The 72,089-nt window shown below is 42.3% G+C and overlaps 1 long non-coding RNA gene across 1 annotated transcript; it reads left to right on the forward strand.

Moving 5' to 3' along the window:
* The first annotated feature begins 23,924 nt into the window (after window positions 1-23,924).
* LOC141088762 (uncharacterized) lies at window positions 23,925-48,166 on the forward strand. The gene is made up of 2 exons (XR_012232055.1): window positions 23,925-23,956; window positions 47,286-48,166. It is a non-coding gene; the product is annotated as an uncharacterized lncRNA (long non-coding RNA).
* Window positions 48,167-72,089: the final 23,923 nt, after the last annotated feature.

Here is a 72,089-nt window from a genome sequence, read left to right on the forward strand (position 1 = left end):
TACATTGCCAAACTAATCTCATTAGAATGATGCTCTACCATTTGGTTGCAAGCGAAGCTTTCCATGAGCTCATGGCCTACGCAGTCCCACGCTATGACCTACCCAGTCGGCACTTCTTTTCTCGAAAAGCCATCCCAGCCCTCCACGTGCATTTGAAAGACCGCATTGTCCATGCACTCAAGCAATCAGTGAGTGGAAACGTGCACCTCACAACAGATGCATGGTCCAGTAGGCATGGCCAGGGCCGTTACATGTGCATCACTGTGCACTGGGTTAATGTGGTGGATGCAGGCTCCACAGGGGACAGCGGCAGTGGAAGAGTGCTGCCTAGCCCACGGTTTAGGAAACAGTTGGCTGTAGGCTTTCGACCCTCCTCCTCCATAAGCAAAAGCTCGTCCACAGAGCGCAGTCGCACGAGCACTCCATTCACAGCTGGCAGTGTTGCACTCGAGGTGTCCCACTATCGAACATCTAGTGGTAAGAGTCAGCAGGCTGTGTTAAAGATGATGTCTTTGGGCGACAACAGACACACCACGTAGGTACTGGCCGACTACGTGCAGCGACGAACTGAGTCATGGCTGGGCAGTCTACATCTTGAGCCAGGCAAGGTAGTCAGTGATAATGGCTGCAATTTTGTGGCAGCCATAGCCCTTGCAAAACTCACACACATACCTTGCCTGGCTCACACTTTGAACCTGGTGGTGCAGTGCTTCCTTGATAATTATACAGAGTTAACATCCCTGCTCCATAAGGTGCGGAGACTGTGCTCACACATCGGTGTCGGGTGTGCAGTGGTCAAAGCTGAAAGACCTCTGAAAAGTCCTTCAGTGTTTTGAGGAATGCACACGGCTGCTAAGCGCAGATGATGCCATCATAAGCGTGAGCATCCCACTTATGCATCTGCTCATGTAAAGTTTGACGCACATTAAGGATCTGGCGTCTGCAGCAGAGGAGGAGGAACAGGAGGAGGAGGAGGAGGAGGAAAGCCTTGCTGACAGTCAGCCATTGTCTGGTCAGGGAACTGTCCTTGATGAGGTGGAGGAAGAAGAGGAAGAGGAGGAAGAGGGGGATGATTGTTTTGGGCAGGAGGATGCTTCTCAGGGGGCAAGAGAAAATGTTGGCGTTTCAATGTCAGGTACAGGGTTTGTGCGTGACTGTAGGGATGTGGATTTGCCAGAAAGTGCTCCTCTACCCAGCAGTGGCAGGGCATTATTGACACCTGGAACATTGGCCCACATGTTCGATTATGCCTTGTGGATCCTAAAAAGGGACTCCTGCATTGCCTGACTACTGGCTGGCCAGCATCCTCGATCCAAGCTGCAAAGTAAAATTACACAACATCATGCAACTGGGGAACCTAGAGATAATATCGACTAACAATCAAGCAACTCTGGTAAACCATTTGTTTGAGGCTTTCCCAGCACACAGCAGCTGTGCTGGTTCTTCCATGAGCCGTAGTGGGCACAATGGAAAAGGTGTTCGTGGTGCACACAGCCATAGTGGCGTTAGAGACAGGGGTTTCATGACCATGTTGTGGACTGATTTCTCAAGTACCGCTCACACGACTGCTAATACTGCATCGATTAAAAGTGACAAGAGACAGCAGTTGTCAACTATGGTTACAAACTACTTCTCCTCCCATATCGATGTTCTCCCTCACAGGTCATTCCCCTTTGACTATTGGGCCTCTAAACTGGACACCTGGCATGAATTGGCACAATATGCCTTACAGGAGCTCGCTTGCCCTGCTGCTAGTGTGCTATCTGAAAGAGTCTTCAGTGCTGCTGGATCAATCCTGACAGAAAAAAGGACCAAAATGTTGATGATCTAACCTTGATTAAAATGAACCATGCATAGGTTTCCAAGGATTTTGTCCCACCTTCCCCTGATGACACACAGGTTGCCAGAAAACTGCCTCGCATTTTGCCTCCTCTTCCTCAGACTTGCCCAATTCCGCCATTTGCAGCTGCTGAATGTCCAGCCTACACATCAACATATGCCATTTTTTAAAACCTCCCTAACTGGGCTGGCCACCCCCCAAGGGCTGGTGTCAACACCTGGCGCACCCGGGCAAGTGCCGTTGCTCTGAACAGGTGGATGAGCCGACTGATGGCCGACGGCACTGGCACAGGGCCCCTCATAGTTCAATACAGTGTCTCTGACGGTGGGGGGCCCACTCACCCTCAGACACACCAGCGTACTATGAGGGGCCCTGTGCCAGTACCGTCGCCCACGAGTGTGCCCCCCCCTGCTTGGTCATGGCCACAGCACTTGCAAGTTGCAATACTTACCACTCCCTGCTCCACCGCTGTGTAGTCTGGGCAGTTAAATCCTTCACAGGGACGACCACTGGAAATTTGGTGTATTGATCGATAATGGCTAAGATGTAGCTATGGCCTGTCCTCCTGGCCTCTACCTTCAGATGATCAATGGCTACCATTTGTAATGGACGTCAACTTATAAGCGGATGCAGTGGTGCTTTATGACCACCTTTCACAGTTGTGATAGTCACAGACGTGTGACATTCCTGCCACCATTTTTGAATGTCTCCTCTCATGCCAATCCACTAGAATCGCCTACAGCCTGTGGCTTCTGTCTTTTGCACTCCAAAATGACCAGACACATCATGATAGGCAGTGAGGACCATGTCTACATCTCTCCCTGTGATCACAATTTGATGGAGACGAGTAATGGTGATGTGATCCATGCTACTGCGATAAGGCAATCCTTTCTTCACAAAGAACCGTTTTCGCTGTCTCCACAGACACAGTAATTGAGGGTCTGCATCGACTCTACAACATCTACCGGGAGGTTTTCCCATGATGAGTAATTCCCAAATTTCTGCTAACACACGACTTTCCGTCTGTACTTGTATCCATGTATTTTCCAATAGTGGAGAGTCTGGACTGGCTTACTGAGATTGAAATATATACGAAGATTTAAAAGTACCACAACATTGTATACTGGTGTACGCTTCGAATACCTTTCCCTTTTTCTTCTTTTTAAATTCTGGTGTAATACATACTGAGCCTGTGAGTGTCTGTGTCTAACTCCGGAAGTATAGACTGAAATTTACAATTACCCCTAGACTGGATACACCTGGTATGTGCTGATACAGTACCTTTGTTCTAAATTTTTTATTACGGTATCATCCATAGTGAGTGAGCATGTGTGGTTTACGCCTTCTATATATACAGTGAATCAGAGATACCAATTTTTGCCCTATACTCGATACAGCTTGTATCTTGTTATACAGTACCTTTGTTCGACATTTAGAATTATGGTCAAATCCATACTGAGTAAGCGTCTGAGAGTGACTACGGGACTATGTATACGGAGAATTCAATTGTACCCTATAATATATACTTGCTATCTTGTTATCCAGTACCTTTTTTACTTTTTTACAACATTTTTTATTATGGTCAAACCTAGACTGAGTGAGCGTCTGAGGGTGACTCTGGAAACATATACCGAGATTTCAAATTTGGCCAACACTGTATTCAGCTGTATGCTTCTGATACAGTAACCTTTTTTGCTATTTAGATTCTTGTGTAATCCATAATGAGCCTGTGAACGTCTGTCTGTTACTCCGGAAATATATTTGGAGATTTAAGAATTTAAGATTACCCTAGCACTGTATACAGCTGTACGCGTGTGTTACATTACCCATTTACAGCTTTTCATATTCTTGTGTAATCGATACTGGGCCTGAGAGCGTTTGTGTCTGCCTCCTGAAATATATACAGAGATTCAGAATCTTTACACTATACTATATATACTGTACCTTGTATCTGGTGATACTGTACCCTTTTTCAACATTTTATTTTATTGTGTAATCCATACTGAGCCTGTGAGCGTCTGTGTATGACTCATGAAATATATACAGAGATTTACTGTTATCCCTAGACTGTATAGAGCTGTATGCTTCTGATACAGTACCATATATCTGTTGGTATTTTGGGTCCATTTTACAAAATATGAGGAAGTATGGTGGAAGAGGACGCAGCCGTGGGCATGGGGGGCCACCTGGTACTGATGGTGGTGGTGGTGCATCTGCTGGTAGTGCCAAAAACGCAATAGCAGCTAAGGCAGGAGGTGTTGAGCCTGCGTCATGGTGTTGCTCCGGAAGGCCTGTAAGGCTCCCTTTTCTGGGAGTAGGTAGACTGCTTTTAAAGCTCCAGCTTCAGGAACTGTTTTTGGCTTAAATTGCTGAAACAGCATCCTCTTCTGAAGTTTCAAAAAATGCAAGCACTGAGTCGTCAGTGCAGGCTTCTGTTCAGAAGCAACCCCTTTCCTTGTGTCCTTCACCCACACCAAAAGTGAAGGGTGCGGCAGCACACACTTCAGATTACTCCATGGAGCTCTTTTCACATACCATGCCTGAGTTCATTAAAATGGGGCCCATCATATACTGGAGCATTCCAAATAGGGGACATCAGACACTGGTGCAGCATTTACAGGGCCCATTATACACTGGAGCATTAGAAATGGAGCCCATTATATATGGTGCATTATTAGGGCCCATCATACACTGGATTATCATCCATGAGGCCCATCATATACTGGAGCATTCCAAATGGGGGACATTAGACACTGGAGCAGCATTTACAGGGCCCATTATAAACTGGAGCATTAGAAATGGAGCCCATTATATATGGAGCACTATTTGGGCACATAAGACACTGGAGCATCATCCTTGGGGCCCATCATATACTGGAGCATTCTAAATGGGGCAGATCAGACAATGGAGCAGCATTTATGGGGCACATTATACACTGGAGCATTAGAAATGGGGCCCATTATATATGGTGCATTATTAGGGCCCATAAGACACTGGAGCATTATCCATGAGGCCCATCATATACTGGGGCATTCCAAATGGGGGACATCAGACACTGGAGCAGCATTTACAGGGCCCATTATACACTGGAGCATTAGAAATGGAGCCCATTATATATGGAGCATTATTTGGGCCCATAAGACACTGGAACATCATCCATGGGGCCCATCATATACTGGAGCATTCAAAATGGGGCAGATCAGACACTGGAGCAGCATCTTTGGGGCACATTATACAATGGAGCATTACAAATGGGGCCCATTATATATGGAGCATTATTTAGGCCCATAACACACTGGAGCATCGTCCATGGGGACCATCATATACTGTAGCATTATGTGGAGCTCATCATATACTGTATGGAACAATATATGTGACCAATTATTCTGTATGGAGAAATATATGGGGGCTTACTATTCTGTATGGCGCACAATGTGGTGGCCATAATTCTGTATGGAGTAACATACAGTCCTTTTTTTGAGCTATTGTACAATTTAAAATAGATCAGTCATGTCATGTAAGCAGTGAAGTATTTGTCATTGTACTATACCTATATTTCTGTGCCATATCGGAGCATCATGAGTTGTGGTATGTGTTAAACCTGGAGCCAGCCCTACCCCCCACAACTTTAGCCAAATAACCCCCAGTTTTCAATGCGTAACTATTATTATGAAGTAAATTAAGGTTGACAATCTTCAGTAATAAGAATTGATGTTTTTGGCATTGAAATAGGCACTGTAGGTGTGTTTACTGTCCTCCACTCCCTGCCGACTTTGCTTCCCCATTGACTTGCATTGTGGGTTTCGTGTTTCAGTCGGCCACGACTTTTCCCTATAGTCGGCCGATTTCGCTCGACCAGACTTTTGCGAAAGTCGGGTTTCATAAAACCCGACTAGACCCTAAAAAAGGCAAAGTAGCTCATCTCTACTCCATACAGAATAATAAGCCCTACATATTGCTCCATACAGAATAATAAGCCCTACATATTGCCCCATACAATATTATGGGCACCACATAGTGCTCCATACAGAATTATGAGCCAAATATATTGCTCCATGCAGTATTATGGGCAACATATATTGCTCAATGCAGAATAATGGGTCCCATATAATGCTCTATACAGTATAATGATCCACATATATTGTTCCATACAGAATCATGGGCCCCATATAATGCTCCATAAATAATAATGAGCCCCATATATTGCACTATAAATAATGGGTCCCAATATAATGTTCCATACTGTATATGATGCGCTCCATATAATGCTCCAGTATACAATGGGTCCCAAATATTCCTCCATATATAATGGATCCCATATAATGCTCCATACAGTATTTGATGGACCCCATAGAGTAAAATGAGCCCCATATATTGCTCAATATAGTATAATGAGTCCCGTATAATGGTCCATACAGTATTTGAACGGCCTGATATATTGCGCCATACAGAATGAACCCCATATAACGCTCCCTGCAGAATAGTCCCCACATAATGCTCCATATATAATGGGCCTCATATAATGCTCCATATATAGTGGACCCCATATGATGCTCCATATATGATGGACACATATATGATGCTCCAGTGTATGATTGGCCCATATGATGCTCCAGGGAATAATGGGTCCATATGTGATGCTCCAGTAATGGGTCCATATGTAAGGTTCGGCCAGGACCGTAGTCGTGGCCGAGGACTCTGGGGCAAAGGTGTCCTGGACTCCCCTCACATAGACATGACAGCTGTCAGCATACCTGTAGCTCCATTCTTCTCCCCCTCAGGGCCTTTTCCAGGTGGCAGCACGCCTTTCTCTACTTTTTTGGCAAAAAACACAGTCCAATTCCAACTTTGAACCATGAATTTTACTTATTTGTGTTCTTAGTCCATCCAGTACAGTTACAGCGTGCACATCAGGTAACACACAATTTGCTTTCTTCACTTTCCCTATTATCTCCCTGTCATCTTCCAGAACATTCCTGGGACGTCCTGTCCCGTTCAGCATCACAGCATCCTCTCTGTCCAGCTTCACCATTTTTGGGAGTTCCCCTGTCAGTTTCACCCCAGACAAAAGGACATCTGCCCACATAGCAAGCTGCCTCATCATGAGCGACCTGTGCTGCCATACTGCTGCCAACTGTCTCACTACCATCTGTAGTGTAATCATCTGCACTGCTATGTTCTTCACTACTTTGATCTGCGCTGCTGTGTTCTGCAGTGTTGTCATCTCTGGCCCTCTGGCCCTGAACAGCTGGGCCCATGTCCTTAACGTTACAGAGCTGACTGCCCTGTCAGGGTGCTCCCGCCCAACTGATTCAAATCTCAGCTGTTCCCCAGCTTAGCGGTCGTTAGCTCCTCTACTTTAACTATTTACAGGCTCAGCATGCGCTCCACCCCTATCTAGTGTCTAGTTTCCTAACTGGGGTACTACGCTTTCCCTACAACTATAACAGTAGTATACATTACACTTTTATCTCTTAAGGTAATACACAGAATAGTGTAGCAGTACCTATGTGACACACACATAATGGTAATACACATGAACGTATAGCAGTATCAGTACAATACGAGAAAGAGGTAAAAGATAAAACAATCACATTTTCCATTCCCTTACACATATATAATGCTCCAAATATGATGGACCCATATATGATGCTCCAGTGTATGATGGTCCCCATATATAATGCTCTAAATATAAAAAAATGAAGTAGTCACCTTTCCTCAATGGCTGCTGCTCTGCTCCAGACTCCTCAGCTTTGCGGCCTTCCGGCTCTCTGCACTGTGACTGTTCAGGCAGTGGGCACAGACAAGTGATGTCATCGCACCATCTGACCTGAACATCACCGTCAGAAGACACAGATGACTCCGCTGTGGTGGAGCAGGGAAAGGTATGTTTCACAAGTGCTGGGGCCCTGAGTAAGTTAGCCCCCTTAGCACACCAGAGTCCCCGACGGCGAGTGAGCTCCCCCACTTGCTCATTGCACAGGCACTTGCTCAGGTGCTGACGCCGGCCTTGTCTACACCTATAACTTAGGTAACACATAGAGATATGAGAGCATATGAAGAAGCACATGGTCAAGGACAGGGAGAACAGAGAGTCAAGATTTGGAGACTTGCTCTTAAGACTGCAGTGCTGGTATTTTTGCAAGATTTATAACAACCTTTTTCTTCAAAAGATAAGAGTTAGAGGGATGGAGATGAGCAGCTAACTGCTGTGTTGAAATCAATGAGCTGGAGCTACTGTGAATTATATGCCAGGAACGAAAGCATCGGCTCCATGGAAGCAAGCTCTACACTATAAAAGATAAAAGCTGTTATTACAGAAAAATAATAGCTAACAGAAAAGCAAGTCAAATGCAAGCTTGTTCATTCATACTACATTTAAGAACTTGAGAGTACCCTTTCAAGAATTTAAAAGACAAGAACTGAAAAGGGACAATAATTATTACATGTGTGGCAATTTTGAGCTTAAATGATCTCTGTAATTTCAACAAAATTTCCATAAATCAGTAGCACAACTGAATATAACAAACTTTGCAATACCTCTTAATAGAGCTTCTTTCTCCACTTAAGAGCCATATTTTCCCATCATCACTGACTTCTGATCGCACCATCCGTTCTGAAGAACAGCTCAAATCTATTTTTTTCAAAGTAAGACATACTGCCAGCACAGTGTGGTGTCATATTACACCTTCTATTATGCTCTATAGAGGGAGGGGGATGAGCACTCATAAAAATGAGATACATAGATTTGTGCTGCAGTATCAAATATCTGTTATTCCTTAGAACAGTGCTGGATTCACAGCCACACAGTTCAATACTGATTTAGAATATTGTGCTCCATTCTGGTGCTGTTTTTGAACATATGGTTAACAGAGAAAGAAAAGCAGGCATACCTCTGTTTCTGAGTACTTTGCATGGGAGACATTATAGCAGTTAGTTTACACCCAGTAGATCAGGGAGGACTGAAAATTAGAGCCTGCAAGGGTAAAAACTGGTGAAAAAAAACAGTAAACAATTTATACAATGGCCACAAATGGTGTTATTCTTCATGTACACAAATATAATAGCTTATTTTGAAAAGTTACCAGAAATGACAAGTACAATTGAATGTGATTATAAGAAATATACATATTGAATTGCATTGATATGTTTTTCAATAATAATTCATAGATTATTAAACTTTTCTATTAAAAGCATTTAGATGAAGATATACTGTAGATTTACAGTTGGCATTTAGATTTTAACTAATTTATGGATAATGGATTAAAAGAATAAGCAATTAATTAAATAAAAGTAAACCCTACATGTGTTCACCATGCCACAAAACCTCTTGGGTTTCAATTACAATTCAGACTTCTTGTATAAATTATTAACATTTTAACTAACTAGCCTCAGTACTTTTTTGAAAAGATAGGATACATAATTAAAATTTGGAGACGTGAAACTTAACACTTTGATTGATTTAAATGAGAGAAAATATTAAGAAGTACATGAGCTGAATGAAAAGGGGAAAGGGAAGGTAGGAAAGAGTGAGGGTGGGAAGAAGGAAGGTAGGCAGATAGGTTGGTTCTTTCATACAAGTCCCGTATGAAAATTAAAAATGTATTCTATTAAATCCAATTATAGTTAATTATCCAAAAGGGTGTCTAACATCAAAAGTTCTACAACAAAAATCCAGTAGATGTTAGGTTCCTAATTAGTGGTCATCTGAAATGTCATATGAGATGATATTGTCATATATATCATATGACTGTAGTGTTTCAAAAATGATTCACCATACAAAATACCATGGCATGTAAAAGCTTGGGCACTCCACTCAAAATTACTGTTATTGTGGACAGCTAAGCAACTGTTGGGGTATCTCTGTCCTTGGCCCCCTTCTCTTCTCTCTCTACACGGCCCCAATTGGACAGACCATCAGCAGATTTGGCTTTCAGTACCATCTTTATGCTGATGACTCACAACTAGTGTTGAGCTTTCCGATACCGCAAGTATCGGGTATCGGCCGATATTTGACGTATCGGAAATCCGATACCGATTCCGATATTTTTTTTATATCGGATACCGGAATCGGAAGTCCCAAATTGAACAGAGCCACTTTTGTGGCTCTGATTGGCTGCCGAAATGACGTCATCATGATGCGCGGTTTGTGCGCATCATGATGCGCCGTCACTTCGGGCCTTCCGGGTGGTCTGTACCGGCCTGCCGGGGGGCTGTGCAGGCTCCGGGGGTCTGTGCAGGCATCGTCTGATGGGACTACAAGTCCCATCGGGTGATGCCTGCTACCATGACGGTGATTGACACGTTTGCCAATGATGGGAAAGTAGTAGTCCCATCATCCGGCCTATGTGTTGAATGTAAAAAAAAAAATTGCATACATACTACATACATACATGCTACATACATGCTACATACTACATACATGCTACATGCTACATACATACTACATACATGCTACATACATGCTACATACATACTACATACATGCTACATACATGCTACATACATGCTACATACTACATACATGCTACATACATACTACATACATGCTACATACTACATGCTACATGCATGCTACATGCATGCTACATGCTACATACATGCTACATACAATGCATTCATACAATACATACATATAGACATACAGTACATATAACATAGAGTACATACTTACCATCACTTGTCACATTGTTCCCCGAAGCCATTGTCGTCTGAGGATTAAAAATTAAAATAACAAACCACAAATATACGCACCCTTGATCCGCAGAATTCCACGTATGTCCCACGTCCATCTTGCGTGGAGAACAGCAGCATCAGCTGATGCTACCGTTCTCTACCAGCTCCAGGAATGCAATGACGGAAGGTAGGTATCCTTCCGCACTGTATTCCTCCACCACTTTAAAAAAAAAGTCCCTAGTCTCACTTTATGCCATTGCTGCGTGGGAATTTCCCACACAGCAATGGCATAAAGTGAGACTAGGGACTTTTTTTTTTTTACTGTCTACTGTCCCATCATTGGCAAACGTGTCAATCACCATCATGGTAGCAGGCATCGCCCGATGGGACTTGTACTCCCATCGGACGATGCCTGCACAGACCCCCGGAGCCTGCACAGCCCCCCGGCAGGCCAGCACCGACCCCCGGAAGGCCCGTACAGACCCTCGAAAGGCTGTACGTGGGAAAAAAAGGGTATTTCTAATTCCGATACCGGAAGTCCCATAGCCGTGAATGGGACTTCCGGTATCAGAATCGGCGATACCGATACTTTTTTTTTTAAGATCGGCCGATCCATTCCGATCCGATATTTTCAAGTATCGGCTGGTATCGCTCAACTCTACTCACAACTATACATGTCATTCCCCGACCTTACCCCTGCTGTACTACAGAACGCCAGTGACTGTCTGTCCGCAGTCTCCAACATCATGTCCACTCTCTATCTGAAACTCAACCTCTCCAAAACTGAACTTCTTCTTCTCCCACCGTCTCCTAACCTCCCTAAATCTGACATTTCCCTCTCCGTAGGTGGCACTATAATGACACCCCGGCAGCAGGAACGCTGTCTGGGTGTTATGTTTGACATCAATCTCTCCTTCACATCCCATATACAATCTCTTGCCCGCTCTTGCCGCTTACACTTAAAGAACATCTCTAGAATCCTCCCTTTTCTCACCATGGAAACAACAAAAACCCTCACTGTAGCATTGATCCACTCCCACCGGGATTACTGCAACACTCTATTAGTTGGCCTCCCTGTTACTCGACTATCCCCTCTCCAGTCCATACCTAATGCAGCAGCCAGGGTCATCTATCTGGCTAATCGGTACTCGGACACGTCTGCTCTTCGCCAGTCCTTATACTGGCTGCCCATTCATTATAGGATCCAATTCAAAGTACTTGTTGTCGCCCACAAAGCTCTCCACAGTTCAGCACCCACCTACATCTCCTCCCTCATTTCTGTCTATCGGCCTAACCTACTGCTGCGCTCTGTTAACGACTTTCGACTAACCTCTGCACTAATCCGTACCTCCCACTCCCGACTCCAAGACTTCTCCCATGCTGCGCCCATCCTCTGAAATGCTCTACCCCAAGAAATTAGGACTATCCACAATTTGAATAGTTTTAGGCGCTCCATCAAAACACATTGGTTCAGAGCGGCCTATCACGTTCACTAATAAAAATCATTCTATGTGTATGTGTGCATGAGTAGCCCATTCACTATCTCCATCCATCCCTCACTCCCTCAAGATGGCTGGTCCATCATTGTAAATACACACCTGTACTTTGTATCTCCCCCACCTCATTGTAGATTGTAAGCTCTCACGAGCAGGGTCGTCTTTTTTTACTTTAATTAATGTATTGTTAAAGTTGTTACTTATGACTTGTGCTTTGAAACTGTTAAACTGTAAAGCTCTGTGGAATATGTTGGTGCTATATAAATAAAGATTATTATTATTATTATTATTATTCATTTTGACCAGAGGTGCAGAAAATGTTACATGCCACTGTACATATTGGGCATCCTCTCAATCATAATAACTCAGATAACATATAATTATTTCCACTTGACACACAGCATAAACAAACAAACATGTCACATTTTTTTGTTCATTGTCTTCCAAAAATGTTTTAAAAGAAATAAAAATAGTTATTCGTAGCATCATATTGTCTCTTGCTCTCTTGTGATTGGCTGTATTAAAGGAAAAATAAATATGGCTGTTCTCATTGCATAGAAGAAAATACTTAAAAACCTTTCACTTTCAGTTATAATGTGGCGGCTGTGGTTTAGTGACATGTTTAGTGACGTGGCATAGTAACATGTTCTCATTAAATTTGGCTACTCCACTTGTTCTTATTTTCAGTGGTGTCAGTATTTAACCCCTTAAGCCCCAAGGATGGTTTGCACGTTAATGACCAGGCCAATTTTTACAATTCTGACCACTGTCCCTTTATGAGGTAATAACTCTGAAACGCTTCCATGGATCCCGGTGATTCTGACATTGTTTTCTCGTGACATATTGTACTTCATGTTAGTGGTAAAATTTCATTCAAATAACTTGCGTTTATTTGTGAAAAAAACGGAAATTTGGCGAAAATTTTGAATTTTTATGCCCTTAAATCACAGAGATATAGCACACAAAAAACTGAATAAGTAACATTTCCCACATGTTTACTTTACATCAGCACAATTTTGAAACCAAAATTTTTTTTTGTTAGGAAGTTATAAGGGTTAAAAGTTGACCAGCGATTTCTCATTTTTGCAACACCATTTTATTTTTACGGACCACATCACATTTGAAGCCACTTTGAGGGGTCTATATGATAGAAAATACCCAAAAGTGACACCATTATAAAAACTGCACCCCTTAAGGTGCTCAAAACCACATTCAAGAAGTTTATTAACCCTTTAGGTGCGTCACAGGAATTTTTTGAAAATTAAAAAAAAAATGAACATTTAACTTTTTTTCACTAAAAAAAATGCTTCAGGTTCAATTTTTTTTAATTTACCAAGGGTAACAGGAGAAATTGGACTGCAAAAGTTATTGTGCAATTTGTCCTGAGTACACCGATACCTGATATGTGGGGGGGAACCACTGTTTCGGCGCATGGCAGACCTCAGCATGGAAAGAGCACCATTTGACTTTTTCAATGCAAAATTGGCTGGAATTCAGATCAGACGCCATGTCGTGTTTGGAGAGCCCCTGATGTACCTAAACAGTGGAAACCCCCCCAAGTGACCCCATTTTGGAAACTAGACCCCCAAGGAACTTATCTAGATATGTGGTGAGAACTTTGAACCCACAAGGGCTTCACAGAAGTTTATAACGCACAGCGGTACGATTAAAAAATCATATTTTTTCCACAAAAATGATCTTTTCACCCCCAATTTTTATTTTTCCAAGGGTAATAGGTCCCTAAAAGTTATTGTGCAATTTGTCCTGAGTACACTGATACCACATATGTGGGTGTAAATGACTATTTGGGCGCATGGCAGAGCTCGGAAGGGAAGCAGCACCATTTGACGTTTTTGGCTGGAATTGAGATCGGACACCATGTCGCGTTTGGAAAGCCCCTGATGTAACAAAACAGTGGAAACCCCCCACAAGTGACCCCATTTTGGAAACTAGACCCCCTAAGGAACTTATCTAGATGTGTGGTGAGCACTTTGAACCCCCCAGTGCTTCACAGAAGTTTATAACGACCGGGCGTGAAAATAAAAATATTGTATTTTTTCAGCAAACATCATCTTTTAGTACCCATTTTTTTATTTTCCCAAGGGTAACAGGATAAATTGGACCCCAAAAGTTGTTGTCCAATTTGTCCTGAGTACGCTGACACCCCATATGTGGGAGAAAACTACTGTATGTGCACACGTTGGGGCTCGGAAGGGAAGTATTGACGTTTTGGAATGCAAACTTTGATGGAATGGTCTGCGGGTGTCATGTTGCCTTTGGAGAGCCCCTAATGTACCTAAACAGTGGAAACCCCCCACAAATGACCCCATTTTGGAAACTAGACCCCCTAAGGAACTTATCTAGATGTGTGGTGAGAACTTTGAACCCCCAAGGGTTTCACAGAAGTATATAATGCCCAGGCATGAAAATAAAAAAATTGTATTTTTTCCACAAACATGATCAATTAGTCTCCAATTTTTTTATTTTCCCAAGGGTAACAGGAGAAATTGGACCCCAAAAGTTGTTGTCCAATTTGTCCTGAGTACGCTGATACCTCATATGTGGGAGAAAACTACTCTATGGGCACATGTCGGGGCTCGGAAGGGAAGTAGTGACGTTTTGGAATGCAGACTTTGATGGATTGGTCTGCGGGTGTCATGTGCGTTTGGAGAGCCCCTGATGTACCTAAACTATTGAAATTCCCCACAAGTGACCCCATTTTGGAAACTAGACCCCCATGGAACTTATCTAGATGTGTGGTGAGCACTTTGAACCCCCAAGTGCTTCACAGAAGTTTATAACGCCTGGGCGTGAAAATTAAAAAAAATCATTTTTTTCCACAAAAATGATATTTTTGCCCCCAATTTTTTATTTTCCTAAGGGTAACAGGAGAAATTGGACCCCAAAAGTTGTTTTGCAATTTGTCCTGAGTATGCTGATACCTAATATGTGGGGGTAAAACACTGTTTGGGCGCATGGCAGAGCTTGGAAGGGAATGAGCACCATTTGACTTTTTCAACGCAGAATTGGCTGGAATTGAGATAAGACACCATGTTGCATTTGGAGAGCACCTGATGTGCCCAAACAGTGGAAACCCCCAATTATAACTCCAACCCTAACCCCAACACACCCCTAACCCTAATCTGAGCCCTAACCCTAGCCCTAACCCTAGCCCTAACCCTAACCCTAGCCCTAACGGGAAAATGGAAATAAATACTTTTTTTTAATTTTATTATTTTTCCCTAACTAAGGGGGTGATAACGGGGGGTTTGATTTACTATTTATGGTGGTTTTTATGTTTCGCGGCAGTCGCCCGCTAAAAGACGCTTTTTATTGTAAAAATAGTTTTTGCATCACCACATATTGAGAGCTATAATTTTACCGTATTTTGACCCACCGAGTCATGTGAGGTCTTATTCTTTGCGGGACGAGTTGATGTTTTTATCGGTACCATTTTTGGGCACGTGACATTTTTTGATCGCTTTTTATTCCAATTTTTGGGACGGAGAATGAACAAAAACCAGCGTTTCATGAATTTCTTTTGGGGGGGTGCGTTTACACCGTTCCGCGTGCGGTAAAATGGATAAAGCGGTTTTATTCTTCGCGTCGGTACGGTTACAGCGATACCTCATTTAGGTCGTTTTTTTATGTTTTGTCGTTTTTTTTGCATTGAAAACAATTTTATATAAAAAATAATTATTTTTGCATCACTTTATTCTGTGAGCTATAACTTTTTTATTTTTTTGCGGATGATGCTGTTTGGCGGCTCGTTTTTTGCAGGACAAGATGACGTTTTCAGCGGTACCATGGATATTTATATGCGTCTTTTTGATCGCGTGTTATTGCACTTTTTGTTCGGTGGTATGATAATAAATTATTATTTTTTGCTTCGTTTTTTATTTTTTTATTTTAAGGGGTTCGCTAAAGGGGTTAACTAATGGGACAGGCAGTGAGGAAGTCAGCTCCCTACAGGCCCACAAAGGCCCCCATCGCCATCTTGGATCCGGGGGCCTGTAGGGAAAGAGCCCCCGGCAGCAGCGCTGCACATTGCGCTGCCGTGGGGGGCTCAGGGAAGCACGGAGGGAGCCCCCTCCCTGCCGATGCTTCCCTTTAACTCCCGGTACACCGCGATCGTGTTTGATCGCGGTGTACAAGGGGTTAACGTGTCGGGGGCGGTCCGTGACAGCCCCTGACACATTGTGCCGGGTGTCAGCTGTGATAATCAGCTGACACACGGCCGCGATCAGCGGCGCTCACCACGTGGGCGCCGCTGATCGCATTAGATGTACTATCCCGTCCTTGGGAATTAAGTCCCAGGGCACATGGACAGGATAGTACGTCTAATGGCAGAAAGGGATTAAGATCCCTTACACTAGTAACATCCTTACAAGCTTCTGTCTTTATCTGTACTTGGTGTTGTTCTGGTCATCTGGTCGTGTCCTGCCGGATTGCTCCAGTGTTGACTAGATGAGATGAAGGTCGCTTTTCAGTGTTAGTCTATGAGATCAAGAACCATGGAAGAATGAAACTCATAGACGTACATTGAGAGCTTGTGGCTGTTAGCTCCAGTCAAGATGATGGATCTGGACAGAAGTGGTGCTGGAAACAGATGAACCCAGAGGCTGGTAAGTATAACACTAGCATCAGGAATCTTGCATTAGTGACACCACTGCCATGGTGAAACAAAAAAAAAATATTGACTGGAATGCATTCCATAGTTATAGAACACAATTATTTAATGCGCGCAAATGCTCATTTGGGTTATGCACAAATAACACCAATTTTGGTATAGGAAGTAATTGTCCAAAATTAGGTTCAGTCAGTCTGATCCTGTCACAAGAGTTAAAATAAAATTTCACTATGCAGAGCAAATTAAGTTTTTTGGTGGATAAATGAATATAATGGATTATGCATGAATATGTATATCAAATAAATGCATAGCTTTCTATATAAATTATCATCATTAAGTCCTTCATGACCTTTGACGTACAAATACATCATGGCGGGAAGAGGATCTTGACCTTTGATGTATGGGTAAGTCATGGCAATTGTGCGGGAATAAGAACTGTGCTTGCATGATCGACACCAGGAGCTTGGCTTATGTGACAACTGAGCCACGGCTTTTACACCCAGAGCGGTGTTTGCACTGCCCCGGGCTGTTAAACCCCCTAAGTGCCATAATCGATATCAATCGCAAAATTTTTTAGATTGGGAGAGGGTCAAACTTTCCTATCCAATCAATGCCCCCACAATGTCATCGGGAAAACACGATCATTTCCATGGCAACCTGAGGTTATCAAGATGATCTCCAGGTCACCCAGGTATGATAAACCTGTTAGACCATGCTTTAAGTGGTCTAAGGGTACTGTCACACATAGCGATGCACCAGCGATCCCGACCAGCGATATGATGTGGTCAGGATCGCTGGTGCATCGCTAAGTGGTCGCTAGTGAGCTGCCACACAGGCAGATCTCACCAGCGACATAGCAGGGGTCGGGGGTCGCTACTTACCTGTCAGACGAGGCGATCCTGACGTCCTCCCGCCCACGTCCAAGCGTCGCTCGTCGGTGCCACAGGAAGCTGACGATGAGAAACAGCCCAGGACGTTCTCTCGCAATCAGCAATAATCAGCGGGAGAGCGGTCGGAGGTAAGTATCAGACATAGCGATATCGCTAGCAAAAACCAGTGACGTTATAGCGATATTGCTAGCGATATCGCTTAGTGTGACAGGCCCTTTAGAGGCTTCTGCCTGTGTAACACTGACAGATATATAACATTGTAATTCAGATGCATTGTAATGCATAATATCAGTGATCATAGTGATAAAAGTTAAGGTCCCATAGAGTGACTAAGTACAAAAGTAAAAATATAGTTTTAAAATGTTTTAATAACTTTAAAAAAAAAAATCACAAAATAATGAAAAAAAAATAAAAAAATGTTACACCAATAAAATCTTATATTAAGGTAAATCAAAAAGCAAAAAAGCACACATATTTGGTATCGCCACCTCTGGAACAACCCAATCTATAAGACTGTCACACTATTTAAACCCTTCAATGAACACCATACAAAAAAAAGCCAGGCATACAGCCCCAGCAGAAAAATAAAAAAGTTGTACCTTTCAGATTATAGCAATTGTTTTATATATAAAAAAGCTTTTATTGTGCAAAACATAAAAAACTATATAAATGTGGTATTGCCGTAACTGCACTGACCTGATGAATAAAGCTGTCATATCATTTTTACCACCGAATGCTGTTTTTTTTGACTATACAAGTTACTGCTTATGGAGCGCCCCTAGGGCCGTGGGATACTCGGTACTGGGTCGGTACTTAAAGGGGAAGTGTCAAAATAACATAGCAGGGACCCAGTCCGTGACCTTAGTATCCAGTGAAAAAAGGTTTTATGAGGAATAAAGTTTATGTGGGGATAAGTTCGTGATGCCACCTGTGGTGTTCGGCAATTTAGATGTAGGCCGACGCTGCAGTTCAGACCGCTGGGGATTAAGGCTATTCAGCAGAGTTGGTTCAGCTCCCCACAGGTGGAGCTAGTCCCCAGGGCAGTTGTTAGATGAAGGATGGGGATAATGGAGGTGCAGGACTGTGTATAGGGTCAATTACTGCAGACACATGGATTGCTGTTTCCTTTACCTTTACTGAAGGCTTGTGGTGCAGACCGGAGCACTGGTACAGATGGAATTGGAGTTCAGGCAGCAGGAAAGCAGGAGTCAAAAAGTAGATGGTCGAGTCCCAGTGCCCTCGTGCTGAAGCCCAATGATGAGTAGCAGCTTGGCAATGACTACCGTAGGCTGAATGAGGTCTCCAGTTTTGATGCAATACCGATGCCTCGCGTGGATGAACTCATTGAGAGACTGGGATCCACGAGGTTCATTACAACCGTTGACCTGACAAAGGGCTATTGGCAGATTCCCATGTCCCAGAGTGCCAAGGAGAAGACGGCCTTTTTGACGCCTGATGGGTCTTTTCAATACAACAGAATGCCCTTCTGACGGCAGGGGGCCCTAAGGGCTATGGATCAGATCCTAGATCGGCATAAGAAGTATGCCACAGCGTACCTTGACGACATTATGGTATTCAGCCCTGACAGTTTAGTCATCTGCCAAAGGTACAGGTGGTTTTGGATGATTTAAAAAATGTGGGGTTCACCATAAATCCCCAAAAACATTCCATAGGGAAGGAAGAGGCCAAATACTTAGGCTATGTTGTCGAGAGAGTTCGAAATGAAGCCACAAATAAACAAGGTTGAGGCAATTCAGAAGTGGCCGAAACCGCTTTCAAAGAAGCAAGTCAGGGCATTTCTTAAAATTGTGGGATATTATTCATCCCAAGTTTTGCCATAATCAGTGCACCATTTTGATGGATCTCCTTAAAGGCACCAAATTGAATATAATTAAATGGACTGCTGAGACATAGATAGCATTCCAAGAGCTGAAACGCGCTCTGTGTAAACATCCGGTTCTGGTCGCACCAGACTTCAGCACAGAATTTGTGGTCAAGACAGATGCATTAGAAGTCAGCTTGGGAGCCATGCTGTCTCAGGAAGTAAATAGAGAAGAACATTCCATCCTGTATCTGAACTGAAAGCTCTCGTCATGCGAGAAAAGCGATACTATTGTCATGAAGGAGTATCTAGCTATAAAACGAGCCATGTATATGGTGAAGTATTACCTACTAGGTTGGAGATTCAAACTTGTGTCAGACCAAGCCCCTCTGAGATGTTTAAGGGAAAAGAAGGGTAAGAATGCCCAGGTGACTAGGTGGTTCTTATATGCAGAAAAAAATCTGGCACTCCCGTTAAAGTAAAAAATAGATTCTTTATTCACAATGAAACAATCCACATGGTTTACATTTATATATAACGTTTTGGTCACTATCCAGACCTTCTTCAGACTAGATACAAAGAATAAGACAAAAAATTTTTTGTCTTATTGTTTGTATCCAGTCTGAAGAAGGTCCGGATAGTGACCGAAACATTACATATAAATGTAAAAAATGTGGATAGCTTCATTGTGCATAAATAATCTATTTTTTACTTTAACATGAGTGCCAGATTTTTTTCTGCATATTGTTGGGACAGATATCCTTTTCTGTGCACCCCTCCTGTAGATTACAGTGTGACGTGTCTTTTTGCTTTACTAGGTGGTTCTTAGGCCCCCAAGATTTCAGGTTCTATGTGGAACATAGACTCCGGAAGTTACACGATAACACAGATGCCCTCTCCCGAATTCCCTGTTTGGTGTCCAAAGATACCAAAGCCACCAGCATTTGGCAGAGGGGGGGTATGTGACAGGGTCACTGGTGCCATGTGTGAGGGGACATAAGTGTTGCAAAGGTTTTTATCCTGCGTGATTTGAAACCCAAAAGTTTCCCTGCAACATGATATGTGCTGAGAGTTAACCAGTTGTTACCAGGGTCTGGATTTTGATGTACCGTATATACTCGAATATAAGCCGAGATTTTCAGCCCCCTCTCAGCTTCTATTCGAGTCATATACACCGGGGGGTCAAAAGGGGGAGGGGGGGCGGGGGAGTCAGGTCATACTTACCCGTCCTGACGCTGTCTCTTGAGCCCCCAGCTTCTCCCCGTGCTCTCTCTTCCTGCCTTCAGCGGTCATGAGTTTTAATGAGCGTTATCACATGACCGCTGAAGGCAGGAAGAGAGAGCGCGGAGAAGCTGGGGGCTCAAGACACAGCGTCAGGACGGGTAAGTATAGCGATACTCACCTCTCCTGCGTCCATGGCTGCTTGCTGCTGTCTGTCATCGGTCAGTGACTTCAGACAGCAGAGGGCGCGGTGACGTGATTAGTGCGCGCCACGCCCCCTGCAGTCTGAACGTCACTGACTGATGACGTGGCAGATAGCGGTGAGCAGCCATGGACGCAGGACAGGTGAGTATCTGACACCCAGCGACGGAGAGGTGAGTATGTCATTTTTTTTTATTCTTACATGCTGCAGCAGCGGCAGCACATGGGGAAATAATCTTAAGGAGCTTCTAATGGGGGCAGCATATGGGGGAATAATCTACGGAACTTCTAATGGGGGCAGTATATGGGGGAACAATATGGAGCTTCTAATGGGGGCAGTATATGGGGAACAATATGGAGCTTCTAATGGGGGCAGCATATGGGGGAACAATCTATGGAGCTTCTTATGGGGGCAGTATATGGGGAAATAATCTATGGAGCTTCTTATGGGGGAATAATCTATGGAGCATTTCCCACCCTAGGCTTATACTCGAGTCAATAAGTTTTCCCAGTTTTTTGTGGCAAAATTAGGGGGGTCGGCTTATACTCGGGTTGGCTTATACTCGAGTATATACGGTAAATAGGTGTAAGAGTTGGGCGGGATGCCTTCTCACCATATCTCCACCTCAAGGTTGAGGTTTGAGGGAGTTAAATGTCTAGCTACTGTTTTTTTTTCTGAGAGTTCTGTTTGGAGGAAGGAAGCCTCCAGGCTGAAGCTCCACTGAAATCTGCCTTCTGTTTTTGTCCCAGAAGGCTGGAGCCATACTGGCGAGGACTTTTGTATAGACTTTTTATTTTCATTTGTGCCAGAAAGGCTATTTTCGAGTGACTATTTTAGCTTTATCGTTTATGAAGCAATAAACCATCCACAGACTTGATTATAAAGTGTTCCTGTATCTACCTCAGGAAGCAGCTGAGTGAGCCAACCTTCCACAGTGTGTAAATTCTAATAAGGTGGCACTTGGGGGGTTCCACTGTTTAGGTGCATCAGGGGCTCTGCAAATGGAATCTGAAAACTGCAGTAGAAAAATCTGCTCCACAATAGTCAAATAATGCTCCATCCCTCCCGAGCCCTCTGCATTGTCAAACAGTACTACTGTGCAGCCTTATGCCCCCTTCACACATGCTGGTGAATCATGTACTGGAAAAAACAGCACTGGTGAGATCCATGTGCCTTCTGTTTCAACATATGTGACTTCAGTGTGACATCCATGTGACATCTGTGTGCCTATATGCTGTCCATGTCTGTGTAAAGAGATGGGCAGACACAAACCCGGACCCCATTCACATGAGTGGAGGGAAAACACCGCTTCTAATCGGTGGTAAAATCATCACCGCCTGTCAGAGAGCCGCGGTATAAAGTTTACCTCACAGGTGTCGGCAGATGGGATTAAAGCTCCCATTAGCCGACGCCTGCTGCCACTAATAACAGTGAGAGCAAGCGGCGGCTGATGGGATTATTCCTCAGCTGGCATCTGCGCTATAAATAAATATTTAAAAAAGCGGCATGGGTTCCTCTGTATTTTTGATAACCAGCCAGGCAAAATTCACGAAGGTGGTTGCAACATTCAGCTGTCAACAAGACTGATTATCAAGAATAGAGGGGTCCCCATGCCGTATTTTTTAATCATTTCAATAAATAATTAAAAAACGGCGTGGGGTCCCCCCCATTTTTGACAACCAGCCTTGCTAAAACAGACAGCTGGGGGCTGGTATACTCAGGCTGTCCATGGATATTGGCCGCCCAGCCTAAAAATAGCTGCCCGCAACCTCCCAATAGAGGTACAGTGCTGTGCAAATTAATTGGGACAAAGCATTTTTTTAAGTAAAATCTTAAGTTGGCTATCAGTCAGTGCTTCAAACCAGTTTTAAGTAAAATGAAAAAAAAGCTCCGGGAGTGAAGGGGTTAAACATTACATATATATATATATATATATATATATATATATATACTAGCTGAAGAGCCCGACGTTGCCTGGGCATAGTAACCAACTGTGGTTAGTTATAACAAATTATGATTTATGTTATTTGATATTGCAAATAAAAAAAATGCTTAGTCTCAATTAATTTGCACCGCACTGTGCATATGGAGCTTTGCCCGCACTTCCCAATTGCCCTGTAGTGGTGGCAAATGGGGTTCATATTTGTGGGGTTGATATCCGGTGACATCAAGCCCTATAATCCTATGTATTGTGAATAAAGACACAGCCACAATATACAGTAGTCTGTTATTTGAAATAAAGCAAAACATACTTTTACATTTTTGTTTAAAAATAACAATCACAGTTATACTCACCTAACTCCCATTCCATTGAATCCCTCATCTCCTGTAATAAAACAAAAATAAAAAAACAACAATATCTCTCACCTTTCTGTTGTTGTGTCCCCCACCGTAATCCATGACTTGGGGACAAACAGTTTTCAACCTGGACGTTGCCAATATGTGACCTGACTAATAATACTAGGGCATCATTAATAGGCTGCAAACCAGACACATTTCATCACACTTAGGCTAGTCTCACACTAGCGTTTTGGAGCGCAGCGACGGCCTGCGCACGGCCGCCGCTAAGCCCCGCCCCCTGCCGTGCTTCCGCCGGTAGCTCCGCCTACCGGCGCATGACGCTGCATGTGCCCTGCGTCCCCTATCTTTATCACTGGGGGCGCAGGCCGTGCGCAGTATGCGTTTGACGGCGCATGCGTCCTTTTGACGGTGCGCCGACCTGCGCCAAACGCAACCTGCTGCAGTTTGGTTGCGCCGGCGCACCGTCAAAAAGGCGCATGCGCCGCCAAACGCATACTGCGCACGGCCTGCGCCCCCAGTGATAAAGATAGGGGATGCAGGGCGCATGCAGCGTCATGCACCGGTAGGCGGAGCTACCGGCGAAGGCGCGGCAGGGGGCGTGGCTTAGCGTCGGCCGTGCGCAGGCCGTCGCTGCGCTCCAAAACGCTAGTGTGAAACTAGCCTTACCTGTGTGACTGGCATCCAGTGCAAGCCAAATTAATGTGCATTTTTTTCTAGTAGGCAACCAACCCCTCCACAATCTGGTAGGTGTAGGGGTGGCTGTTTTTATCAGTAATTTGCATCTGTGCTGCTCCTTTCCTTTATTAGTGGAGGTCTGCTGCATCCTGCTAGATGTGCATTTGTCATCAGACAGGGTGTTGGGAAGGCCTTATCTTATGGTATGTGTTTTTTGATGTTAGCTGTTTTTGATATTAGTATTAGGACTCACTAGTATGGGGACCCTTGACGTGGGTTGTGAGCTTATCAATTTTGGCCAAAATATTAACCAATACCTCATTTAATGTATTTATCATATACATTAATTTTTGTACTTTTTATCATATCATTTTTTGCAGGATGCAGCTAGGCCTCTTTGTTGGCTTGGTTTATTAGGATGTCTGTCTCTGTGTGTTGCATATTATAGTCCTGGGCAGCCCACCTGGTAATACTAGGGCATCATTAATAGGCTGCAAACCAGACACATTGCATCACACTTACCTGTGTGACTGGCGTTCTACGCAAGCCATATTAATGTGCATTTTTTTTCTACTAGGCAGCCAACCCTTCCATAATCAGGTTTAGGGGTGGCTATTTTTATCAGTAGTTTTCACCTGTGCTGCTCCTTGCCTTTATTAGTGGAGGCTTACTGCAGCCTGCTAGATGTGCATTTGTCTTCAGACAGGGTTTTAGGAAGACTGTATCTTATGGTATATGTTTTTTGAATTTTTCTGTTACCTGTTTCAGATAAAATTTTAACCCTTGTAACTTCCCCCAAAAATTATGTTTCAAAATCAATGCTGATATAAAGTAGCCAAGTGGTAAATGTTATTTATTATCTATCTTGTGAAATATAACTATCTGGTTTAACCCCTTCCTTACTGATGACGGAATAGTACGTCATCGGTAAGGAACCTCTGCTTTCAGGTGGGCTCCGGTGGTGAGCCCACCTCAAAGCCGTAACATGTCAGCTGTTATGAACAGCTGACATGTGCCCACAATAGAATCGCCGTCCGCACGCACCTATTAACTAGTTAAATCCCGCTGTCAAAGCTGACAGCGGGAATTTAAATAGCACTTCTGGCCGGAAATGAGCTCATCGCCGACCGTGTCACATGATTGGGGGTCAGCAGTGCGTTGCCTGGACAACCTCAGATCTCATAGAGACCTCTAAGGTTGTTCCAGGCAGATGGCTTTGAGCGTCGCCCGGTGGTCGGTGCTCAAAGCACAGCAGTAAATCTGCTACATATGGGCGATCTGCTCATCGCCCATATGTAGCAGAGCCGATCGGGTTGTGCATGCTTCTAGCCTCCTATGGAGGCTATTGAAGCATGCCAAAAGTAAAAAAAAAAATTGTTTAAAGATAAAAAAAATAAAAAAACCTAAAAGTTAAATTCGCCCCAATCAAAATAAAACAATAAAAAAAAACCCACATACACATTAGGTATCACCACATTCAGAATCGTCCAATCTATCAATAAAAAAAGCATTAACCCAATCGCTAAACTGCGTAGTGAGAAAAAAATTAAAAACGGCAGAATTAGTTTTTTTTTGGTCGCCGTGACATTGCATTAAAATGCAATAACGGGTGATCAAAAGGATGTATTTGCACAATATACAATTTTTAGTAAACTTTGGATTTTTTTTTCACCACTTAGATAGAAGGGAACATAGACATGTTTGGTGTCTATGAACTCGTAATGACCTGGAGAATCATAATGGCAGGTTAGATTTAGCATCTAGTGAACCTAGCAAAAAAGCCAAGCAAAAAAGAAGTGTGGGATTGCATTTTTTTTTTTGCAATTTCACCGCACTTGGAATTTTTTTCCCGTTTTCGAATGCACAACAATGGTGTCGTTTAAAAGTACAACTCGTGCCGCAAAATATATATCCTTACATGGCCATATTGACGGAAAAATAAAGGGGAGCGAAAAACGAAAAAGAAAAATCGAAAAAAGCTCCGTGAGTGAAGAGGTTAAACATTACATATACACACACATATATATATATATATATATATATATATATATATATATATATATATATATATATATATTCATTTTTTTATATGACGCTCTCGGGGTCCAGATGTGTGACTGCAAAATTTTGTGGCTGTAGCTACGACGGTGCAGATGCCAATACATACATACACTTTTTCCCCATTATGTAGATAGGGGCAAAATTGGTGAATTGGAACGCGCGGGTTTAAAATTTCACCTCACAACATAGCCTATGACGCTCTCAGGGTCCAGACGTGTGACTGTGCCAAATTTTGTGGCTGTAGCTGCGACGATGCGGATGCCAATCCCGGACACACACACACATATACATACACACCCACATTGAGCTTTATATATTAGATATATACACTGCTCAAAAAAATAAAGGGAACACTAAAATACCACATCCTAGATGTCTCTGAATGAAATATTCCAGTTGCAAATTATTATTCATTTTATGCATAGTGGAATGTGTTCAGAACAATAAAACATAACAATTATCAATGTAAATCAAAATAAATATCCCATGGAGGTCTGAATTTGGAATGATACTCAAAATCAAAGTGGAAAATCAAATTACAGGCTGATCCAACTTCAGTGGAAATGCCTCATGACAAGGAAAAGATGCTCATTACTGTGTGGGGCCTCCACGTGCTTGTATGACCTCCTTACTGTACATCGCCTGGGCATGCTCCTGTTGAGGGGGCAGATGGTCTCCTGAGGGATCTCCTCCCAGACCTGGACTAAAGCATCCGCCAACTCCTGGACAGTCTGTGGTGCAGCGTGACATTGGTGGATGGAGTGAGACATGATGTCCCAGGTGTGCTCAATCGGATTCAGGTCTGGGGAACGGCCGGGTCAGTCCATAGCTTCAATGCCTTCATCTTGCAGGAACTGCTAACACACTCCAGTCACATGAGGTCTGGCATTGTCCTGAATTAGGAGGAACCCAGGGCCAACCGCACCAGCATATGGTCTCACAAGGGGTCTGAGGATCTCATCTAGGTACCTAATTGCAGTCAGGCTACCTCTGGAGCACACATGGAGGGCTGTGCGGCCCTCCAAAGAAATGCCACGCCACACCATTACTGACCCACTGCCAAACCGATCATGCTGAAGGATGTTTCAGGCAGCAGTTCAATCTCCATGGCATCTCCAGACTCTGTCACGTTTGTCACATGTGCTCAGTGTGAACCTGCTTTCATCTGTGAACAGCACAGGGCACTAGTGGCGAATTTGCCAATCCTGGTGTTCTGTGGCAAATACCAAGCATCCTGCACAGTGTTGGGCTGTGAGCACATCCCCCATCTGTTGACATTGGGCACTCAGACCATCCTCATGGAGATGGTTTCTAACCGTTTGTGTAGACACATGCACATTTGTGGAATCCTGGAGGTCATTTTGCAGGGTTCTTGCACAGAGGCAGAGGTAGCAATTTTGCTGCTGGGTTGTTGCCCTCCTACGACCCCCTCCTACGACCCCCTCCCCATCTCCTGTTGTACTGGCCTGTCTCCTGGTAGTGCCTCTAGCCTCTGGACACTACGCTGACAGACACAGCAAACCTGCTTGCCACAGCTCGCATTGATGTGCCATCCTGGATGAGCTGCACTACCTGAGCCACCTGATTGAGTTGTAGAGTCCGTCTCATGCTACCACGAGTGTGATAGCACAACCAACATTCAAAAGTGACCAAAATATCAGCCAGAAAGCATTAGTACTGAGATGTGGTCTGTGGTCCCCACCTGCATAACCACTCCTTTATTGAGGGTGTCTTGATAACTGCCAATAATTTCCATCTGTCTATTCCATTTGCACAACAGCATGTGAAATTGATTGTCAATCAGTGTTGCTTCCTAAGTGGACAGTTTGATTTCACAGAAGTTTGATTTACTTGGAGTTATATTCTATTGTTTAAGTGTTCCCTTTATATTTTTTTGAGCAGTGTACATATATTGTACCATCCTGGCACATCACTGTATAGTGTCAGATTGCTGATCTCTGCAACCCTTCTGTCCACAGAGCATAGGAGCAGCATCTGACAGGCAGGGAAGGAGACGTCTCAGGATTTGCTCTGTGCAGGTACTGCGAAGCCATCTTCCCTGAAGGAAAAAATATAAAAATGATCAAATAAAAAAATCTAAAAGTGCAAAATGAAGATGTTGCAGGCTAAAAAGGATGTGTACTAAATAATTAACAAAAGTGCACTGTGCCTCCTGAATCTCCACAGCTGCTTCCAATATACAGCTCTGGCATAAATTAAGAGACAACCACATCAAAACCCTGAACCCCATTGAAAACCTCTGGAATGTAATCAAGAGGATGTAGATAGTCACAAGCCATTAAACAAAGAACTGCTTAAATTTTTGTGCCAGAAGCAGTGTGAAAGACTGGTGGCAAGCATGCCAAGGCGCATGAAAGCGTTTTTTAAAAATCGTGGTTATTCCACATTAGTATTGTTTCTAAATGATTATGAACTTGTTTTCTTTGCATTATTTGAGGTCTGAAAGCACTGTTTGCTTTTTTTAAAATTTTGACCATTTCTCCTTTTCAGAAAAGAACAAAATGGGTTGAGTGGAAATTCAGAGACATGTCAGAATTTTGCAGACTAAAATAACAATTTACATTTTAATCAAAAATATACCTATAAAGAGAAAAATCAGACAAGCTGAACAATTTGAAGTGGACTCTAAATTTTTGCCAGAACTGTGTGTGTGTGTGTGTGTGTGTGTATATATATATATACTACCGTTCATAAGTTTGTGGTCACCCAGACAGTTTTCATGGAAACTCATACTTTTAGTAATCATTAGTAATCAAATGAGTTACCAAATTAATTTAAAATCTAGTCCAGACATTGACAAGGTTCGAAAAAAAAGATTTTTGATTGAAATAATAATTTTCTCCATCAATCTTTGCTTTCGTCAAAGAATGCTCCCTTTGCAGCAATTACAGCATTGCAGACCTTTGGCATTCTAGCAGTTAGTTTGCTGAGGTAATCTGGTGAAATTTCACCCCATGCTTCCAGAAGCCCCTCCCACAAGTTGGTTTGGCTTGATGAGCTCTTTTTGCGTACCATACGTTCAAGCTGCTCCCACAACAGCTCAATGGGGTTGAGATCAGGTGACTGTGCTGGCCACTCCATTACAGATAGAATACCAGCTGCCTGCTTCTTCCCTAAATAGTTTTTGCATAATTTGGAGGTGTGCTTTGGGTCATTGTCCTGTTGTAGGATGAAATTGGCTCCAATCAAGCTCTGTCCACAGGGTATGGCATGGTGTTGCAAAATGGAGTGATAACCTTCCTTATTCAAAATGCCTTTTACCTTGTACAAATCTCCCACTTTACCAGCACTAAAGAAACCTCAGACCATCACATTACCTCCACCATGCTTGACAGATGGAGTCAGGTACCCTTCCAGCACCTTTTCAGTAGTTCTGCGTCTCACAAATGTTCTTCTGTGTGTTCCAAACTCCTCAAACTTGGATTCGTCTGTCCATAACACTTTTTTCCAATCTTCCTCTGTCCAATGTCTGTGTTCTTTTGTCCATATTAATCTCTTCCTTTTATTAGCCAGTCTCAGATATGGATTTTTCTTTGCCACTCTGCCCTGAAGGCCAGCATCCCGGAGTTGCCTCTTCACTGTAGAAGTTGACACTGGCGTTTTCCTTGTACTATCGTACTATTTAATGAAGCTGCCAGTTGAGGACCTGTGAGGTGTCAATTTCTCAAACTACAGACTCTAATATACTTGTCTTGTTGTTTAGTTGTGCAGCAGGGCCTCCCACTTCTCTTTCTACTCCGGTTACAGCCTGTTTATGCTCTCCTCTGAAGGGAGTAGTACACACCGTTTTAGGAAATCTTCAGTTTCTTGGCAATTTCTCGCATGGAATAGCCTTCATTTCTAAGAACAAGAATAGACTGTCGAGTTTCACATGAAAGTTCTTTTTTTCTGGCCATTTTGAGAGTTTAATGTAACCAACAAATGAAATGCTACAGATTCTCAACTAGCTCATAGGAAGGTCAGGTTTATAGCTTCTTTAATCAGCCAAACTGTTTCAGCTGTGCTAACATACTTGCACAAGGGTTTTCAAGGGTATTCTAACCATCTATTAGCCTTCTTACACAATTAGCAAACACAAAGTACCATAATAACACTGCAGTGATTGTTCTTGGAAATAGGCCTCTATAGACCTATGAACATATTGCATTACAAACCAGACATTTGCAACAGAATAGTCATTTACCACATTAACAATGTATAGAGTGTATTTCTGAATCATTTAATATTAGCTTCATTGGAAAAAACTGTGCTTTTCTTTCAAAAATAAGGAAATTTCTAAGTGACTCTAAACTTTTGAACGGTAGTGTATGTGTGTGTGTGTGTATATATATATATATATATATATATATATATATATATATATATATATATTATATACACATACATGTGCTCAAAAGCTTACTTACCCCGGCAGAATTTTTGCTTTCTTGCCATTTTTTCAGAGAATATGAATGATAACACCGAAAACTTTTCTCCACTCATGGTTAGCGGTTGGGTGAAGCCATTTATTGTCAAACTACTGTGTTTTCTCTTTTTAAGTCATAATTGCAACCCAAATGATCCAAATGACCCTGATCAACAGTTTACATACCCTGGTGATTTTGTCTGGATAACAAGTGCAGAAATTGATACAAATGGGTTTGAATGGCTACTAAAGGTAACTTCCTCACCTGTGACCTGTTTACTCGTAATCAGTGTGTGTGCAAAAAATCTGAGTGAGTTTCTGGGATCCAGACAGACTCTTAAATCTTTCATCCATCCATTGATGTTTCTGGACTGTGAGTCATGGTGAAAGCAAAAGAATTGTCAACGGATCTATGGGAAAAGGTAGTTGAACTGTATAAAACAGGAAAGGGATACAAAAAGATATCCAAAGAATTGATAATGCCAGTCAGCAGCACTCAAACTGTGATTAACAAATGTAAAATCAGGGGGTCTGTAAAAACAAAACCATGGTCCGGTAGACCAAGAGAAATTTAGTTCACAGCTGCCAGAAAAATTGTTCGGGATGCAAAGAAATGCCCACATAAAACATCAGCTGAAATACCGGACTCTCTGAAAACTAGTGGTGTGGCTGTTTCAAGATGCACAATAAGGAGACACTTGAAGAAAAATGGGCTGCATGGTCGAGTCGCCAGAAGAAAGCCATTACTGCGCAAATGCCACAAGGTATCTTGCCTGCGATATGTAAAACAGCACAGAGACAAGCCTCAAAACTTCTGGAGCAAGGTCATTTGAAGTGATGAGACCAAACTTGAACTTTTTGGCCATAACTAGTGATGAGCGAGTATACACGTTGCCTGGGTTTCACCGAGCATGCTCGGGTGGTCTCCGAGTAATTGGAAGTGCTCGGAGATTTAGTTTCTGTCACTGCAGCTGCATGATTTGCAGCTGGCAAGGACACCACACTGCACTTGCTAACTGAGCCAGTGCACGTGTCCTGAGTAAGACAGACTGTGCTCAGAGATACCTGTTGAGCAGGGAAGCAGCGGTCAAGATGCGTGCTAGACCAACAGGACCTGAAGCACGTGACTGCTGGGGGCATGGCCTAAGCTCCAGAGAGCTAGGAGCTGTAGGAAAACTCCTGGAAGGGTAACTCCGGGACAAAGTTACCAAGGGGCATAGGCAGAGACGTAAACAGATCAGGCCGGGGTAAAAACACAACATAGCACGACAGTACCAAAGAATGAGACAGAACGGATAGTCAGGACATAGCAAGAAATCAGTAAACCAGAACGGGCAAATACACAGTACCAAAACAGCAGACAAACTCAAAACGAAGAGGCGGACAGGGTCAAAACCAAACAAGCAACAAGATATCAGGCACAAGGCACACGTATGCAAAGGGTTAACTGTCTCAGCAGAGGGCAGGAGTATAACTGACACAGGACCTAGGTCAAGTGGCATCTAAATAGCTGCCCTCTGCCAGAGAGAGGCAGAAACAAATAACCCCTGTCTGACAAGGACGGGCCAAAGACAAAACCCTGTCCTGGATCATGACAGCAACTACTTGACAGCCTGAATACAAGTGAGGAATACCTGTTTGTTAGGAAATTCCCACATGTATCCAGACTGTTAGAAACAACATTTCCAAGCACTTCCAAATACTCAGAGATCACCCGAGCAATGAGCATACTCACTCATCACTAGCCACAACCATAAGCTTTAAATTTGCTGAGAGGTCAACAAGGCCTATGATAAAAGGAATACCATTTCTACTGTAAAGCACGGAGGTGGATCGCTGATGTTTTGGGGACGTGTAAGCTACAAAGGCACAGGAAACTTGGTCAAAGTTGAAGGAAAGATGAACTCAGCATGTTATCAGCAAATTTGCAATCATCAGCTCGGAAACTGCACACAGGATGTACTTGGACATTTCAACATGTCAATGATACAAAACACAAGGCCAAGTCGACCTGTCATTGGATGCAGCAGAAAAAGTGAAGGTTCTGGAGTGGCCAGCTCAGTCTCCTGATCTCAACATCATTGAGCAAATATGGGGAGATCTCAAGTGCGCAGTTCATACTAGACAGTCCAATAATTTACAGTAACTGGAGGCTTTTTGCCAAAAAGAGAGGGCAGCTTTATCATTTGAGAAAATAAAGAACCTCATCCATAACTACCACAAAAGACTTCAAGCTGTCATTGATGTTTTAGTGGTAATATAAATATCTATATATATATATAGTACAGTATATTATGAACAAATGTTAAGGATTTCTATTGTACCTAAGAGGACAAACCATTTTGGATCTGAATTTTTTTAGCGTTTGGCCACTGTATTAGCTTTTATCATCAGTGGTTGGTAAGTACGGTAATTTTCTTATTCCACAAATTTATGTTATTTAATACAGATATTAGTTGATTACTCTTAAGGATTTTTCTTATTCTGAAATGGTTATAGATGTTCCCAGAGTGACTAATTTAAAATGAAGATCTTTACGCACACATTCAGAGAGCTAAACATTTCATCAAAATTGTCAGTTTAATTTACAACATTTCCACAGGCATGACTTTTCTTCTCTGCTGTCATATGTTCACATGCTGCTGTGAAAATGGTTCATTGCACACAGCAGTAGTCCTACTTAGATGCAATCTCAAACTGCAGTCTTTATTTCATTCTCATAGGGTAACTACAAATTATTGTTATCAGTATAACAGTCTGTTCAAAGGGGCGGGGTGAGGCAATCTATATTAATAAAGCAGAAATCTATCATGTGTGGAATTCAATTATTAAGGTTATTTCAAGATAAATTTCTTACATGCCTATCAGGATCATTCTTATGAATCAAAATATATTTGTAAATGTAAATCAAGGGATAGCCTTGATGTATTCTATTTTTCGGAGCCAATAGGGTTGGTAATCTGCTATTTAGAGGTAAAACGTCATGCAGTGATAGAGGTCGTGAACAAGGGAATAAAATAAATAAATTGAAAAGAAATAAAGTCTATAAAGAGATGGATTGTCCCATGACAGAGTCCTTTTCCAAGTGTCGTAAATACTCGTGTATAAGCCAAGTTTTTCAGCACATTTTTTTTTTTTTGTGCTGAAAATGCCCACCTCAGTTTATACATGAGTCATTGTCCCAGAAAGACAGCGAGGGAGGGGGAACGGTGGAGCAGCAGGTCAGAGACAGGAGCAGGTGGCTGCGGCTAAAGCCTATGCCCGCTGCTTAAGAGAAATAAATATTCACTGCTCTGACAATGAATATTAATTTCTCTGATAGCGCACAGTTACAGTCACAGCTGCCAGCTTCCAGCACACATCTTACTTACCTTCCCTGCTTGCCTTTGGGGCATCTTGTTCCGTGCCAGCACCTCTTACGGCCAAGTGATCACATGTCCCCTGCTCATTAAGGTAATGAATATGCATCTCTCTCCACTCCCGTAGGCGTGGAGTGAATTTTCATTACCTTAATGAGCTGAGACATGTGATCGCTTGATCGGAAGACCTGCTGGCACCATGCAAGATGCATCGAGGGTGAGCAGGGAAGGTAAGTAGGATGTGTTGTTTTCTTTCTTTTTTTTAATAGGAGCCATGCATACAAGGACAGTTATGGGGAACCATGCATACAAGAACAGGGATGGGGAGCCATGCATTCAAGGATAGGGGATTAGAAGCCATGTATACAAGGACGGGGATAAAGAGCCATGCATACAGGGATGCAGAGCCATGCATATGAGGACAGGGATGGGAAGCCATGCATACAAGGATATGGATGAGGGGACAATGCATGCAAGGATAGGGATGAGGGGACAATGCATGCCTGGCTTACACTCGAGTCAGTAGATAAACAGTCGCACTCAAGTGTGGATTAATCTTGCAAAAAATCTTGAAGATTTTGTGAAATTTTTGGATTTTTATTTTATTTCAAATGCATCAAATAGTGTAACACCGCAGACAAAAGAAGTATCCAAAATGTGGGTATAATATCGTAATCCAGGATATGAGTATACTATGGTTACGTTTCGACCTACTAAGAGGCCTTTCTCAAACCATACTCAAGTAGTGTCAAGGAAAAGATTAATTAGAGCATTTTCAGAAGTCCCAAACAGGGGCTGATGGCATGGGAGCAGCCTGGACCTGCGGTGTTGTAAGCTTACACTCGAGTCAATAATTTTTCCCAGTTTTTCATGGCAAAATTAGGTACCTCGGCTTATACTCGAGTCGGCTTATATAATTGATAATAACCTAAAGTTATTTTCTCTCCTCTGCATTGTTAGTAAGCAAAGTATAAGAATCAGCCTATGGACTAACACATCCCTCAAGCTAGCCATACAAATGAGATGGCTTTTGGCCATATGTACAGCATACAATTTTCTCTTCTGCTAGGAACAGCCATGTGTTCATGTGTTTTCAACAGGCAGATAGGAGAAGCACACTGCCAGATAACTAAGTGGCTAATTTCTCCTAAAAACAAAAGGATCAAAAGTTGAAATGCTAACTGCCTAATCCTTCTCTACCCCATTATAATCTATCACGGAAGAGCCAGGAGGTCCCCATAGTCAACAAATGGTCAGCCGACACTAACTAAATCATCACATTTGTCCAAATTTCATTTAATGTGACTGAATCCATTACTCTTATAATGGAAGGATAAAGATTAAGAAGAACTAAAAACCCAAACTGGTTGGAGGCATGTACAGTACATATGAATTTTACACTTTCCACCTATGCATTATTTGGTTGCATATCTGAATTTACATACACATGTACAAACATATCTTAACTAAATCTACTGTATAAAAAGTATCAAAATGTTGCATTTATATATAATTCTTACCTGCATCACTATTTGTTTAAAAATATGATTTAGTGACAGCATCTTCAGAGTCTTGTATTGAAAAGTATCCAATGTCTGTTTAATAACTACTAACCATATTAGCAAATGTAATAAAAGTACTAATAGGAATTGCAGCAATCTGTTGGCATGTGATGTTTCAAAGAACCACTCAAGACAAAAATGATGCATTGTACAATGTCTAGAGCAGAAATAAAAAACTAATATGCTCTTTTGTTTTCTTTGAATCACTGGTCTTTGATTTTCCCTTTATATTGTTAGTGTATAACCCATTTTGCTTGATGCAACCCTTTAAAGCAAAATACTTCCAGAACTTAAAATGTATTTATTGAAAGCAACGAATTTCCTAACAAGTCATTTCATTTATATTTGGTCACAATAGGGAAAATACAAAATGGAGAACACCCTGTTGTAGCAGAATCTATTAAATGTGATTCTTGCTTGTTTAACCCCTTAGTGACAGAGCCAATTTGCAGCTTAATGACCAGGCCAATTTTTAACAATTCTGACCACTATCACTTTATGAGGTTATAACTCTGGAATGCTCTAATGGATCCCGCTGATTCTGAATTTGTTTTTTCGTAACATATTGGACTTCATGTTAGGGGTCAAATTTCTCCAATATGACTTGCGTTTATTTATGAAAAAAAACAGAAATATGGAGAAAATTTTTTAAATTTTGCAATTTTCAAAATTTGATTTCAATGCCCTTAATTCAGAGAGATGTCACACAAAATACTTAATAAATGACATTTCCCACATGTCTACTTTACAGCAGCACAATTTTGGAAGCTAAATATTTTTTGCCAGGAACTTATAACGGTTAAAATTTGACCAGCGATTTCTCATTTTTGCAATAAAATTTACAAAACCATTTTTTTAGGGACCACATCACATTTGAAGTCACTTTGAGGGGTCAATATGAGAGAAAATACCCAAAAGTGACACCATTCTAAAAACTGCACCCCTCATGGTGCTCAAAACCACATTCAAGAAGTTTATAAACCCTTTACATGCTTCACAGGAACTGAAGCACGTAACATTTTACTTCAGAACCAATTTTTTTATTTTCACAAGTGTAAAAAGAGAAAATGAACCACAAAATTTATTGTGCAATTTTTTTATCAATACGCCGATACCCCATATGTGGGGCTAACCCACTGTTTGGGCACACGACAGGGCTTGGAAGGGAAGGAGCGCTTTTTAACTTTTTCAATGCAGAATTGGCTGGAATTGAGATCAGATGCCATATCGCGTTTGGAGAGCCCCTGATTTGCCTAAACAGTGGAAACCCCCCACATGTGACCCCATTTTGGAAAGTAGACACCCAAGGAGCTTATCTAGATGTGTGATGAGCACTTTGAACCCCTAAGTGCTTCACAGAAGTTTATAACGTAGAGCCGTGAAAATAAAAAATCATTTTTCTTTCAACAAAGAGAGATTTTTTTTTTAAGCCCCCCTTTTTTATTTTCCCAAGGGTAACAGGAGAAATTAGACCCCCAAAGTTGTTGTGCAATTTGTCCTGAATATGCCCCATATGTTGGGGTAAACCACTGTTTGGGCACACGTTGGGGCTCGGAAGGGACGGAGCATTGTTTGACTTTTTGAACGTAAAATTGGCTGGAATCAATGGTGGTGCCATTTCTCGTTTGGAGACGCCCTGATGTGCCTAACCCCAATACACCCCTATCCCTTATCCCAACTCTAACCATAACCCTAACCACAGCCCTAACCCTAATCCAAACCTTAATCATAACCCTAACCACAATCCTAACCCTAATCCCAACCTTAGCCATAACCCTAACCACAACCCTAACCCAAACACACCCCTAACCTTAATCCCAATCCTATCCATAACCCTAACCACATCTGTTGTGAATTTGCTTTCTGGCTTACCTCTGGTTACTGGAGAAGGTAGTGGAGCTGGTGGTATTGACAGAGAGGTCACGAGTTCTCTTTCTGGGCTCCCTCTGGTGGTTACTCGAGGTAATGGAGCTGATTTGATTAACAGAGGCTTGCCACTTGATAATGTGGATGACGATTGGAGATCTGGGGTTTCTGACTGGATATAAGACACCCGACTCCCTCTATCCCTGCTGGTGAATTTTTCCTGCCTCCTGAGGTCTTAGTTTCCAGCTAAGTCCCTGCATGCTCAGCTAAGTGCTCTTTTGCTAATGTTCACATTTGTCTATTTCAGTTTTGTGTGGTAAGCCAACTCCGGCTGGGGCTGTACTGAATCTCTATCCATATGTTACTGCTTGTGCCAGTTTGCTTTTGTCCCTTATTAGATTGACCTCTTTTTGCTCTGCTTTCAGAATATACCAGAGTGCTGATATAGTGGGCAAAGTCGTGCGACTTCAGCATTTTTCTAACAGACGTGTTGGACATTTTCTGCAGTGTTTTTTGCGTGATTGCAGACAGTGTCTTTCCTTTCCTGTCCTGTCTAGTTAGTGTGGGTCCCATTGTTTGCTCAGTCTATTTTCCTATCTGTGTTTGTGTTTTCATCTTGTCTCATCGACAGTACATGTTTGGGGGCTATCTATTCCTTTGGGGTCTGCTCTGGGGCAGTTTAGATTTCCCCTGTCTTGCTTTAGGCTTATTTAGCTCTCCGGCTGTGTCGAGGCATCTAGGATCATCGTAGGTACGCTCCACGGCTACTGCTAGTTGTGTGGATAGGATCAGGGGTCTGCAATCCATTTAGTTACCAACCTCTCTGGTTTTCTGTGGCTTAGCTTGGTCTTGCTTTCCTCCTCGGTGATCCAATCATAACAGAATCACCAGCCTAAACCGCAGACTCTAGGGTACTCAAAGGAAGGAAAGAATTGTAAGAAAAAAGTGTCAGAATTTTTTTTTTTTATATATATATTTTTTCCTCTTTTTCTCTTGGGCCATAGGAGGATTTTTTTTTAATGTAGATTAAGCAATTGTCTGATCGTGTTGAGCAGCTCGCTGCTGAAGTGCGGGGAATTTCCGCCTATCTCGCTCAATCGTCTGCTGTTGAACCAAAAATCTCTACTCCTGATGTGTTTTCTGGGGATCGGTCTAAATTTTTGAATTTTAAGAATTATTGTAAACTATTTCTTGCCTTGAAACCTAACTCATCGGGGAGCTCTGTGCAGCAGGTTAAAATTATCATCTCCTTGCTGCATGGCGATCCCCAGGATTGGGCTTTTTCTCTGACACCTGGAGATACTATTCTGACTAATGTGGCCACATTTTTTCAAGCCTTGGGGTTGTTGTATGATGAACCTAATGCTATTGATCAAGCTGAAAAAACCTTATTGGAATTGAACCAGGGTCAGAATTCTGCAGAGTTATGCTGTCAAAAATTCCAAAAGTGGGTGGTCTTTACTACATGGAATGACGATTCCCTAGCAGCTTCCTTTCGGAAGGGTTTGGCAGAAACCGTAAAAGATGTTATGGTGGGATTTCCTGTTCCCTCTGGCCTTGACGATTCTATATCATTAGGCATTCAAGTTGATCGGCGTTTACGTGAACGTAAAACTACACGAGAGGCGTTGCTGCCTTTTGAACAAACGTCTGAACCCATGCAATGTGATAGGGTTTTGTCTAGGGCGCAACATCAGGAGTTTAGAAGGCATAATAAGCTGTGTTTTTTCTGTGGAGAAGCCTCTCATACTATTTCTATCTGCCATAAACGAGAAAGATGTTTTGCGCACACATTTGCTGTGGGCAGTGTACAACCTAAGTTCCTTTTGGCAATTACTCTGATCTGCTCCTTGTCTACATTTTCCGCTAAAGCTTTTGTAGATTCAGGAGCAGCTTTGAGTCTGATGGATTTAGACTTTGCTAAATGTTGTGGTTTTCCCATGATACCCCTGGGGACTCCTATGCCTTTGAGGGGTATTGATGCTACTCCTTTGGCGGAGAATAAACCCCAGTTTTGGACCCAGGTGATAATGCGGGTCGCCCCAGACCACCAAGAAAATTGTAAATTTTTGGTGTTGCACAACTTGCATGATAATTTTGTTCTGAGTTTTCCCTGGTTGCAAACTCATAATCCTGTTTTGGATTGGAAGTCTGTGTCTGTGGTGAGTTGGGGTTTTCAATGGGTTCTTGGTGACACTGACACTCTTTTCTCCACCTCTCCCCAGTCTCATGATATTCCTGATTATTTGGCTGATTTTTCTGATGTATTTAGGGAGAGTAAGTCTGTGTCTTTGCCTCCTCATAGGAGTTATGATTGTGCAATTGAGTTAATGCCTGGGTGTAAATTTCCCAAGGGTCGGCTTTTCAACTTATCGGTACCCGAACATGATACTATGCGATCTTATATCAAGGAGTCATTGGAGAAGGGTCATATTAGACCATCCTCTTCACCTTTAGGTACTGTTTTTTTTGTGGCCAAGAAAGATGGTTCATTAAGGCCTTGTATTGACTATCGTTCCCTTAACAAAATCACTGTTAAATATCAGTACCCGTTACCTCTGATTTATTTTCCGGAGTTAAAAGTGTCTGCTGGTTTACCAAGCTTTACCTCAGGGGGGCGTATAATCTTATCCGCATCAAGCATGGGGATAAATAGAATAAGGCGTTTAATTCTCCAGAGGGACATTTTGAGTACTCGGTGATGCCTTTTGAGCTCACTAATGCCCCTTCTGTCTTCCAATCTTTTATGAACGATATTTTCCGGGACTTTGTGGATAAGTTTTTGATCATTTATCTGGATGATATTTTGATCTTTTCCAGTGATTGGGATTCTCATGTGGAACATGTCCGGACTGTATTCTAGATTTTGAGGGAAAATTCCCTGTATGTTAAGGGATCGAAGTGCCTCTTTGGTGTACAGAGGATTTCATTTTTGGGATTCATTTTGTCCCCGTCGGCTATTGAAATGGAGCCGGCTAAGGTACAGGCCATTTATGATTGTGTTCAGCCCACTTCTTTGAAGGCTCTCCAGAAGTTTTTGGGTTTTGCTAATTTCTATCATAAATTTATAAGTAATTTTTCTGGTGTTGTCAAACCACTGTCTGATCTGACCAAAAAGGGCGCTGATGTGGTGAATTGGTCTCCAGAGGCAGTCTCGGCATTTCAGGAGCTTAAGCAGAGATTAACTTCTGCTCCAATTCTACGGCAACCTGATGCCTCACTCCCATTTCAGGTGGAGGTAGATGCTTCTGAGATTGGTGCAGGAGCCGTTTTGTCCCAAAAAGGTCCGGCGACTTCGAAAATGAATCCCTGTGCCTTCTTTTCTCAAAAATTCTCCCCATCTGAGCGTAACTATGACATGGGGGAATCGGGAATTGTTGGCCATGAAATGGTCATTTGAAGAGTGGAAACTTTGGTTGGAGGGAGCTAGACATCAGGATGTGGTCCTCACCGACCACAAGACTTTGATTTATCTTGAATCTGTCAAACACTTGAATCCTAGACAGGCTAGGTGGGCCTTGTTTTTCACGCATTTTAATTTTGTGGTCTCTTTTCTTCTGGGCACTAAGAATGTTAAGGCGGACACCCTTTCTAGGAGTTTCTTTGTGGATTCTCTTATTGTGACTGAGCCTACTACCATTCTAAATGAGGGGCTAGTTCTTTCCGCCACCTCACCCGATTTGAGACGTGCCCTGGAGGAATTTCAGGAGGACAAACCTGAGCTTTGCCCTATGGGAAAATTGTATGTTCCTGACCAGTGGAGGAAGAGTAATGTCTGAAATTCATTGCTCCAGGTTGGCTGGTCATCCAGGTATTTTTAGTACCAGAGATTTGGTGAGTCGGTCTTTTTGGTGGCCTGCCTTATCTCGTGATGTCAGGAATTTTGTGCAGTCCGGTGGGACTTGATCTCGGTCTAAACCCTGTTCTCGTTCTAATGGGTTGTTGATGCTCCTGCCGGTGCCCAAGAGGCGATGGACCCATATCTCAATGGATTTTATTTCTGATCAGGAAAGTCTCTCAGAGAATGCCTGTTATCTGGGTGATTTGTGATAGATTTTCTAAGTTGATTCATCTTGTATCACTCCCAAAGTTGCTATCTTCTTCAGAGTTGGTGCCCTTGTTTATACAACAGGTGGTTCGGTTGCACGGGATTCCTAAGAACATTGTGTCGGACAGAGGAGTACAATTTGTTTCCAGATTTTGGAGAGCTTTTTGTTCCAAACTGGGAATTCAGTTATCTTTCTCCTCTGCATTTCATCCTCAGACCAATGGGCAGACTGAGAGAACGAACCAGACTTTGGAGTCCTATTTCAGATGTTTTATATCTCCTGATCAGGATGACTGGGTCTCATTTTTGCCCTTGGCCGAATTTGCGCTAAACAATAGAGCTAGCTCTGCCACTTTGTCGCCCTTTTTCTGTAACTTTGGGTTTCATCCTCGATTTTCTTCAGGGCAAGTGGAATCTTCGACCTGCCCAAGTGTGGACAATGTGGTAGAGAGAATGCAGCAGATTTGGGACCAAGTGGTGGATAAGTTGTCCCTCTCTCAGGAAAAAGCCCAACGGTTTTCCAACCGGCATAGGACCATTTGTCCCCGGTTTAAAGTGGTTGATATGGTTTGGTTGTCGTCAAAGAATATTCCTATGAAGATTGTGTCTCCAAAGTTTCCAGCTCAGTCCCTGCATGCTCAGCTAAGTGTTCTTTTGCTATTGTTCACATCTGATCTGGTTTTGTCTATTTCAGTTTTGTGTGGTCAGCCAGCTCCGGCTGGGGATGTGCTGAATCTCTATCCATATGTTACTGCTTGTGCCAGTTTGCTTTTGTCCCTTATTAGATTGGCCTCTTTTTGCTCTGCTTTCAGAATATACCAGAGTGCTGATATAGTAGGTGAAGTCGTGCGACTTCAGTATTTTTCTATCAGACATTTTTTGCAGGGTTTTGTGCGTGATTGCAGACAGTGTCTTTCTTTTCCTGTCTTATCTAGTTAGTGTGGGCCCCATCATTTGCTCAGTCTATTTTCCTATCTGTGTTTGTGTTTTAATCTTGTCTCACTGACAGTATATGTTTGGGGGCTATCTATTCCTTTGGGGTCTGCTCTGGGGCAGTTCAGATTTCCCCTGTCTTGCTTTAGTCTTATTTAGCTCTCCGGCTGTGTCAAGGCATTTAGGATCATCGTAGGTACCCTACATGGCTACTGCTAGTTGTGTGGATAGGATCAGGGGTCTGCAATCCGCTTAGTTACCAACCTCTCTGGTTTTCTGTGGCTTAGCTTGGTCTTGCTTTCCTCCTTGATGACCCAATCATAACACACAACCCTAACCACAACCCTTACCCTAGTCCCAACCCTATCCATAACCCTAACCACAAACCTAATCTCTACACACTGCTAACCCTAATCCCAACTCTAACTGTAATCCTACCCACAACCCTAACGCCAACACATGCCTAACCCTAACCACAACTCTAACCCTAATCCCAATCTTAACCATAACCCTAGCACAAACCTAACCCCAGCACACCCTTATCCCTAACCCAACCCTAACCCTAATCCCAACCCTAACCCTTCTTCCAACCCTAACACTAACTATAATTCCAACGCCAACTCTAATCCTAATTACAATTCTAACCCTAATTCCAACCCTAACCCTAACTTTAGCCTAGCTCTAACCCTAATGGGAAAATAAAAATAAATATATTTTCTTTATTTCATTATTTTTCCCTAACTAAGGTGGTGATAAAGGGGGGGTTTATTTACTATTTTTTTTATTTTGATCACTGTGATAGTGCCTATCACAGTGACCAAAATGAACCAATAGGAAAAATCTTCCTATTGTTGCCAGGTGCTGGCCGGTAGATCTCGGTGGGCACACTGCGCATGCGCCCGCCATTTTCTTACCGGAAGAAAATGTCGGCAGCCATGGGGGTAGGCCTGGAGACAGAGGGACACTGGGAGGTACCGTGGGGATCAGGGACACTATTTCTCTCTCCTCTGATGTGCAATCACATCAGAGGAGGGAGAAATTAAATGGCACATCTGGCTTTTTTTGTGGTTGCCGTTGTATGGTTAATAACGGCGATCGCAACACTGTGGTAGGTAAAAACCGACCCGAATCATGTTCTCTGGGGTCTCGGCAACCCTCGGCAGCCAAGACCCCAGAGAAAATCTGACTCTGGGGGGCGCTATACACTTTTTCCACAGTACCCTTAATTAATGGCGTTGTGGTTTAAGTACCCTTAGCTACCGCTGTTAAAAGGCGTATTGGCGGTCATTAAGGGGTTAATTTTTGACACAGGGGAAAAGGTGATGAGGCAGCATTATTACATGAACAGTATTATGGTATAATATTATGTAAAATTCAAAGGCGTCTGTCAGTGAGTGATGTAACAAAATAGCAAAAGTAAATGGTGACCCTATTGACTTTTATATTCCTTATCAAAGTATTTTTTATCGCAAGTAAATGTAACACACATGTAACAGAGAAAAGTGAATGTATTCAGAAAATGGTAGCCAATTTCAAATTCGGCACAAACGTAGGACATTTGGATTTGTGTTCGCTTTCACGAGCATTTTTAATCAAAGTCGGGAAAAGCCAGTCACAGTTAAGTAAATCATGGTTTTTCCATAAATGCTTTTTTATTATTTTGGCTATGATATTGGTGCTGTATGATGAGAGGGGAGGGCGGGGGTACAAGTTTGATGAGGCAAGGGGTGGGTGGGGAGGTTAAAGGAGCATCTGAGGAGATTACAGGAGCGGCGCAGACTTTTTTTTCTCTTATCTTTATGTGTGTTAATTCCAGCAACCAGAGTGCAGAAACTACCCACAATGTCATGATGCAATTTTTTCTGTGATTGGTTGCAGAAGTCACATGTCTCTGGCCATATAAAAAGTGGACATCTTATTTTGCTGTCGCCATTTGCTCAGTGTCTGTGCAGAGAGGTCACTTAGTGCTGGTGCTGAAAGTGAACTTGCCAGTGAAATAGATAGGACACCTGTCTCTGCACAAGCGATCTTCCAACCACAACAAGCACTGCATCCTCAGCCCCCAACTCTGGTTGTGGCCAGCACCGGTCGCGAGTGTGCAGCTCACAGAGGCGGCAAGGGTTGCCTAGTCTGGCCATTTTTTGAGACCGCAAAGGATGACCCAACACATGTCATATATCAAATTTGCAAAAAATACTCAGTAGAGGCAAAATTTGCTATGGCACATGCGAGACCAAGATGACTTAGTGTGAGAATCTCACTGTGCTAAAATACAGACTAGCAGATGTGGTCAACCACTGGCCATCCCATCTGCTGCTTCTCTCTCCTCAATCACTATACAAAGTCTTCACACACAGGTCTCCAGCCACATAAACTACAATTGTTTACCTACCACAGTCAGGGTGAGTGAGAGTCGGTCAGCTGTTATGGAAGTAAACTGCTGCTTTTGTGTCACCTAGCACAACACATTTTTTTCAATCCACCTTATGGTCTCCACCTGCACCTCATTTACAGTCCAGCAGTTTGTCCTGTTCTCCATAATCCTCCCTCTCTTGGCACAGCAGCCAGCTCTCGGTGCTGCATTTGTTGTCATGTAAAAGAATGTTTCCTCCTACACATGACAAAGCAAAGAGCTTGAACTCCACCATCTCCAATCTGTTGGCCAAGGAAATGCTGCCTTTACATGTTGTGGATACAGACAGTTTCCAAAAGTTGATGACTGTCGCAGTTCCCCAGTACCAGTTGCCAAGTAGTCTTTACTTTTTTTATTGCAGACAAAATCACCTGTTCCCTGAAAAAATGTCTGCCAGGGTGCATTTCACCACTGACACCAGAATTAGCAAACATGGGCAGGTGCATTACATCTCGCTAACTGGGCACTGGGTGACTATGGTGGTTGTGAGGCCTGGTGGTCAAGGGGCTGCTCCATAAGTCTTTGAATCCCCAAGGCTTATGGGACAAACCTCGGTATCTAACTGTTCCTCCACTGCTTCTGTCTCCTCCACCTCCTCTAGCGCCTCCACCTGTGCTCTCAACCTTTCCCTTACTCTGACACACGTTCCAAAAGTGCAGATAGAATCTCCCCCACCTCTGTATTGCACAGCCATGGCTCTCCGCAAGCAGGCAGGGTTTAAATTAATATGCCCTCGAGATCACAGTCACAAAGCTCAAGAGTGCTGGACAGCTATTCAAGTTGCGTTAGAGCAATGGTTGTCTCCCCTAAATCTGGAGCCTGGGAAGGCCGTGTGCGATAATGGTGCAAACCTGGTGGCGGCCCTATGCCGTGGAAACCTCACACACATGCCTTACATGGTTCATGTCCTCAACCTGGAGGTACAGCAATTTCTATGCCTATGTCCTGGCCTGGATGCCCTGCTGCAGAAAGCATGGTCGCTGTGTGCTCACTTCCAATGATTGCAAACCGCAAGTTATCGATTTGCATCGCTACAGAGGTCTTTGGACCTACCGGTTAATCCTTTGATTAGCCATGTTCCATCCTACACAGTGGAATTACACTCCGCACATGTTGCAGCGGCTGTGTCAGCAGCAATGAGCCCTGGTGCTGTATGTCCTTTTGCATATCTTGGGACAAGGCAGTCCGGACATGGTGCAAATCATGTTTGTGGAGTGGGGCAGAGGTGAAGGACCCCTGCACCATTCTGCACATTTTGAAATCGCTACTAAGATGGTTAACGCTGATGATGCCATCATCAGCATCACTATTCAGATCATACACCTGCTGGAGCACACTTTGAATAGTCTGCGTGAGAAGATGATGGTCCCAGAGGAGGCGTTGGAAGCAGAGAAGGATGTGGAAGGGATAACGATTTCTCAAATTTCTGGACCGTCGTCACACAGGCGGGTGCCATGGGAAGGTGGCTTACAGGGATCAAGGGAGTTCATAGTTTCAGACAAAGTGTTAGTGAAGATGCAGGAGCCGAGAAACAAATTGAGGAGGATGAGGTGATGGATGCACAATAGTCAGGAAATGAAGAGGATAATGATGCACTCTCTGTTGTCCGTGGTTGATGGGAGGGGACTGAAGAAGCAACCAAGAGTGTTACCCCTTCACCAACACAGCATGAACTTGGACCTCATGGAAGTGCCAGACACATGATCGCCTTCATCTTCAACATGATGCTCGCATTCCTAGGTTGCCACTCTGTTAGATCCACGGTACAAGAATAAATTTAGCCAAATGCTTGCCCCTGGAATGGGATGTGCGCATGCTGAAGTATCAAAATATGCTTGTAGACAATCTCTAGTGTGGTTTTCCCCTAAGATAGCAGTGAGGCACACAGTGTGCATCCCAGTTGTAGATGTTAATCCATGGGAATGCCAAAGTGCCACCGTCGAAATATTAGCAGCAGCAGAAGTGTAAGTGGCATAAGCAATTTCTGTGAAGTGTTTGGCACATGTTTCAGAGCAGCACGTGCATCAGCAAAACAGAATACAAGTTTGACATGTTGTGAATGACTGGAAAGGATGGTAAAAGAGCATCTGGAGCTCAATATCAAAGTAAAGACCAACTAACTTTCATAAAATGAACAAGTCATGGATCTCAGATAACTTTCACACCCCAGTCGCAGATTGGGCAGACTAGGCAATTATGTCGTTTTTAGTGTCATGCATTGATCTTGCGTTATTGCAGTTGCATGAGGTCCCCCAGCTTACACCGCTCCCTTAACCACCATTTCCTCATTGAAACTACAATTGCAAGCTGTAAATGCTGGGCATGACCTTGATACCTCAAGCCCATGGCTGACTGCTGCTTTGCCATTTGCAAATTTCTACTGTAGGTTAATTGATGCCACTTTTCACGGTGTCTGCCCCTAATTTAGCTGTTTGAGAAGCTTTTTGTTACACCTTAAGGTGTTGTCTATGCGTTTGTTTTTTGCCTCCTATTGAATCTAATGTGGTTGGGGTACGTTTGTCGGACTGTTCGGCAAACAGCGATCCGTTCGGCGAATCCAAACCGAAACAAACCTTGAAAGGTTCGCTCATCTCTAGTAAGAGATACAAAGTAGTGAGAAGGCAAGTGCTTATTAATTTACTGTTCTAGTCTTCCAATTTTGTGTCGCTAATAATACATTTGTAGTCTAATGTTAATATTAAAATTAAACTATATTTTCCATAGTTCTCCAGATGTTATCATATGTTTGCATCATTTTGAGGTGACTCTTGGGTTACATGAACAGCAGTCAACGGCACATGCACATTTTATGCCAATGTGGTACCTAATTAAAGAAATACTAATCCATGTTTTGTATTACACAGGCAGAATAAAGGCCCCTTGAAAACACTGATAAGTACTGAAGCATAAATTGATGAGATTATAAGAGAAGTGACCTGCTTGTCATCGAGGGCAATATGGAGCTGCATCTAAGTATGATAAAAAGATTCCCATGGGAAGTGCGTTGCTTAGCTCGATGCATTGACTTGAGTCAGATAAAATAATACATAAATAAGTGAGCAGCGATGTTCATAAGAAGATTAGCTCAATCATGGGGACCTTTCTCTGGAAATAGTCTCAAAGGAATTTAGATGACATCCTTATGCCTTATCAAAATAATGAATTTTTCCGCTTTCTTCATCTCTAATCATATACAAGGGCAATTTTCTCTGACCACTGTGCTGTGCAAGGCTGAAAACAGTTCAAACAGGAAGAATAAACATTTAGCTTTAAGTATTCCTAGTAGTCTGGAACTGTACTGAGAATCCTGAGACATTAACATTTAGTAAGTCTCTGGAAATAATTTGATATGACAAACTCGTTTGGGGCTGTTATCCCTAAAGGATTCATACACTTTCCAGATTACCTGCTGCCTTATCACTTTAATGCTCAGAAGCCATTGAAGAATGTAATATGTTGTATTGTGTGCCAGGATACCCTGATCTGTGCAGGTTGCAGAACTAAACTTATCATATCCCTCTCGATAAACAGTGCGGTTTTAAGTGAAAATTGAAGAAATTCAACATTTTAGCTTTTCTTAGTATTTATTATTTTTTATGTCTCACTCGCTATATAGGGGGAAATCAGTATTAAACACTTACAATGTGGAGGTGTATCTCTCTAAATCAATTTAAAATATACATTTTTCATATTTAAGAATTATATCTAACAAAACGTTTATTTTAATAAAAATAATAATTCAAAACACTTTAACATACTTACATTTTATTGAAATGTTGATTTGGATCGTAATGGTCAGTCATCTGAAGCTGAATGCACAATATTCCACTCAACCAAATCAAACACTTCAAGACTCCTCATTCGGTACTGTCAATAAAATTGCCTTTACCAAATCATAAGGGGCTATGCTGAAAATTTCCCATTTATTCTACCAAAGCATAAAAAAAAGATACAATTATGTTTTAAAAATATATACCACTTCACTTTGTGTGTCTGCTGCTTGATGGCTGTCAAGGTTTTAACACATATATAGTAGCAATGTACCTGTAGTGCATATTCCAGGAGATGATTGCGTGGAACTACAGTATACTTGTAAAAATGTATTTTCAATTATTTAATTCATTTTTAGCATAAAATTTTTGCATGTGCATGGTAAAATATTTTCTTTTCTCCCAGCTTTATCAGTTGATGCAGGTTAGTCAACTTTGCTGCTTTAAAAAATGAACTGATTGTAAATGTTGACCGCTGACCTACAGTAGATGGTCTTCAATTCTGCCTCCATTTTCTTGACCATGACAGAACAAAATAATAGTCAGGTCAGGCATAACAATTAATCTCAAGAACATCCCTTTTACATGTAAAAAATATTTATATTATATTGAAACATATTTTTACATGCCAATAACTGAAGAATGTGCGTTTCTGAGGCAAGAAATGAAAGCCAAAAATTCATGATTTTTCATGATCCATAATCTACTGTGCAAGTTTAGATGTGTAGTCAGAACTCAAGTTCCAAACCATTCATCCGTAAATCCTGAGATTTATCTTTCCAGCATCATTTATGACCTCAGTAGGGAACGCTATGAGTCGTTACTCATCTGGATTCACATGTCAGAATGGCCTGTCATTGGTGTAGGATATTGTCCAGTCATCCTAGAAAAAACTACACAAAAAAGATGAAGGTCAGCTCAAGAATGTTATATTATTAAATCTAAGTAGGTTCACTCATTCTGATGTACATGCTGAGCATGTGCTTCTTTGTAGCTGATACCCATCTATGAAAATATAAAGACACTATCATGAAGGTGTTGAATTTTGATCCTATAGGGGTTAATAGAAGTGGAATTTTGAGTTAAATATGGAGAAAACTCTTCTTAAATTAGATGTGTTGAGCTATTTAGCCTTTAAGGCAAATTCACGTATGTGCAAACAGTAGATGCTCTGCCTTCTTACATTCTTTCATACTGTATATATACAGTGGGGAAAATATGTATTTGTTACACTGCCGATTTTGCAAGTTTTCCCACCTACAAAGAATGGAGAGGTCTGTAACTTTTATCGTAGGTACACTTTGTGAGAGACAAAATAAAAAAATAAAAAACAGAAAATCACATTGTAAGATTTTTAAAAAATAAATTGCATTTTATAGCAATGAAATAAGTATTTGGTCACCTACCAATCAGCAATAATTCTGGCTCTCACAGACCTGTTAGTTTTTACTTTAAGAAGACCTCCTATTCTGTATTAACCCCTTTCTGACATCAGACGTACTATCCCATCAATGGGACATGGGCCCCTATGCCCATGGATGGGATAGTACGTCTAGCGTGATCAGCGGCGCCCACGTGGTGAGCGCCGCTGATCGCGGCCGGGTGTCAGCTGATTATCACAGCTGACACCCGGCACAATGTGTCAGGGGTGGTCACGGACCGCCCCTGACACGTTAACCCCTTGCACACTGCGATCAAACATGATCGCGGTGTACCAGGGGTTAAAGGGAAGCATCAGCAGGGAGGGGGCTCCCTCCATGCTTCCCTGAGCCCCCCACAGCAGCACAATGTGCAGCGCTGCTGTGGGAGGCTCTTTCCCTGCAGGCCCCCGAATCCAAGATGGCAACGGGGGCCTTCGGGGGCCTGCAGGGAGCTGACTTCCTCAGTGCCTGCAAAGCGCAGGCATGAGGAAGTCTGCAGCAGTGCCTGTGACAGATCGCTGATCTGTCACAGTGATCTGTGATGTGACAGATCAGCGATCTGTCACAGGACAGTGATGTCCCACCTGGGACTATGTAATAAAGTTAAAAAAAAGTGTTAAAATGATTTTTAAAAAATCGCCAAATAAATTAGAAAAAAAAAATATATTCCCCCAATAAATCCATTTTTTGGAAATAATAAAAAAAAAAACAATAAAAGTGCACATATTATGTATCGCCGCGTCCATAATGACCTGCCCTATAAAACTGTCCCATTAGTTAACCCCTCTAGCGAATCCCTTAAATAAAAATAAATAACGAAACAAAAAATAATGATTTATTATCATACCGCCAAGCAAAAAGTGCAATAACGCGCGAACCAAAAAGACGCATGTAAATATCCATGGTACCACTGAAAACGTCATCTTGTCGCGCAAAAAATGAGCCACCATACAGCATCATCAACGAAAAAATAAAAAAGTTATAGCTCGCAGAATAAAGCGATGCAAAAATAATTATTTTTTATATAAAAGTTTTCATTGCATAAAACAGACAAAACATAAAAAAATGACCTAAATGAGGTATCGCTGTAACCGTACTGACCCGAAGAATAAAACCGCTTTATCAATTTTACTGCACGCGGAACAGTGTAAACGCACCCCCCCAAAAGAAATTCATGAAACACTGGTTTTTGTTCATTCTGCGTCCCAAAAATCGGAATAAAAAGCGATCAAAAAATATCACGTGCTCGAAAATGATACCTATAAAAACGTTTACTCGTCCCGCAAAAAATAAGACTTCACATCACTCGGTGGGTCAAAATACGTAAAAATTATAGCTCTCAATATGTGGTGATGCAAAAACTATTTTTGCAATAAACAGCATCTTTTAGCGTATGACAGCCGCCAAAAATAAAAACCGCCATAAATAGTAAATCAACCCCCCCCCCCCGTTATCACCCCCTTAGTTAGGGAAAAATAATAAAATTAAAAGAAAATGTATTTATTTCCATTTTCCTGTTAGGGCTAGGGTTAGGGCTAGGGTTAGTGCTAGAGTTAGGGCTGAGATTAGGGTTAGGAGTGTGTTGGGGTTCAGGTTGGAGTTAGAATTGGGGGTTTGGGCACATCAGGTGCTCTCCAAATGCAACATGACGTCTGATCTCAATTCCAGCCAATTCTGAGTTGAAATAGTCAAATGGTGCTCCATCCCTTCCAAGATCTGCCATGTCCCCAAACAGTGTTTTACCCCCACATGTAGGATATCAGCCTACTCAGGACAAATCGCAAAACAACTTTTGGGGTCCAATTTCTCCTGTTACTCTTAGGAAAATAAAAAATTGGGGGCAAAAATATCATTTTTGTGGAAAAAATGATTTTTTTATTTTCACGCCCGGGCGTTATAAACTTCTGTGAACCACTTGGGGGTTCAAAGTGCTCACCACACATCTAGATAAGTTCCGTTGGGGGAATAGTTTCCAAAATGGGGACACTTGTGGGGAGTTTAAATAGTTTAGGTACATCAGGGGCTCTCCAAACGCACATGACACCCGCAGACCATTCCATCAAAGTCTGCATTCCAAAATGTCACTACTTCCCTTCCGAGCCCCGACATGTGCCCATACAGTAGTTTTATCCCACATATGGGGAATCAGCGTACTCAGGACAAATTGGACAACAACTTTTGGGGTCCAATTTCTCCTGGTACCCTTAGGAAAATAAAAAAAAATTGGTGACTAAAAGATCATGTTTGTGGAAAAAATACGAATTTTTTATTTTCATGCCCGGGAGTTATAAACTTCTGTGAAGCACTGGGGGGTTCAAAGTGCTCACCACACATCAAAATAAGTTCCTTGGGGGTCTAGTTTCCAAAATGGTGTCATTTGTGGGGGGTTTCCACTGTTTTGGTACATCAGGGGTTTTCCAATCGCGACATTGTGACCGATCTCAATTCCAGCCAAAAACATCAAATGGTGCTGCTTCCCTTCCGAGCTCTGCCATGCGCCCAAATAGTGGTTTACCCCCACATGTGGGGTATCAGCGTACTCAGGACAAATTGCACAATAATGTTTAGGGTCCTCTTACCCTTGTGAAAATAAAAATTGGGGGTGAAAAGATCATTTTTGTGGAAAATGATTTTTTAATTGTACCGCTGTATGTTATACACTTCTGTGAAGCCCTTGTGGGTTCAAAGTTCTCACCACATATCTAGGTAAGTTCCTTGGGGGATCTAGTTTCCAAAATGGGGTCACTTGTGGGGGGTTTCCACTGTTTAGGTACATCAGGGGCTCTCCAAACGTGACATGTGTCCGATCTGAATTCCAGCCAATTTTGAATTGAAAAGTCAAACGGCGCTCCTTCCCTTCTGAGCTCTGCCATGCGCTGAACCAGTGGTTCCCCCCCACATATCAGGTATCAACGTACTCAGGACAAATTGCACAATAACTTTTGCAGTCCAATTTCTCCTGTTACCCTTGGTAAAATATAAAAAATTGAACCTGAAGTATTTTTTTGTGAAAAAAAGTTAGATGTTCATTTTTTTTTACATATTCAAAAAATTCCTGTGACGCACCTAAAGGGTTAATAAACTTCTTGAATGTGGTCTTGAGCACATTTAGGGGTGCAATGTTTAGAATGGTGTCACTTTTGGGTATATAACTTCCTAACAAAAAAAAATTTTGGTTCTAAAATTGTGCTGATGTAAAATAAACATGTGGGAAATGTTACTTATTAAGTTTTTTGTGTGCCGTATCTCTATGATTTAAGGGCATAAAAATTCAAAGTTGGAAAATTGCGAAATTTTCAAAATTTTCACCAAATTTCCACTTTTTTCACAAATAAACGCAAGTTATTTGAATGAAATTTTACCACTATCATGAAGTACGATATGTCATGAGAAAACATTGTCAGAATCACCGGGATCCATGGAAGCGTTCCAGAGTTATGAGCTCATAAAAGGACAGTGGTCAGAATTGTAAAAATTGGCCCGGTCATGAACATGCAAACCACCCTTGGGGGTGAAGGGGTTAATTGCACTTGTTTGGTCTCATTACCTGTATAAAATACACCTGTGCACACACTCAGTCAATCATACACCAACCACTCCAAGACCAAAGAGCTGCCTAAGGACACCAGGGAGAAAATTGTAGATCTGCACATGGCTGGGATGGGCTACAGGATAATAGGCAAGTAGCTTGGTGATAAGGACACAACTGTTGGTACAATTATTAGAAAATGGAAGAACAAGAGGACAGTCAATCTTCCTCATTCTGGGGTAAAGATGATTCTGAGAAAGGTCAGGAATCCGTCCAGAACTATACAGGAGAACCTGGTCAATTACCTGAAGAGAGCTAGAACCACTGTCTCAAACATTACTTATTAGTGACCCACTACGTCGTCATAGATTAATCCCTTCATGACCCCTTATTCATTTTTGTGTTTCTGTTTTTCCCTCCCCTTCTTCCCAGAGTCATTTTTTTTTATTTTTATTTTTTTTATTTTTCCGTCAATATGGCCATGTGAGGGCTTATTTTTTTGTGGGACAAGTTGTACTTTTGAACGGCACCATTGTTTTTGCCATATCTTGTACTCAAAAATGTGAACAAAAATTGCAAGTGCCGTGAAATTGCAAAAAAGTGCAATTCCACAACTTTTTTTTAAAAACTTTTTTATCAAGTTCACCAAATGCTAAAAGTGACCTGCCATTATGATTCTCCAGGTCATTATGAGTTCATAGATGCCAAGCATTTCTAGGTTCTTTTTATTTAAGTGGAAAAAAAATCCAAAGTTTGTTAAAAAAAATTGCGTCATTTTCCAAGACCCGTAGCATCTCCATTTTTCGTGATCTCAGGTGGGGTGATGGCTTTTTTACATGCCGAACTGATGTTTTTAATGATATCATATTAGTGTAGATACGATCTTTTGATCACCCGTTATTGCATTTTACTGCAATTTTTGGCGAACTAAATAAGGCAATTCTTGCGTTTGGACTTTTTCTCGTTACTCCGTTTAGCGATCGGATTAATTCTTTTTTTTATATTGATATATCGGGCGATTCTGAACGCGGCAATACCAAATATGGGTATGTTTGTTTTTTTTATTGTTTTAATTTGAATGGGACGAAAGGGAGGTGATTTAAACGTTTATATTTTTAAATTTTTCTAATAGTTTTAAAAACATTTTTTTTACTTTTGGCATGCTTTAATAGTCTCCAAGTGATACAAGAAGCTGCCATAACTGATCAGCTCTGCTACATACAGGCGATGATCAGCTCACCAGTGTGTTGCAGAACTACTCACTTCCTATGAGCGCTGACCACCAGGCGGTGCTCATATCAATCCAGCATTGACAACCATAGAGGTCTCTAGGAGACCTCTGGCTGTCATGCCAACCAATCTGTGACCCGCGATCACGTGACTATGGGCGGATTTCCAGCACTATTGCTGGAATAGCATGTTAATAGCCGCGAGTGGATCGCAATTACACTTGTGGGTGCTCCGAGCACATGTTAGGCTGGTTTCACACTAGCGCATTTTCAGCGCGCGCACGGCCGGGGGTAGCTCCGCCCCCGATCCGGCTCTCTGCCCGGCGTGCCCGCCCCTTCCTTGTAGCGCCGCCTCCTAGCGGACAGCGGCGCCTGCGATCGGCGCACCCTATCTTTAGCATAGGGTGCGCCGATCGTGCGCAGGCCGTGCGCTAGTTGCGCTTTGACCTGCGCTGCGCACTTTTGACGGTGCGCCGTGCGCGCCAAAATCAAACTTTTCGGATTTTGGCGCGCACGGCGCACCGTCAAAAGTGCGCAGCGCAGGTCAAAGCGCAACTAGCGCACGGCCTGCGCACGATCGGCGCACCCTATGCTAAAGATAGGGTGCGCCGATCGCAGGCGCCGCTGTCCGCTAGGAGGCGGCGCTACAAGGAAGGGGCGGGCACGCCGGGCAGAGAGCCGGATCGGGGGCGGAGCTACCCCCGGCCGTGCGCGCGCTGAAAATGCGCTAGTGTGAAACCGGCCTTAGCTGTTCAAAACAGCTGACGTGCTGAAAAAGATGTATGCTCAGCGCCGGAGCTCACATCAAAGGGGGAGACATGAAATGCATCTTACTAGTACGACGCATGTCGTGAAGAGGTTAAAATTCTGCAGGACATGTAAGGTCCCCATGCTCACACTAACATATGTCCATGCTCATTTGAAGTTCACCAATGACCATCTGGATGATCCAGAGAAGGCATGGGAGAAGGTCTTGTGGTCAGATGAGACGAAAAGGGAACTTTTTGGTATCAACTCTACTGACATGTTTGAGGCAAGAACAATGACTAGAAACCAATGAACACTGTCCCAACCGTGAGCATGGTGGGGGAAACATCATACTTTGGGGGTGCTTTTCTGCAAAGGGGACATGACAACTGCACCATATCAGAGGATGGAGTCATGTATTGAGAGATTTTGGTCAAAAACCTTCTTCCCTCAAAAGCAGCATTGAAGATGGCTCGTGGCTGGGTCTCCGAGTATGACAGTGACCCGAAACACACAGCCATGCAACTAATGAGTGGTTCTGTAAGAAGCATTTCAAGGTCTTTGAGTGACCTATTCAGCCTCTAGACCTGAACCAAATAGAAAATGTTTGGAGGGAGCTGAAACTTTATCATGCCCACAAAGCCTGAAACATCTGGAGAAGATCTGTATGGAGGACTGGCCAAAGTCCCTGCTGCATTGTGTGCATACTTGTTCAAGAACTACAGGAAACATCTGACCTCTGTAATTGCAAACAAAGATTTCTGTACCAAATATTAAGTTCTGTTTTTCTTATGTATTAAATAATTATTTCATGCAATAAAAATCATACAATGTGATTTTCTGGATTTTTTTTTTAAGATTCTGTCTCTCACAGTAGAAGTGAACCTGCGATAAAAATTACTGACCTCTACATTCTTTGTAGGTGGGAAAACTTGCAAAATCGGCAGTGTATCAAATACATAGTTTCCCCACTGTACAAAATATACTTAAACTGTCCCCGCTTAAAATTGTATGGTGACAGTCTAATGAAAACAGGTCCAAAAGGTCAAAGGTGGTGCACTCAATATGTCAGTGTGGTGCTTGCAGGAAAAAAAGAACGTGTTTTTGAAAAAGATCATTTCATTGGTGTATACATGTTTTTCATTAGGCTCTACTACATGGCATACAGGTACTCGTGTTATATTACTATATAGTATGTTATTCATAATGCTTGTTTGTTCTTTCACTATACCGTTTCAGCTGACTGACCTTTCTTTGGCATCTATGGACATTATGTTACCATATCTTTTTTTTCTATCTTTAAGTACAGGTATCTTGTTTTTTTCATATTATAACTTCCTTTTTTCCCTCTTCTTTTTAGTTCATTTTTCTCCCTTTTACATTTGTTTTATTCCGTTCCTTTCATCAAATAGATACAGTATATTATTTGTGCTCACAGCTCTTACCCTGTCTCTGTATCTCATCCCCAGGGTCCCTATCCCTATACCACCAATGTATCCACGTGGCTCTCGTTTACTATAACCTCAAGTACATAAGCTTGTTTTCTTTGCATGGCCTCTTGTCATCTCTGGCTGTTATAAAACAATTCTGGTCACTTTACACTTCATTTTTTCTTATTTTTTCTCTTTATGGTTTTGGTTCTTACATATGAAAAATATGGGCGCTGAGCAGTGACTGGCTCCTGTTCTCTCACCATTTTTTCTCTATTTTTTCTGTTTTTTGAAAGATTTTCTCATATGATGATACTAATCATTTGTCAATTTTTGTTTAATTTAATATAGACTACCTTGATAAAGGCAATATTACCGAAACATTGGATGATGTCTGTATAACCTATTCTGTCGGCTGTTCATTAAATTTAATTCTACTGGAACCCTTATTCCTTCTTGTGACTTATTGAGTGCTGAAGGTTATCAATTTATATATTATTCTAGTGAAGACAGCTATCTACTACAATGGAGATATGCAGCCAGCCAGCCTTGTACCAACTAACTTTTGTCTCAGCTGTTGATTGCTGTGATTGGTTTGTCTATAGAGATAAACTAACTTCCTTCACTGTGATTGGTCTATCAAGCACTCCCAGCTCCGCTCTTCTCGTGTAGTCGCAGAGAAGATCTGAGCCAGCTGACCAGAATGTATGCCACAGGGCAAACAACCTGACACCCTGCTGGAAAGATTAATCTCCTAGATGCTGCTGTCAATAGTGACAGTGGCATCTAGATGTTTATCCCCTTTGAGACGAAAACTGTTTTTATCTTAATGACCAGGCCAATTTTTACAATTCTGACCACTGTCATTTTATGTGGTAATAACTCTGGAACACGTCAATGGATCCCAGTGATTCTGAGAATGTATTCTTGTGACATATTGTACTTTATGATAGCTATAACATTTATTTGCTATGACTTGTGTTTATTTGTGAAAAAAGGAAATTTGGCACAAATGTTGAAAATTTTCCAATTTTCAAACATTTAATTTTTATGCCCTTAAATCAGAGAGGCATATTTCACAAAATAGTTAATAAATAAGATTTCCCACATGTCTACTTTGCATCAGAACAATTTGCAACCAACATTTTTTTTGTTAGGAAGTTATAAGAGTTAAAAATTGACCAGCGATTTTTCATTTTTTCAACAAATTTTACAAAACCAATTTTTTTAGGGATCACATTACATTTTAAGTCACTTTGAGGGGGTCTATATGAAAGAAAATACCCAAAAGTGACACCATTCTAAAAACTGCATAACCTCAAGGTACTCAAAATCACATTTAAGAAGTTTATTTACCCTTCAGGTGCTTCACAGGAATTTTTGGAATTTGGCAAGAAAAAATAAACATTTACTTTTCTTTCACAAAAATTTTCCTTTATACCTAATTTTTTCACTTTCGCAAGGATAACAGGAGAAATTGGGCCGCAGATTTTTTGTGCAATTTCTCGTGAGCATGCCAATACCTCATATGTGGTGGAAATCTACTGTTTGTGCACACGGCAGGGCTCAGAAGGGAAGGAGCACCATTTGACTTAGACAGATCTGACTGGGGACTTGTTTTTTTTGTGGATTGATTGGAAGCTTTTCTTGGGAACATTTTACATAACATTTTGTATCACAGTTATCTGGCGCTCTACATTGACCACTTACTTTTGTGATTCAGATTAAACCCCCGATGGATCCATTCACTATAGTGAGGCAGCAGAGTTACTCTGGACTCCATATGGCCTCTGTTCCGTGGTGTCCTTCTTTTCAGAAGTGCACAAAACTGTGGCCGACGACACTTTTATGCAATCCTAAAAACACGGATGCCGCCGGACCACAGGTCAGAGGGCATCCACAGTGCCTCCGTCTGCCTCATTATAGGGAACGTTCAGCTAGAGGTTCTGTCTGAATCATGTAATTCAGAGATTTACACAGAAACACTGATATAAGCGCTCAGCACAGTGCGCAGGATAAATGTGCGCCGAGCCTTACTGAGATATTTAGGAGGCAGAATGGGGTTTTATGTTTGGCTGCTGTCACATGCTAAAAGACACTTTTTATTGCAAAAAGAATTGCCATATTTTGAGAGCTATCATTTTTCATATTTTGACTGACATAGTCATGTGAGGGCTTGTTTTTTGCAGGATGAGCTGACATTTCTATTGGTACTAGAGTTGAGCGAAACGGGTCAGCCAAATTCAGAATCCGCCAACTTTTGCTAAAGTCCGGTTTCGCCGATCGAAACCCAACCATAGCGTGAGGTCGGCCACGAGGTCGCCGACTTGAGCACCAAAGTCGCTTTTCCCACAATCCTTCCAGCTCCTATTTTCAGCCAATCATGAAGGACGCACACTGAGGGCAATGCTATTACATCAGCAGCGACCCCCACCATGTTAGAGAAGGGCATGCAAGTGATTGGCTGGCTTTGTGTGGCATCACAGTGCCTATAAAAGGCCGTGACCGCCGACCGCCATCTTACTTCTGCCGATCTTAGCATAGGGTGAGGTTGCTGCTGATCGTTCTCAATAGGGAGAGTGTTTAGGCAGGGAAAAAGTAAAAAAAATTGCTTGTGCTGATAGCGAATGTCACTGTAAAACACAACTGTATAGTGTGCAGTGACAGGGGAGGATATATTTGTGTGCAGCAGCTCTGTTGGTTATTAAGCTGCCTTATAAGGCTCCCTGATAGCTGCATTGCTGTTTGCACACTGCTGTGCAGAGTGCTTTTTTAAAAGCAAAAATATTTCTATTCCTTCTTTCTGCACAGTTACCAATCCTTCATTTTTTCACAATTTTTTGTGCAGCAGCTCTGTTGGTTATTAGGCTCCCTTATAAGGCTCCCTGATAGCTGCATTGCTGTTTGCACACTGCTGTGCAGACTGCTTTTTTAAAAGCAAAAATGCTTTTATTCCTTTTTTTCTGCACAGTAGATTCTGAACGTACATTTTTCCACACACCGTATAGAGGTGTACACTCCTCACACACTACCGTGTACCGGCTGGTATCATGGACAAATACATGCTATATGTGTGTGACTCCGTACAAAAATACGCAGAGATTAACATTTTTCCATACATACACCATTTAGAGGTGTCCGATTCTCAAGCAGTATCGGATATCTGGTGTTCTTATTAATGTCACATCTACACAGAGTCAGCGTGTGTGTGTGTGTGACACTCCATAAATACATATACGTGTCCATCACTGCGCACTGGGTTAATGTGGTGGATGCAGGCTGCACAGGGAACAGCGGCGGTGGAACAGTGCTGCCTAGCCCACGGTTTAGGAAACAGTTGGGTGTAGGCTTTCGACCCTCCTCCTCCTCCAGAAGTGAAAGCTCATCAACAGAGCGCAGTCGCATGAGCACTCCATCCACATCTGTCAGTGTTGCACATCAGGTGTCCCACTATCTAAAAACTAGTGGTAAGCGGCAACAGGCTGTTTTAAAAATGATGTGTTTGGGCGACAGTAGACACACCGCAGAGGTACTGGCCGAGTTCTTGCATCGACAAACTGAGTCATGGCTGGGCAGTCTACATCTTGAGCCAGACAAGGTAGTCAGTGATAATGGGCAGAATTTTGTGGCAGCCATAGCCCTTTCAAAACTCACACACTTACCTTGCCTGGCTCACACCTTGAACCTGGTGGTGCAGTGCTTCCTAAATAATTATCCGGAGTTAACAGCCCTGCTCCATAAGGTGCGAAGACTGTGCTCGCACATCCGTAGCTCAAACGTCCACTCCAGTCGTATGCAGAAGCTGCAGCAATCACTCAACCTCCCAAAGCACCGCCTAATCATAGACGTTGCTACAAGATGGAAATCCACCATGCACATGGTTGAGAGGCTGTGCAAACAGAGGCAGGCTGTAATGCATTTGTGGGAGGATACACGGGCAGGCAGTTTGAGGGCAGACATGGAATTGTCTGGTGTGCAGTGATCAAAGCTGAAAGACCTCTGTAAAGTCCTTCAGTGTTTTGAGGAATGTTCACGGCTGATAAGCACAGACGACGCCATCATAAGTATGAGCATACCACTTATGCGTCTGCTCATGCAAACTTTGACGCACATCAAGGATCAGGCGTCTGCAGCAGAGGAGCAACAGGAGGAGGGAAGCCTTGATGACAGTCAGCCATTGTCTGGTCAGGGAACTGTCCTGGACAAGGTGGAAGATGAAGAGGAAGATGAGGATGAGGGGGATGATTATTTTGGGGAGGAGGATGCTTCTCAGGGGGCAAGATAAAATGGTGGCGTGGCAAGGTCTGGTACAGGGTTTGTGCGTGACTGTAGGGATGTGGATTTGCCAGAAAGTGCTCCTCCACCCACCTCTGGCAGTGCAGCATTGACACCTGGAACATTGGCCCACATGGGTGACTGTGCCTTGCGGATCCTAAAAAGGGACCCCCGAATTGCCAAAATGATGAGGGATGACGACTACTGCTTGGCCAGCATCCTCGATCCACGCTATAAAGGCAAATTACACAACATCATGCCACAGGACAACCTAGAGCTAATATTGGCTAACAAACAAGCAACTCTGTTAAACAGATTGTTTGAGATATTCCCAGCACACAGCAGCGGAGCTGGTTCTCCCACGAGCCGAAGTGGGCAAAATGGAAGAGGTGTTCATGGTGCAAACAGCCAAACTGGCATTGAGACAGTGGTTTCCTGACCATGTTGTGGTTTGATTTCTCAAGTCCCGTGCACACGACAGCTAATACAGAATCGATTGCAAGTGACAGGAGACAGCAGTTGTCAGCTATGGTTATAAACTACTTCTCCCATATCGAGGTTCTCCCTCACAGGTCATTCCCCTTTGATTATTGGGACTCAAAACTGGACACATGGCCTGAATTGGCACAATATGCCTTCCAGGAGCTCGCTTGCCCTGCTGGTAGTGTGCTATCTGAAAGAGTCTTCAGTGCTGCTGGATCAATCCTGACAGAAAAAAGGACCCGTCTGTCGTCCCATAATGTTGATGATCTAACCTTCATTAAAATGAACAATGCATGGGTTTCAAAAGATTTTGTCCCACCCTCCTCTGATAACACATAGGTTGCCAGAAAAAAGGCTCACTTTTGTCCTCCTCTTCCTCTGACTTCTCCAATTCCTCCATTTGCAGCAGCTGAAAGTCCAGCCTACACATCAACATATGCCATTTTTTAAACCACCTGAAATGGGCTGTCCCCCCACCCCAGGCCAAGGGTCAACACCTGCCGCACCCAAGCAAGTGCTGTTGCCCTGAATAGGTGTGTGGCCCAACCCTTGGGCGATGGCACTGGCACAGGGCCTCTCATAGTACAATAAAGTGTCTCTGATGGTGGGGGGGCCCACTCGCCGTCAGACACACTGGCGTACTATGAGGGGCCCTGTGTCAGTACCGGCGCCCATGAGTGGGTCCCCCCTGCTTGCTCAGGGACACAGCACTTGCAATACTTACCTCTCCCTGCTCCACCGCTGTGTAGTCTGGGCAGTTAAATCCGTTACAGGGACAGCCACTACAAATTTGGTGTACTGATCGATGATGGTTAAGATATAGCTATGTCCTGTCCTGCTGGCCTCTACCTTCAGATTACCAATGGCTACCATTTGTAATGGACGTCAACTCCCAATCGGATGCAATAGTACTTTATGATCACCTTTCACATTTTTCATAGTCACAGACATGTGACATTCCTGCCACCATTTTTCAATGTGTCGTGTCATGGCAATCCAATAGAATCCCCTACGGCCTGTGGCTTGTGTGTTTTGCACTCCAAAGTGACCAGACAGATCATGATAGGCAGTGAGGACCATGTCTACAGCTCTCCCTGTGATCACAATTTGATGGAGATGAGTTACAGTGATGGGATCAATGAAACTGCGATACAGCAACCGTTTCTTCTCTAATTTGCGTTTTAGCTGTATCCACAGTTAAAGTTATTGAGGGTCAGTATCGTCTCTGTGAATTCTCCTGGGAGGTTTTCCCGTGATTACAAATTCAAAAACATCTAAAATCACTCGACTTTACGTCTGTACTTTTATCCATCTACCTTCCTCTAGCGGAGAGTCTGGACTGGCAGACTGACACTGAAATATAAATGAAGATTTCAAAGTACTCCAACACTGTACACTGGTCTACATTTCAAATGCATTTGCCTTTTTCTCATTTTTATATTCAGATGTAATCCATACTGAGCCTGTGAGAGATTGTGTCTTACTCTGGTAAAATATAAGGAGATTTAAAATGACACCATCACTGTATGCAGCTGACCGATTGTAAAACATTACCCTTTTTCAACTTTTTATATTCTTGTGTAATCCATACTGAGCTTGTGAACGTCTGTCTGTAACTCCAGAAATATATTTGTAGATTTAAGATTAACCCAACACTGTATACAGCTGTACGCTTGTGATACCTTACCCATCTACTGCTTTTTATATAGTGGTCTAATCCATACTGGACCAGTGAGAGTCTGTTTCTGACTCTGGAAATATCTACTGAGATTTACAATTACCCCAACACTGTATGCAGCTGCACGCTTCTGATCAATTACCCCTTTACTGCTTTTTATATTGTACAATCCATACTGACCCTGAGAGCATCTGTCTGCCTCCTGAAAAAAAACAAGGAGATCTATAATGTTTAAACAATACTATATGTACCTTGTATCTGGTGATACAGTAACCTTTTTATACTTTTTATATTCTTGGCTAATGCATACTGGGACTGAGAGCGTCTGTGTCTGCCTCTTGAAATGTCTACGGAGATTTAGGATGTTTAAACTATACTATATATACCTTGTATCTGGTCATACTGTACCCTTTTTCAACTTGTTACATTATTGTCAAATCCATACTGAGCGTGTGAGCATATGTGTCTGCCTCCTGAAATACATACAGAAATTTTTTTTTATTTTAAGTTAGACCGTATATACCTTGTATCTGTTGATCCAGTACCCTTTGTGCCCGAAATTCATCCTCCACCCACCACTCAAAGTGCATCATTGACACCTGGAACATTGGCACACGTGTGATTATTTCTTGCAGATCTTCTTTTTAGATTATGGTGTGATCCAAACTGAGCCTGTGAGAGGCTGTGTGTTACTCTTGAAATATATATGTAGATCGCCAAATAACCCCAACACTGTATACAGCAGTACGCTTGGGATCCATTCCCCTTTTACTGCTTTTTATATTGTTGTGTAATCCATACTGGGCCTCAGAACGTCTGTGTCTGCCTCCTGAAATAAATACAGAGATTTTGAATGTTGAAACTATACTATATATACCTTTGATCTGGTGATACTGTACCCTTTTTCTACTTTTTAGTTTGTTGTTGAATCCATACTGGCCATGACAGCGTCTGTGTCTGCCTCCTCAAATATCAAAGAAATAATTTTCGGATTAACCGTGCGCTGCTAGACAAATCGACTCCTTTCCAGATAGTGTACTTGTATACTTTTATTTGGGAGTTTTTTTGGGAGTCGGTAAACTGTTTTTAAAGCCGGAGCATCAGGAACTGGTTTTGCCTTACATTGCCGAAAAAGCCTCCAGCTCTATCGCCTCCTCTTCTGAAGTGGAGTGGGCCCCCCATGCTTGCTCAGGGCCACAGCACTTGCAATACTTACTTCTCCCTGCTCCACCGCCGTGACGTCTTCCGCCTTTCCTGACAGTGACATTCAGGTTACAGAGCGCGATGACATCACGTCTGTATGCCCTCTACCGAAACAGTACAAGTGCAGAGAGCTTTAAAATGGCAATGCTGAGGAGTCCAGAGTAGAACAGTGCCCAGCGAGGAGAGGTATTTAATTTTTTTTAAATGTTGGGAGTATTTTTTGGGGAGCAATATAGACTGGAGAATGATATATGGGACCCATCATACACTGGAGCATCATCCATTTGGCACATCATATACTGCAGCATTCCAAATGAGGGACATCAGACACTGGAGCAGCATTTACGGGGCCCATTATACACTGGAGCATTAGAAATGGGGCACATTATATATGGAGCATTATTTGGGCCCATAACACACTGGAGCATCGTCCATGGGGACCAACATATACAGTAGCATTATGTCGAGCTCATCATATACTGTATGGAACATTATATGAGACCAATTATTCTGTATGGAGAAATATATGTGGCTCATTATTCTGTATGGCACACTAGGTGGTGGCCATAATACTGTATGGAGTAATATACTGTCCAGTTTTTGAGCTATTGTAGAATTTAAAATATATATCAGTCTTGTCATGTAAGCAGTGAAGTATTTATCATTGTACTATACCTATAATTCTGTGCCTGGGAAGAGAAAATAAAAAGGAAAAAAAACAGCGAGTAAATCGCAGACTAAAATATAACCTTTAATCCATTAGGTTAAAACATGAATGGCACAGGATTGCCGGGCATGTAGAAAAACACTTCAGAAACAGATGACGCGTTTCGACATAACAGCACTTCACTGTTTTTTTTCTTTTTTTTTCTCTTCCAAAGTACGTTTGCTCTATGGAACCGTGCTGAGTGCCAGCTGCTTAATGAAGACTTCACAGAAGGGTGAGCTGACTATAGTACAATTTTTTTTTATATATTTCTGTGCCGTATCGGAGCATTATGAACTGTGGTATTTGTTATAATCTTATAATAATCTTTATTTTTTTATAATCTTTATTTTTATATAGCGCTAACATATTCCGCAGCGCTTTACAGATTTGCACACATTTTTCATCACTGTCCCCGATGGGGCTCACAATCTAAATTCCCTATCAGTATGTCTTTGGAGGGTGGGAGGAAACCGGAGTACCCGGAGGAAACCCACGCAAACACGGGGAGAACATACAAACTCCTTGCAGATGTTGTCCTTGGTGGGATTTGAACCCAGGACCCCAGCGCTGCAAGGCTGCAGCGCTAACCACTGAGCCACCATGCTGCTATGTGTTAAAAGGGCGCACTCACACTCTTTGGCCCAGGCCACACGAAAACCTGGCGCCAGCCCTACCCCCCCACTTGTTTAGCCAAATAACCCCCAGTTGTCAGTAACTATTATTATGAAGTAAATTAAGGTTGACAAGCTTCAGTTATAAGAATTGATGTTTTTGGCATTGAAATGGGCACTGTAGGTGTGTTTACTGCCCTCCACTCCCTGACGACTTTGCTTCCCCATTGACTTGCATTAGGTTTCGTGTTTCAGTCGGACCCCGACTTTTCCCTATAGTCGGCCGATTTCATTCGACCCGACTTTTTCATGAAACCCGACTCGACTCGAAAAAAGGAAAAGTCACTCATCTCTAATTGGTACCATTTTCGGCACATGATATTTTTTGATCACCTTGTATTCCCATTTTTGTGGGACAGAATGAACAAAAACCAGCAATTCAAGAATTTGTTTTTTTTAATATACCGTTCCGCATGTGGTAAAATTGGTAAGACAGCTTTATTCTTTGGGTCATTATGATTACAGTGATATCTCATTTATATGGTGTTTTATGTTTTGGTTTTTACACAATAAAAACTATTTTATAGAAAAAACTATTTTTGCATTGCTTTATTCTGAGAGCTATAACTTTTTTATTTTTCTGCTGATGGAGATATATGTCAGCTTGTTTTTTGTGGCACAAGATGATATTTTCAGCGATTCCAGCTTTATTTACATCTGTGAGATATGGAAAAATGATATAATTTTGATTCCTAATGGAATTTCCCATCAAGATAAATATTGGCCCAAAAAATACTTGCTTCAGACCACTCAGCCCCCTCCCTTGGCATGCATTCCCCAAGGCCATAAAAAGCAATGCAATGTTTTTCTTTAATTAAAAACTCCAGAAACAAGCTCTTTGAAGCTCGGTGACAACCAATTATCACAAGGGTGTGAACTCTCCTGTAGTGCAGCCAAACTAAATTTCTTTTGTGTAACTCAGAGACTAGAGCTCACAGCAAGAATCTGAGGTATTGAATCTGGAAAATGACCTATAATAACAGAATGCAATATATCTGAGACTAACCGAGCACATAATCGGAATTGGTGTTTCTTCCCCCCACATGCCCGTGCCCAGCAACCACCTGTAGCACTCCATGTTATTGAGTTATAAAGCATAGCTACCAGGAATTAAATTCGGTAGGCATATTTAGTCTTTCTCTATGCGCAGATAAAATCCAGCAGAATCCAGTGGCACTGCTGCTATTCCATTCAGAGCTTCAGACAGAAAGTTATGAGCCTCCACAGTTCTGGACAGCAAATCACACTCTCAGAGATGGAAGGAGAGAGGTTGCACAAGCCCAGGGGTGGGCACAGAGTGTGGGAGGGAACAATCTAGGAGATAAAAGCAGATGTTCATTTTGAGCTTAGTTTTTCTACTGGATCCGTTAGCTGATGCAGCCAGGAAAGCCTGTAACTAAGATTTGGACCTGTGATCCTTCAGTGCCTCCCTGTGGTCACAGGCTGCATAAAACAGTAATTGCAACCTATCTATACTCTTTCCTTGTACTACGCTATTGACTGCATACTTGTATATTGTTCTGTATATATATATAAATATATATATATATATCTAGTGCACCTTTTCGGCGATTAAACATAAAATTAATCTTGGGCTGCTCTTTTATCTTGATACACAAATCCCCACATCCACACGCTTGGTTGGTTATATTATATGCTACCTGGATAGGTTTCTGACCTGATATAAGCCTGTTGTCAGATGGGGCTTATGTCGAAAGAGGAACTGGTGGCAGCATACGGTACTGTGTTAGAGAGGAGCCCTGAGAGTAATGGCCAGGAGGTTTTTATATATATATATATATATATATATCCCCAGCCTGGACTGGTGAGGTATATCCCCCCTCACTGGGAGTGCCTCAATAATTTGTACCTATAAGGGAAGTCTTTCCGGCGACTATTTGCCCTCGGTGCAGTTCCCTGACTGACCTGGTGCAAGTGGTGGCACCAGAGAGACGATCCCTGGTGGGTCCTTCTCTCTCCTCCCCTGAGGTGAGCAAATTCGACACCCCCTTCCCCTGTACGATCCATCACAACATCCGTCTTTTTGATTGCTTTTTATTGCACTTTTTGTTCGGCAGTATGATGATAAAGCATTGTTCTTTGCCTTGTTTTTTATTTATTTTTTTATGATGCTCACTTTAGGGGTTAACTAGTGGGACAGTTTTATAGAGCAGGTCGTTACGGATGTGGTGATACCAAATATGTGTAATTGTATTAGTTTTTTATATTTACTGTACATAAATGCATTCATTGGAAAAATATTTATTTCTTTTTTTTTCTTTATTTAGGGATTGTTTTTAAATATTTTTACACTTTATAATATTTTGTTTTATTTTTGTACATTTGTCCAAGTATGGGACATTACTATATTACATCAGATCGCTGATCAGATACTCTGCTTTGCAGATTATCAGATCAGGATCTGACAGGCAAGGAAGGAGGCATGCCGGCTCACAAGCCACCTTAACTGCAGGTTCCCGAAGGACCCCACAGCCATCTTGGTGCCGGGGGTATCCATGGAGACCATAAGGACATCGCTCTGTGATCGGGATGTGCTGATGGAACCGCACAGGGATCCTCCTCCTTCTCAGAGGGGATAAATGTCCACGATTGGTGCTAACATTGATTGTGAGCATTACTGCAGGGTGTCAGCTGTCACATACATACTGTACACCCACACACGATTGCCACTGTGCTCAGCATGAGGCCACGCGATCATGCCTCTGTACTAGTACTGGTTTGGGCACAAAGCAGCACACCTCCAGCAGAGCAGTACTAGTACAGGGAAAGTCGCGAAGGGGTTAACTGAAGGAGGGGCTTCTTCTTTAACCCTATCGGTATCCTGTGACCATGATCACACAGTCACATGTTTTTCATGGCAACCCGAGGCCAAATAATGGTCTCAGAATCTGCCATATACAGTAGCCTATTAGGCCCTACATATGAGCAAGAAGAAACAGGCTGTGTTATTGTAACACTAACAAGTCTGATTCACTTGAAAATGTTTCACATTGATTGTTTGTCAGTAACCCTGCAGAACATTAGTAAATTTTCCTCATAACCTCAAAATCCTTTCTTATTGCTTTTGATATCTCTTGCAAGCCTTAATTCATTATAGGCTTTAGCTAATTTGATGAGTGTCCTTCAGGTTCTGCAGAGAGCATTATATTCTTCTTTAGATAAGTCCCCCTCTTTCCATTAGATAAACATTTCTTTATTCCTTTTTTAGCAATTGTTTAACCCCTTCATGACATGCGCTGTACATATACATGTATGCCACTGAGCCCACATCTTTCCTGGCACATGTCAGCTGTTGTTCAAATCCAACCCCCTTTCACCCCATTCAAAATAAAACGATTCAAAGAAAAAAAAAAAAAAACACATATTTGGTATCACCGCTTTAAGAATCACCTGATCTATAAAGATATAAAAAGAATTAATCTGATCTGTCTACAACATAGCGGAAAAAAAAGTCAAAAAGCCAGAATTATGTTTTTTGGTTGCATTAAAATGCAATAACAGGCAATCAAAAGATGATATCTACATCAAAATGGTATCAATAAAAATGTCAGCTTGTCACACAAAAAATAAGCCCTTACCCAGCCCCAGATCCCAGAGAATGGAGACGCTATAGGTCTCTGAATATGACGCCATTTTTTTTCTTTTTTTTTTTACTTTGGATTTTTTTTACCACTTAAATAAAAAAGAACCTATACATGTTTGATATCTAAGAATTTCTTATGACCTGGAGAATCATAATGGCTGGCCAGTTTCAGCATTTGGTGGACATGTTAAAAAAAACCCTCAAAAACAGTTGTGGAATTGCACTTTTTTGCAATTTCACCGCACTTGGATTTTTTTTCCTCTTTTCCAGAACACGACATGATAAAACCATATGTCGCTCAAAAGTACAACTCTTTTCGCAAAAAAACAAGCCCTCACATGGCCATACTTGTGCAAAAATAGAAAAGGTATGGCTCTGGGAACCAGGGGAGCAAAAAACAGAGACGCAAAAACTAAAATGGGCTGAAGCGTGAAGGGTTTAAGTTCTTTGTTTTTCCATCCTAGTTTTCTTACATGCTTCCTATTCTTCCCTCTTTTAGGGATTGTTAACAATTGTGCTTTGAGAATATCATTTTTTAAATTTCCCATCTTTCCTGGACATTTCTGTCCTTAACCCCTTCACCCCCAAGGGTGGTTTGCACGTTCATGACCGGGCCAATTTTTACAATTCTGACCACTGTACCTTTATGAGGTCATAACTCTGGAAGGCTTCCATGGATCCTGACATTGTTTTCTCGTGACATATTGTACTTCATGCTAGTGGTAATATTTTATTCAAATAACTTGCGTTTATTTGTGAGAAAAACGGAAATTTGGCGAAAATTTCGCAATTTTCAAACTTTTAATTTTTATGCCCTTAAATCACAGAGATATGGCACACAAAAAACTTGATAACTAACATTTCCCACATGTTTACTTTACATCAGCACAATTTTGGAACCAAAATTTTTTTTTGTTAGGAAGTTATAAGGGTTAAAAGTTGACCAGCGATTTCTCATTTTAACAACACCATTTTATTTTTACGGACCACATCACATTTGAAGCCACTTTGAGGGGTCTATATGATAGAAAATACCCAAAAGTGACACCATTCTAAAAACTGCACCCATTAAGGTGCTCAAAACCACATTCAAGAAGTTTATTAACCCTTTAGGTGTGTCACAGGAATTTTTTTGAAAATTTAAAAAAAAATGAACATCTAACTTTTTTTCACAAAAAAAATACTTCAGGTTCAATTTTTTTTATTTTTCCAAGGGTAACAGGAGAAATTGGACTGCAAAAGTTATTGTGCAATTTGTCCTGAGTATGCTGATACCTGATATGTGGGGGGGAACGACTGTTTCGGCGCATGGCAGAGCTCAGAATGGAAGGAGCGCCGTTTGACTTTTTCATTGCAAAATTGGCTGGAATTCAGATCGGACGCCATGTCACGTTTGGAGAGTCCCTGATGTACCTAAACAGTGGAAACCCCCTACAATTGACCCCATTTTGGAAACTAGACCCCCCAAGGAACTAGTTATGTGGATATGTGGTGAGAACTTTGAACCCACAAGGGCTTTACAGAAGTTTATAACGTACAGCGGTACAATTAAAAAATCATATTTTTTCCACAAAAATGATCTTTTCACCCCAATTTTTATTTTCCCAAGGGTAACAGGACCCTAAAAGTTATTGTGCAATTTGTCCTGAGTACGCTGATACCCCACATGTGGGGGTAAACCACTATTTGGGCGCATGGCAGAGCTCGGAAGGGAAGCAGCGCCATTTGACGTTTTTGGCTGGAATTGAGATCGGACACCATGTCGCGATTGGAAAACCCCTGATGTACCTAAACAGTGGAAACCCCCCACAAATGACACCATTTTGAAAACTAGACCCCCTAAGGAACTTATCTAGATGTGTGGTGAGAACTTTGAACCCCCAAGGGCTTCACAGAAGTTTATAACATAAAGCCGTACAATTAAAAAATCATATTTTTTCCACAAAAATGATCTTTTCACCTCAATTCTTATTTCTCCAAGGGTAATAGGACCCTAAAAGTTATTGTGCAATTTGTCCTGAGTACGCTGATACCCCACATGTGGGGGTAAACCACTATTTGGGCGCATGGCAGAGCTCGGAAGGGAGGCAGCACCATTTGACGTTTTTGGCTGGAATTGAGATCGGACACCATGTCGCGATTGGAAAACCCCTGATGTACCTAAACAGTGGAAACCCCCCACACATGACACCAATTTGTAAACTAGACCCCCCCAAGGAACTTATCTAGATGTGTGGTGAGCACTTTGAACCCCCCAGTGCTTCACAGAAGTTTATAACGCCCGGGCGTGAAAATAAAAAATTCGTATTTTTTCCACAAACATGATCTTTTAGTCACCATTTTTTTATTTTCCCAAGGGTACCAGGAGAAATTGGACCCCAAAAGTTGTTGTCCAATTTGTCCTGAGTATGCTGATACCCCATATGTGGGAGAAAACTACTGTATGGACACACGTCGGGGCTCAGAAGGGAAGTAGTGATGTTTTGGAATGCAGACTTTGAGGGAATGTTCTGCGGGTGTCATGTTGCATTTGGAGAGCCCCTAATGTACCTAAACAGTGGAAACCCCCCACAAATGACCCCATTTTGGAAACGAGACCCCCTAAGGAACTTATCTAGATGGGTGGTGAGCACTTTGAACCCCCAAGGGCTTCACAGAAGTTTATAATGCCCGCGCGTGAAAATAAAAAAATCGTATTTTTTCCACAAACATGATCAATTAGTCCCCAATTTTTTCATTTTCCCAAGGGCAGCAGGAGAAATTGGACCCCAAAAGTTGTTGTCCAATTTGTCATGAGTATGCTGACACCCCATATGTGGGAGAAAACTACTGTATGGACACACGTCGGGGCTCGGAAGGGAAGTAGTGACGTTTTGGAATGCAGACTTTGATGGAATGGTCTGCGGGTGTCATGTGCGT

Source organism: Dendrobates tinctorius, unplaced genomic scaffold (genome assembly GCF_039654945.1).
Source record: "Dendrobates tinctorius isolate UK_male_01 unplaced genomic scaffold, ASM3965494v1 ptg000040l, whole genome shotgun sequence".
In the NCBI taxonomy this organism is placed as follows: domain Eukaryota; kingdom Metazoa; phylum Chordata; class Amphibia; order Anura; family Dendrobatidae; genus Dendrobates; species Dendrobates tinctorius.